At 40.3% G+C, this 72,089-nt stretch overlaps 1 protein-coding gene across 1 annotated transcript; it reads left to right on the forward strand.

The window, feature by feature from the left end:
* The first annotated feature begins 13,229 nt into the window (after positions 1 to 13,229).
* LOC118490420 lies at positions 13,230 to 16,300 on the forward strand. Its single transcript, XM_035988054.1, has 4 exons — positions 13,230 to 13,604; positions 14,033 to 14,669; positions 14,838 to 15,033; positions 15,289 to 16,300. The coding sequence occupies exons 1-4, from the start codon at positions 13,230 to 13,232 to the stop codon at positions 16,298 to 16,300; spliced, it is 2,220 nt and encodes a 739-aa protein (XP_035843947.1).
* The last annotated feature ends 55,789 nt before the right edge of the window (positions 16,301 to 72,089 follow it).

Below are 72,089 nucleotides of genomic sequence, written 5' to 3' on the forward strand. Positions count from 1 at the left end.
TAATCTCAATGACACAATTGCACATACTCGAGTCTAGACAAGAACATAGGACAAATTCGAATTGTGGTTCTAGTTTGTCTTTTATTGTTGTTGTTAATTTAAAACTGTTTAAGCAGGAATTATGCCACCAACAATTAGAAGAGGAGGAAGAGGCAAAGGGCCGATCACTACTTACAATGATCACGAGGCCGGACCTTCACACATGCGAGCTCCTTCCTGCACAAGGAGTGAAGAACCTCAGAGGCGTAGGAGGAACCTCTTTGAGCCCGCCAGACGGTCTACCTCACACAGTGCGACACCTTCATACCGTCACTCTTTTGGACCGAATTCTGAAACGAGCCCAATAACCCTCAACCTTCGTTCATACCTCTCCAGCGTTCTGTTTCGCACCGTTCTTATGGCGATCCCACTCCTTTCTTCCAAGGCCAGTTCAACCCGGCAGACTATGTGAAAGAACCAGTAGGTTTTAACCCACTAGGACCAGAGGACCATTTCTCTGAAGACAATGCGATGGATATGGACGAGGACACGGATCCCATCGAACCTGCAAGAGGTACCCCCAACCATCCTATCGAGATCTCTGATGGGTCATCCTTTCATGGAACACCCTATCAGGGTCCAGACAGTTACCAGGCGAGGTTTAACCAGTGCGAGTGGTACTTTACACCCTCTCACCATTCATCACCTCACCAGCAGCAGCAGCAGGATCCTTCCGAGGATTCGCGTTTCGTGGCAGTTACGCCACCGCCTCCTCCGCCACCAGTTCAGCAAGCACCTCCGGATCCGCCAAGGCGTAGGAGATCAGGCGCACAGATATCCGCGCGAAGAGGGGATTTTCATTTCAGCACCCCTCGACACTCCAGCGGCAGTCATTTTCCGCCACTGCCAGAAGACCCAGAAATGGGTGGACCTTCGAACCACCCTGCAGAGGTGAATTCTGCACCAGTTGCACCGCCTCCGCCACCATTCGGCTATGATAACCCGATACCAGCGTACGCCGAATCCACGGCATATAACCCGTTTGAATTGCCGACTCACACTCACTATAATTACGCGGATGCCGACCCATACTTGGTAGCGGCCAATTACAATGCCCTCCATCCCGAAGGACCTTATGGAAATCCTTGGGGATTGGATACGCAGCTCATGGGTATCCAGCACCTGCTACACCTCCGGTTCAGCAACCGTCGCAGCAGCCACGTTTTTCCCCACCGGAGCAGGAAGAAATCCTCCACCGTTTAAATAGGGTAGAACGAGATTTTGAGCAAGAACGTAAGAACAATCGTGGATTCCTCAAGGGCTTAGCAAACCTGCTAAAGGGGAAGAAGAAGAAGCGAGATCATTAGTATTTATATGTTCTATTGTATTTCCTATTTCAATTAAGTCCCTGTGTGGACATTTAATTGTTTTAGTCCCTGCGTGGACCATTGCCTTTCAGTCCCTGTGTGGACATTTAATTGTTTTAGTCCCTGCGTAGACCATTGCCTTTCAGTCCCTGCGTGGACTTATCTTTTGTCCCTGTGCGGACATCTATCCTTGTATTTGGTCCCTGCGTGGACTTGTTTTCTGTAAACCTCTGCGTAGGTATTATGTCTATTAAAAGTCCCGTTTAGGGCAGTGTGTAACTTTTTATATATTGGAATGTTAAGTTTATAAATTTCATCTCTGTCACTATATGCATAACTATATGAAGTAAATAAATCAAAAATCATTCCTTTTAAATAAGTCTGCCTAAATAAAGAATCTTAATGGTGAGACCTAGCCTAGTGTCATTATAAGACCCGGCCAAGATGGTGAGACCTGAGTAAAAGATTCAGATTCCTGTTAACCTCTGTAAACATGTTAACATTCTTGGCAGATGTGATTTGTTAAAATCACACGTGTCATTTTTATATAAGAATCCTTCAGAGGATTCCAAGACCTAAATTAATGATTTATAAATCATGGGTTTAAATCGTCAATTAAGATGATCACTTATCAAACATCCACTAGTGATGTAGTGCCTACGGGCCATACTTATTGTCATATAAGACAAAAGACAGTTGTAGTCAATGCCTCCCCTATCAGAAAAGGTAAAAGAACTATGGTTCAAACCTTCGTGCCCTGATTCTCTGAAATCCTGGCTGATAATAGATAAAACGTCCATGTGACTAGGCTTTTGTGCCACTAGCAATATTGTTTGTAAATAGGATAAGTTATATTCAAATCCTAAACAAAAGTGAGTAACAAATTAACCAAATATGGTCCATGTTTACCATGGTTAATGAATTGCCATAAAAGACAATTCCATAATAAACTCCTAAATAAAATTCTGTCATATCCTTTGTAGCAGATCAAGATCTTAATGGCTGACCCAAATGGAGATAATAGTCATTCAAAGGAGAATGACAATGATAACGCCCAAATTAATATAACGGGCGCTGAATTGAAAGCTTTAGTAGACGACGCTGTTAAAACGGCCTTAGATCGGCAATATGAAGAGTATAGCGAGTCTCGAAGCAGGACCCGATCTACACCACACTCTAAACCAAGAACCCATTCTGAACATCACAGCAAACCACCCTCGACCCAGTCTAAGCCTAAGAAGGACGACGATCGGCACTCATCTAACGAGAATAGTGTCCGTCCTAAGAATAAAGTGTTCAATGATGCACCTCACGCCAAGGGTTGCACGTATAAGTATTTTGTTTCCTGTAAACCCCGAGATTTTACTGGGGAAAAAGGGGCGGTGGACTGCATGACCTGGCTGGACGAAATGGACACAGTTATGGACATTAGTGGTTGTGCTGAGAGGGATGTGGTGAAGTTTGTATCCCAATCATTTAAGGGTGAAGCCCTAGCATGGTGGAGATCATTGGTTCAAGCCTCTGGGAAGGTTGCTTTGTATAGCATGTCATGGGAGGAATTTATTTCTCTCATCAAAGAAAACTACTGCCCTCAGCACGAGGTTGAGAAGATAGAGTCTGATTTCCTATCATTGGTCATGAAGAACCTGGATTGCCAGGCATACCTCACGAGTTTCAACACCTTGTCAAGATTGGTTCCGTACCTTGTGACCCCGGAACCTAAACGGATCGGGCGTTTCATCGGGGGTCTGGCCCCGGAGATCAAAGCTAGCGTGAAGGCTTCTAGGCCTGCTACATTTAGATCCGTAGCAGATATATCTCTGTCTCTTACACTGGATGCAGTGAGACAGAGATCTCTGAGAAATGCTGACTCAGAAAAGAGGAAACGTGAAGATGATGATTCACGTAGGTCAAGCAAGAAGCATCGGGGAAATCGTGACCACAAGAAGGGATCGAAGACCAAGAAGAATGACCGACAGTCGGGCGATAGGCCCAAGTGCAATGTTTGCAAGAAGCACCATTTCGGAAGGTGCAGGTATGAACAGAAATCCCAGCCGAAGGCATGTGGGATTTGCAAGTCCTCTGAGCATAGGACACTTGAGTGCAAGAAACTCAAGGATGCAACTTGTTATAGTTGCAACGAAAAAGGGCACATCAAGACTAACTGCCCGAAGCTAGTAAAGAAGGCTGAAGAGGGGAAAAAGACCAATGCCAGTGTCTTTCAGATGAATGTTCAAGAGGCTATCCAGAACGACAACGTCATAACTGGTACGTTTCTTATCAATGATGTATTCGCAAGAGTGTTATTTGATTCTGGAGCAGATAAATCCTTTGTGGATAATAAGTTTTGTAAGTTATTAAAACTGCCTGTTAAATCCTTGAATGTGAACTTTGAGGTAGAGTTAGCTGATGGAACTTTGGAAACAGTCTCAACTGTTTTAGATGGATGTGTTATATCCATTAGGAATCACTCATTTCCTTTATCCCTGTTACCCTTTAAACTAGCTGGTTTCGACATAGTGTTGGGTATGGATTGGTTATCGCATAACCAAGCCCAAATTGTGTGCAACAAGAAACAAGTGGTGATCAGACTTCGTCTAGAGAACCACTTACCATTCAGGGAGATACTTGGCATGGATTCCCTGCACAAGTATCTATGCAAAAGGCATCCAGATGTTTGAAGAAAGGATGTGTCATTTATATGGCACAGGTGACTATTGGTGAGGAGAAACCCAAGATTGAAGACATCCCAGTCATCTCTAACTATCCTGAAGTTTTCCCGGAAGAACTGCCTGGTTTGCCGCCAGATAGGCAAGTGGAATTCAGTATCGACATCATTCCAGGAGCAGCGCCTATCGCAAGAGCACCTTATAGATTGGCACCCACAGAAATGAAAGAATTGAGGACGCAGCTAGATGATCTGCTAGCCAAAGGTTTTGTTAGACCCAGTTCATCTCCTTGGGGAGCGCCAATCTTGTTCGTCAAAAAGAAAGATGGTTCGATGCGTCTATGCATCGATTACCGTGAACTTAATAAGGTTACAATCAAGAATAGGTATCCTCTGCCCAGGATCGACGATCTGTTCGATCGGCTTCAAGGAGCGAGCTACTTTTCCAAGATTGATCTAAGGTCAGGCTACCATCAATTGAAGGTCAAGGACGAAGATGTGCACAAGACTGCATTTAGGACTCATTATGGCCATTTCGAGTTCCTAGTGATGCCTTTTAGGCTCACTAATGCACCTGCCGCATTCATGGATCTCATGAATCGCGTCTGCAAGCCGTATTTGGATAAATTTGTCATTATCTTCATCGATGACATCCTCATGTAATCAAAAAGTCAAGCTGACCACGAGAAGCATCTTCGATGTATTCTTAAACTGCTTCATCAAGAAAAGCTTTATGCCAAATTCTCTAAATGTGAATTTTCACTACGAGAAGTTCAATTCCTTGGACACGTAGTCAGTGAGCGTGGTATCCAAGTGGATCCCGCCAAAGTTGAAGCCGTCATGAATTGGCAGGAGCCGAAGACGCCTACGGAGATTCGCAGTTTCCTAGGTCTAGCAGGATACTACAGACGCTTCATCGAAAATTTCTCAAGAATTGCTGCACCCCTAACTTCTTTAACTAGAAAGAATATACTGTGTTGACATTGCTGGACGGAATGGAAGAATTCGTAGTGTATTGTGACGCATCGCACACCGGGATGGGTTGTGTGCTTATGTAGAGGGGCAAGGTGATTGCCTATGCTTCACGACAATTAAAGGTGCATGAAAAGAATTACACCACCCATGACTTGGAGTTGGGTGCCATTGTATTTGCACTAAAGCTATGGAGGCACTATTTGTATGGTATTAAGTTTGTGATCTATTCTGATCACAAAAGCCTCCAGCACCTGTTCAATCAGAAAGATTTGAATATGAGGCAGCGACGTTGGATGGAAACTCTGAACGATTATGACTGTGAAATAAGATACCATCCAGGCAAGGCCAACGTAGTCGCAAATGCCTTGAGCAGAAAAGAAAGAGTGAAACCAATAAGGATCAATGCCAAGAGCATTGAAATCAAGAACAGTCTGAATGAGATATTGTTAGCTGCATAGAAAGAAGCTGTGTCAGAAGCTAACTATCCTAACGAAAAGCTAGGAGTAACTGAAGAACAGTTATCCTATGGCAAAGACGGAATTCTGAGATTAAATGGAAGGATATGGGTTCCTGTGTACGGAGGTCTTCGAGACGTTATCCTTCAGGAAGCCCACAGTTCCCGATATTCCGTTCATCCTGGAGCTGATAAAATGTACCAGGATTTGAAGGAAAACTTTTGGTGGATAGGCTTGAAGAAGTCTATAGCCACCTATGTAGCAAAGCGTTTGACTTGTGCGCAAGTAAAAGCTGAACATCAAAAGCCGTCAGGCTTGCTACAACAGCCTGAACTTCCTGAGTGGAAGTGGGAAATGGTGACGATGGATTTCATCACCAAGTTGCCAAAGACAAAGAAGGGAAACGATACAATATGGGTAATAGTTGATAGACTGACCAAGTCAGCACATTTCCTACCCATAAAGGAGACCCATAGCTCCGATATGCTAGCCCAGTTGTTTGTAGATAAGATTGTAGCCCTTCATGGCGTGCCTGTCTCTATCATCTCTAATAGAGATACCAGATACACGTCACACTTTTGGAAAAGTTTCCAACAATCTTTGGGCACACGTTTGAACTTCAGTACGGCTTACCACCCTCAGACAGATGGACAGAGTGAGCGTACAATCCAAACGTTGGAAGACATGCTTCGTGCATGTGCGATCGACTTAGGTGGTAGTTGGGATAACCACCTACCATTGGTTGAGTTTTCCTATAACAACAGCTACCATACAAGCATTAAGGCTGCACCTTTTGAAGCCCTATATGGTAGAAAGTGTAGAACGCCCGTTTGTTGGGTAGAAGTTGGAGATGTCCAGATGACAGGACCTGATATAATATTTGTAACAACGGACAAGATTGTCCAAATTCACGATCGATTGAAAGCTGCCCGAGATAGGCAGAAAAGCTACGCAGATTTGAAGCGTAAACTATTCAATTTCGAAGTAGGCGACAAGGTATTGCTAAAGGTATCACCCTAGAAGGGGGTGATGCGATTCGGTAAGAAAAGCAAGTTGAGCCCGAGATACATTGGACTGTTCGAAGTAATCGAACGTGTCGGATCGGTTGCCTATAAGTTAAACATTCCGGAAGAGCTAAGTGCTATTCACAATGTGTTTCACATCTGCAATCTGAAGAAGTGTTTCGCTGATGAATCACTAGTTATACCGCATACAGATGTGCACATCGATGAAAGCTTACAATTTGTTGAAAAACCTGTGTCGATCGAGGATCGACAGGTTAAGAAACTTCGCAGTAAGTATATACCGATTGTGAAGGTAAAATGGGATGCCCGTAGAGGTCCCGAGTATACGTGGGAAGTAGAATCCACGATGCAAGAAAAGTACCCTCATTTATTTCAATAAATCTCGAGGTCGAGATTTCTTTTAAGGGGGTGAGGATGTAACACCTCGAAATTTTGCGTCCTATAACGTATTGACACGTGTCATAAGTTTACACGTGATAATAAATGCTAAATGAGGACTAAAGTTGACAAACATTGAAAGTATGTGAATCCAAGGGTTCAAAATGTCAACGAGGGATAAATATACTGTATAGTAACCCTAAATGATGCTCGTACCTTCAAACGAATAAATCATGGATCGTACGGAACGAAATGTGGAAGAAAGTGAGAGATCACAAACTACAGGGGTTAAATGTGTCAACATGTTTAAGTTATACCTCTGAGTGACCCTTTAACAAATCTGAGGCTTTGTAATGGTAAATTACGCTCACTATAATATACGATATAAATTTCGTAAAGTTCCGTTTTAAAACGAGAAAGTTATGATCAAATGCGTATGCGAGGGTTAAAAGCGTCAACATTGAAAGTTAGGACTTTTTCGGGTAGTAATAAACTAACCAAGGACTTAACGGCGCGGGTAAAAGTCACGAGGCCCTTATACGTAAATAAAAGAGGCCCAAAACGCAAAGTTACCCCTTCGAAATGCCAAAGGCCAACTGCAATAATGAAAAAGATTTGAAAATCTTTTTAAGAGGTCTCAGGCAGGCCGCGTAAAAGTAGCATAGGGTCTTACGTGGGCCGCGCTGACAGTATAGCTATGGGCTTTGACATTAGGATTCAAGCGGGCCGCGTAAGAGTTGCATGATCATTGACGCCGGCCGCGTCAGCCTCCCAGATGCAGATAATTCGGACAGAAGCACTGTTGAGTGTTTTAACCGACTTTGTAGCCATTATTATGAGCATGGGCGCCCCCTAAACGTCCCCTAGCACTCAGGGACAGATGTTGATCATCTAGGAACACTTGTAGCACTTGTTGTCAAAGATCTAAGGTGCCTAAACTACTATAAAAGGCCACTTTGTTACAACAAGTTCTTCACACCTTCAAACAACACTTCTGATCAATTCTGGAGCTCAAGTGTCTTCACCACTCATCTCTGGTCGTGCATAGGACTCTTGTAAGTGTGCTTAACCCTTTATGGTTTAGTTTTTGCTTAGATATAACTTAAAAGTCAATCCGTCGTAATTAACGATTGACTTAACGGTTAATCACAAATGGTCCAGTGATTAATCGAATCAAAGGTAGTTATATGTTGGTAATCATGTGGGCATTAAACCCTTAAAAGGGCACCATCTGATTCCCACTCTAACTAGTCCAAATGTCGGGTCAAAGTTGCTTAGAAAAAGTCAACAGAATGCTAACTTTCGATTTTATGCATAATCAGTAATGTAGATGGCGTGTAACCTGTTTTATCACTCATATAAAATGATAATAAGTATTATAACTGGTCTAAGCTTGTTTGATCCGACCATTTACTGTTTTGACCCGGTTCGGAACCGAAAGTCGCAAAACTTTGACTTTTGCTTTGACTTCAGTTCTGACCCGTTATGGTATGATTTAGGTATGCCTTAGGACTCTCTTAGGACCAGGTTACATGATGGTATAACCCTCTGTGACCGGTTCGTTGTTTGTCCGAGTCGTTTGCACATTTCTGTTATATGCTTAAATGTTGACCATAACGCCCTTTTAACTTTAAAACGAGAATTTTGGACATGTGAAAGAACAATAACCTTAGTTACTGATTTATAAGCATGTCCCTAAAATTTCATGTCAATCCGAGGTCTAGAATAGGAGTTATGCTAAATAGCGAAATTACGGAAACTTTAGTAATTAAACGGCGCAATTAGCATAAAGCCTATCTAAACCCAAATTTCGACACCAAACCTTTTACACACTGATGTAAAATAATATTTTGGGATTTTTAAAGATTTTTAATTATTTTTAACCTGCTCATAGCCTGCGGTTATGGCATCGATTCGGTAAATACCGAATATACCCTTTTCGGACGTAAAATGAGTTCTACATGGTATTTTGACCCGAATCCAGTTGCTACTGATTTTAAATAATAAATAAAGTATTTTGAACTTTATAACCTGTTCGGGAAACTCAGATTTCCTGTAGAACTCAGAAATCTCTTTTATAATCTTTAAAATAACCGAAATACCCCTACGGGGCGTATATTGGAATTAAACTCGTTATGGGCATAATGGGAGGTATCCTACTGATACCACAACCTCCTTAGAGCATATTGACTTAGGAAACCTGTGTAGGACTCTTACGGTTACCCGTTACGCCTTTTACGCGTACGGTTCGGTTTATGTAACTAGTTTACATAAACTGGCCGAAACGGGTCAAACCTTACCGGTTTATGTAACTAGTTTACATAACTAGTTTACATAAACTGGCAGCATTTTACGAAATGGCCACGACCTTGACACGCGGGTGTAGGCGCACACCCGGCAATGTGTCTATATTTATAAAGGTATAACCGTTGGTTTTCCCGCCACGGCTTTATGCTATGTGGTGTGTCTATTAACCTTAAACCCGGTACGACCTGGGCGACTGAACGCATAGTGAACATGTAATTCTTTTACAAGATTTGATTGATTAATTATCCCAAGTTATAAAGAGTTTGTGCCTTGTGCATTCAAATCATTTTTATTAACCTTTTACAAAAGTGTCGGCTGAATGTGTTTACCAGTGTAAACTGACGTATTTTCCCCAAAAAGATTAAATGCAGGTTCTACACGAAATAGGCTGGCCACTCCTTAGCATCGTTAGAGTCTCGCAAGCTTGGGATGCCACTATCTGTTGAACAATATTTCTATTTTATTTTGATCCCCCGTGGATTTGTTTCGACTACTCGAGATACTTGGATATTACATTCGATGGTTGAAATATATCTATCTTTATGCTTCCGCTGTGCATTTAAATATTGTGTGGTTTGACTATATTGTTGCCAACTACGTCACGGTAATCCCCCACCGGGCCCACCGGTGAAACGTGTGGAAATCGGGGTGTGACAGCATACAAGAAGTACAGGGCAGAAAAGTATCAATACAAAGAATGGACCATTAGTGAACTGCAAGATGAGATAGCCATAATTCAAAAGATGATTCAAGACAAGGTAAAGCAAACTCCTCCGGTTTGGGCCAATTACAAGAAAAATGTACCAGAAAGGACCTTGAAACTGAAAAGAATGAAAGAAGAGCTGATAGCTGCTGATTATGGGTCAAGGAACCATGTTACAAGGTGGAAAGAAGAAAAGGTGTTTGCTACCTACAAAAAGTTGGAAGAGTTAAGGAAAAGAGATCCCACTGCTCCTAAAAAGCCTGATTATCCGGAAGCAGTGGTTCCAGTTAAACAACAAAAATTGCCAATCAGGAGACTCACTGCTCCACATGCTAGCATCCTTCATCAAAGAAGGAAAGAAAAGCAGACGGATGAATTAACAAAAGAAGACAAGGCTCAAGAAGATTACATCATCAAAATGGTTTTCCAGACATTTACGGAAGAAAAACAAGACTCAACACAATCTAAACTTTAAGTTTTTATACTCTAAAGTTTAAGTATTTACTGACTGACTTATTTATTTATTTTATTTATAAGTCTATAAAAATATAACTATAATCATCGTTTATATTTGTTATGCATGGTTTTCTAAGGAACGACCCGTGTTTGCACAATCTAAACTTTAAGTTTGTTAGACATCTTTTAGACATCTTTTATTAACTTTGTTAAATATCTTTTATATTTACTTATAGTTGTCTTTTAGCTATAATAAATAACACGTTTTGGTACAATATCTATACACATATCTATATGTTCTGTCAATATGTGTTATGTATGGTTTTCTAAGAAACGACCCGTGTTTGCACACGGGTCTTACCGCTAGTACTATATAATAAAAGAAACCAATTTAGGGACACTTGTCATCATATTAGACCATCTCTTATAGATAACTATAATTTTATTTTAATCTCTTTTAATTAATTATAGATAATCCTATTTAAATATTATTTAGTTTAATATCTTATATTATAGATAATCCTCCTACTAAATATTATTAGTTTAATATTGATGAAACAATGGTTAACCTGGCAAGGTTAACTCACTGGTCTCGTCAAGAAGGGTTAATCCCTTCCTCTCGAGGATCGCTGGCTAGATCGTCCACTGGTTGATCTCTTGCACAAGGAAACAAGCCGTGACTCGTAACAAGGAGGATGGGGTGGGGGGTGCTCCTTGTTACCACTCTCCGGCGTGAGAATCAGTAATTTGCTTGGGAAGCAAAGTGTGATAGTAGTAGTAGTGAGGGAGTTGTGAAGAGATACCTCAAACCTAGTTTGGGGTTGGTATTTATAGCCGAGGAGTGAAGGAGGAGTTGAATGGATGGATTGACGACGTACTGCCCCTATGCAGGTGTGTCAGGCTTGTCGGTTGTGGAGGTGAAGCCACGTCCTACTGCAGTGTCAGTCCGTTGCTTACGTATGGCCTGACAGGCGACTGCCAGTGGTGCCACTTGCTCTGTGGTGTCAGTCCCACTTGCCTTGTGGGAGGGGATGCGGTGCAGGCCGCATCGCTGCCTGCGGTAACCTTTGACGTTCCCGCGTTTCTTGCTCTGATGAAGACATATGCGGGATGCGGTGCCAAGCCGCATCGCCGCTCGTGGTGACTGTTGCTGTTGCCCATATCCCTTGTCGTGACGAAAATGCTCATATGATGCGGTGCCAGCCGCATCGCTATGTACACCCGTTTTCATACACAAGGTAAGGTTTCTTCTTATCACTGGACCGATTGGATTCGAAGGGTGCGTTCGTGCATGCCCGCATGGACGCAGATAAGTTTTTTGCTGGTGGGGGTTTTTTGATAAGGGTAATGGTCACTCGCGGTCAGTTGGCGCGAGATCTAGGACCATACCCCTTCAAATATCTTATGGATAATTATTATTTAGTTTAATCTCCTTCTCATTTATAATATTATTTATTTATTTGAATTAATTATATTTGAACGTTTTGTTTAGTTTGGTATCAAATAGATTTTACGAAACTTAAAATAAAATTAATTAATATTATTTATCATTTATACATTTACGGAGTTTTAAATAAAGGGTTAAATTTATTGAGACTTCGTTAACAAATTTTTCAACAACAAAGTAATCTATTTTGATCACGAAAACCAAACTTTGTATTAATATATTAAATAGTTTTTTTTCACTATACAAAATTACATTTACTCGACCCATGTAATACATGAGGTTTTCTAAGATATAACTTTTTATTATTTGATATATAAAATTAGATTTATTCAATTTGTACAATACATGAGGTTTTTTAAGGATGTATATTTTTTATATTAAGTACAGAAAATTACATTTATTCAGACCGTGTAATGCGCATATTTTAAAAGATGTAATTTTTTTATTATTTGGTATATATAATTACATTTATTCAACCCGTGTTATAAATATAAAGTTACATTTATTCAACCCGTGTTATAAATGAGGTTTTTTAAAGATGTATTATTTTATTATTTGGTAAACAATATTACATTTATTCAACCCGTGTAATACACATGGTTTTAAAGATATAACTTTTTTATTTGGTATATAAAATTACATTTATTCAACCCGTACAATATAGTTCTTATAGATATAACTTTTTATTATTTAATATATAAAATTATATTTATTCAACCCGTACAATAAATGGGGTTTTTAAAAATATTGTTTTATTATTTAGTATATGATGACGGGGGTAGCTCAAGACAAAATAAAATGACTAAAATACTTGAGTACTCAAAGGGTTAAAGGGTTCGAAGGTTGAAAAATCGATGAGGTGAAGTAAAGCAGTGTGAGAACAGTAAATAGTCACATCCTCGAAATCACTTCACCAACCCAGCCGCAAAAGCAATGCACGTCTGCAGAGCACACTCTATTATCCAGGGGTCAAAAGGCTTTAACCCCCGAAAGGGTAAGCCCCTCACTGCAAGCAGGGTCACTAGTCAAATGCATTCCTCTTTGGGAGATGCCTTCTCCTATATATGCGACACTTCATTTACTTCCGGGGACATTCCAGGCCAGCCTTGATTTCCCGAAATCTCTGGCCATACATCATCAGTACTTGCTTCTTGCAAGATACTTTCCTTCACTTCCAACACACACATTCTGTTTGCTCCTTCATCCAAATCTGAACACGTTTCAGAAGAGGACCCATAGCAAACAACAAGAACAAACTAGTGAACCTCCTTCCACGTCTTGCAAACGTGGGGGGACCTCACGACCTACGTTAGGCAAGGTTAAACCTTTCAACCCTTTTGCCTAACCAGCCTGGCTACTATCCTTGGTCTATTATTTGTTGCATCAACAAGTTGGCGCCCACCGTGGGGCTACGCCACTATTTTTCTCCGAAAGACCTAGTAGTGTAGCTCCATTCTCCTGAAATTGCCATGTCAGAAAGTGGATCTCCCGGAGAAGTGAATCAAGTTCCTAACACTTCTACTCCAGGTGCTAGTCAAGCCCATGCAACTACACCTGCTTCTTTCTCGACACCGGGCGGTACTCCTGAGTTCCTAACTTTCAGTACACCTACTCCGTCCAGATCAGGGGTCCCTTCCCCTAATGTTGGTGTAACTAGTGCCCCGTCGCATGTTGAACTTACCCCGGAAGGGGTCGCCAACAATTTTCTTGAGTTAAGGTCTCTCCTCAACCAGTATGTGAGCAGAGAAAGGGACAAGAGGGTGAGGATCCATCTGGACTATGATGAACCTGAGCCAGCATTGTCTCCTGGACCTCCTATTCCTCCTTTTATATCTAGGGATGAGGTAGGTCCCAGTAATCCCCCAAATCCTAACCCATACCTGTGGGCAAGGCCAAACCCCACAGCATACCCACTTTTCTCGTCTCAACCTGCTCAAAGCGGTGCCCCACTAGGCCATGAGCTGACCCTTGACCAGCTCCTGCAGTCCCCAGTAACAAGTCTGCCACCTTCAACGACAACTTCATGGGAACAAGCCTTGTCGGTACTCCCTTTAGCACGAAGCGCCGTCATGAGCACTCCCTTGGGAGTTAACTGTTCTGTTGCACCTGGAAGCCTTCAAGGCTTCAACCTCATGCCTCAGATGATGACCCAGATGATGGCCAGCTAGCCACTCAAGGGAACAACATTGGTAACAACAATATGGGTACAAGGGTTGAAGAAGATTTGGCCAAGCCTTATAAACCAAGTAACCTTTCATGCTTTTCACAACAGATAGCCGATTATGACTTCCAGACAAAAATCAAGATGCCAGCCCACATCAGAACATATGATGGGATGGAAGATCCTGAAGACCATCTTCAGATCTTTACCGGTGCCGCAAGGATTGAGAAATGGTCAAACGCTGAATGTTGCTTGATGTTCATGCAAACCCTTGCGGGATCAGCAAGAATCTGGTTCAATGACTTACCTGCTCGAAGCATTCGAAGCTTCAACGATCTCAGCAAAGGGTTCTTAGCCAATTTCTCCCAACAAAGGCGGTATGTCAAAGATGCTACAGTGATCTTTCAGATCAAGCAAAGAGATGATGAAAGCCTTCGAGAATTCATAGAGAGGTACAAGAAGGAAGGTCTAATCTATGTGGGAGCAGATGAAAAAATGAGGGTGGCTGGTTTCATGAACGCCATTACATCTAAATACCTCACAAGGGATTTCAAAAAATCTCTCCACAAGACTTTGGAAGAAGCTCTCGAAAGGGCTGAAGCCCACATTCAAGGAGAGGAGGCAGTAGATATCAAAGATCAAAGAAAAAGAGAAAACAGCTGGCGAGGTAGCAGCCCAGCCAGAAAGAAAGGAAACTTTAACTCCTTTGACAGACGCCAAAAGGGTTCAGACCATCGAAGGTCTGAAGGTCACAACCCTCCTAGCAGAGAAAAGGGGGTGAGTTTCACACCTCTCACCAAAACTCCTCAAGAGATCCTAGAAACAGAAGAAGTCAAGCAAAACTTTCGGCCTCCTAGGCCTCTCCCCAAAAGCAGAAAAAACGAGAACTCCACACAATATTGTGAATTTCATGAAGAAAAGGGCCACCATACCAATGATTGCTTCCAACTTAAGAAAAGAATTGAAGAAGCTGTCAAGTCCGGAGAACTTGCTCACTTGGTGAAAGGAGTAAGGGACAAAATGGCTGAAGGGAAAGGCAAGGAAGTCAATATGGTAGATTTTGATGGAAGGGTTCCACAAAAGAGACCACTGTTGGAAGCTTGGGAGCTTCAGTGTGTTTGTTTTCCCCCGACGGAGAAAGACCCTCTTTCAAATCCTCTCGTAGTAGAGGCAACGGTGGGAACATTACAAACAAGTAGGGCATACATAGACACTGGGGCAGCTACTGAAATTATGTTCGAGAAATTCTTCAACCGCTTGAGCAATGAAGAACGTTCAAGGCTTCAACCCTCTGGAACCTCCATAAAAGGTATTGCCGATATACCCCTTAAACCTTTAGGGCAACTGACGCTTAATGTTTGTTTCAGCGAAGGTCAAAAAGAAAGAACTCAACCACTTACCTTTGTGGTTATCAATATTCCCTCAAACTATGATGTGATCATTGGGAGGCCAGGACAGTGTGCGTTTTACATGGCTGTGTCCATCGGCCATGGCACTGTCAAATTTCCCACCGAAAGGGGAATAGCAACCCTTCAACCTTCCCAGGAAGCCTACATGGTTGAAGGTGAAAATTCCAAAAGCAAAGAAGACAAGCAAATGCTAATCATAAATCCTAAGTACCCTGAGCAAAGAATAAGGATCAATCCAAGCCTCTCACAAGAAACCCTCTCATATCTCGAAAAGTTGCTAACACACTACAGCGATGTCTTCGCTTGGTGTCCGGAGGATATGACGGGAATTCCTCGAAACATTGCCGAGCACGAATTAAGAATACCGTCGGATGTCAAGCCCGTGGTTCAAACGAAAAGAAGTTTGGCACCAGAAAGAAGTTTGGCTGCATGCCAGGAGGTTGAGAAGCTTGCGTCAGCCGACATTCTCCGAGAGGTCAAGTACCAATCATGGGTTGCAAACCCAGTTATGGTCAAGAAGCAAGACAACTCTTGGAGGATGTGCATAGATTTCAAGGATCTCAATATAGCTTGTCCCAAGGATTGCTATCCATTACCAGAGATTGATCTCAAGGTTGACTCCCTCACCGGCTACCCTTTCAAATGCTTTCTAGATGCTTACAAGGGGTATCATCAAATACTCATGAAAGTAGAAGATGAGGAAAAGACGGCATTTCACACCGATAAGGGAATCTTTTGTTACCAAAAGATGCCTTTTGGCCTCAAGAACGCCGGAGCAACCTACCAACGTCTAGTGGACAAAGCCTTTGCAAGCCAAATCGGTAAAAACATGGAAGCATATGTTGATGACTTGGTGATCAAAAGCAAGTCGGAATATCAAATGCTCGATAACATTCAAGAAACTTTCAAGAACCTAAGAAAGGTTAGCATGAAGCTCAACCCTGAAAAATATTCATTTGGGTTTGAGTAAGGCAAGTTCTTGGGCCATATTGTTGGAAAACAAAGCATCAAGGCTAACCCAAATAAGGTGAAAGTTGTTCTTGAAGCCAAACCACCAAAGACCAAGAAGGAGGTTGAAAGCTTGAATGGGAAGCTTGCTGCCTTGAAGCGTTTTACCTCAAAGTTAGCGGAAAGGTCCCTCCCCTTTTTCAAAACACTCAAAGGTTGCACTGATAAGAAGGATTTCAAATGGACTGAAGAGGCTGATGAAGCCTTTAACCAAATGAAGCAGCACCTAGCTTCCCTACCCGACATGGCAGCCCCAGAAATGGGCGAATTGATTTCAGTCTACCTCTCAGTTGCTGAAGAAGCAATAAGCACCGTCCTCACCATTGAACGAGAAAAAATCCAGGTACCCGTTTATTTCTTCAGCAAAACCCTAAAATTGGCTGAAACCAAATATCCTCCCCTGGAAAAACTTGCCCTAGACCTAGTTCAAACAGCTAGAAGGCTTCGAAGGTATTTCCAAGCACACCCTATACAAGTGGTCACGGACCAACCTATCAGGAGTGTGCTTGAAAAACCAGAAAAATCGGGACGATTAGCCAAATGGGCCATAGAACTAGGTGAGCATAACATCACCTATGTCCCTAGAAAGGCCATCAAGGCCCAAGTCTAGGCTGATTTTATTATAGAAGTCCCTATGCAAACCATCTCTGAAGTGAACACTGCAACCTCTGAACCCTCTGACCTTGAAGCCTGGAAGCTCTTCACTGACGGGGCTTCGAGCGTTGAAGGATCAGGGGCTGGACTCATTTTGATCAACCCAGAAGGGTTAGAATTCACGTATGCTCTCCGTTTTGACTTTCAGACCACCAATAACGAGGCTAAATATGAGGCACTGATCGCCGGTTTAAGGCTGGCCAAAGAAATGAAGGTCCAGAAGCTTGAAGTGTTCACTGATTCACTACTGGTCTCCAGTCAAGTAAACGATAACTACATTGCCAAAGAGCCCAACATGAGAAGATACAAAGAAAAATCCAAAGAATTAATGAACACCTTCCAAATGTGTACAATCAAGCAGATTCCAAGGTCCCAAAACAAGAAGGCAGATGCCTTAAGCAAGCTTGTTTCTCTTACTTTTGCTCACCTAACAAAGAAGGTGTTAGTAGAAGTGTTAAAAGCTCCATCAATTGATGAGTTGGAAATTCAAGACGTAGTCACTGATGAAGATCCAAATTGGATGACTCCAATCAAGAAGTTCCTTAAAATGGTGAACTACCCAATGATCAAGTAGAAGCTGAAAGGGTTAAAATCAAGGAAAGGCAGTACGTACTACAAGAAGGAACTCTTTACAAAAAGGGTTACCTTGCTCCCTTGCTAAGATGTGTTGGTCCTGAGCAAAGTCAGTATTTGATCAAAGAAATTCACGAAGGCATATGCCGAGCCCATTTTGGAGCTAGGTCGGTGGTTGCAAAACTCATGAACCTTGGGTATTTCTGGCCCTCAATGCATCGTGACACCGCTGAGCAATTAAGAAAATGCGATGCTTGCCAGATTCATGCACCAATCCCAAAAAGTCCTAAGCATGACCTTGTCCCAATAACCTCGGCATGGTCATTCCATAAATGGGGAATGGACATTGTTGGTCCATTTCCCCCAAGCAAAGGAGGAGTAAAATTCTTGCTGGTAGCAGTAGATTATTTTACAAAGTGGCCTGAGGTTAAACCACTTGCAAAGATTACAGGCAAACAGGTCATTGACTTTGTTTGGGAAAACATTATTTGCCGCTATGGATGGCCGGGGGTACTCGTCACCGATAATAGGAAGCAATTTGCTGAGAAGCCTTTCAGCAGTTGGTGTAAAGAGTACAGGATCAATCAAGTCTTCAGCTCAGTGGCTTACCCACAATCAAATGGTCAGGTCGAAAGGACAAATCGAAGCATAGTGGAAGGTATCAAAACAAGATTGGGAAGGTACAAAAGCAACTGGCTTGACGAATTGCCTAGTGTTCTATGGGCCATAAGAACAACCGAAAAAACAAGTCATAGGAGAACACCATATAGCTTGGTATTCGGATCCGAGGCTGTGATCCCAGCCGAGGTAGGAGTTGTAACACAACGAGTTGTCAACATGGATCCCGAAACAAACCAAAAAGAGACCATGTTGAACTTACAACTCCTTGAAGAAGCACGAGATCAAGCCGCAATACAAGAAGCCAAGTACAAGCAACGAATGGAAGCCTATTACAACAAGAAAGTCAAGAATGAACGTTTCAAGCCAGGGGACCTGGTCCTTAGAAACAATGAAGCTAGCAAGAAAGAAAATCAGGGAAAGCTTGGTCCAAAATGGGAGGTCCATACACCATCCTTGAAGCACACAAGGGTGGATCTTACAAGCTAGCTGACCCAGAAGGTAAAAGGCTTCCAAGGCACTGGAATGGAAAAACCTTGAAAAGGTTTCATGTCTAAACGGGAAAGATTGGTTTGTATTTTGAAATGTTGCATTTCAAGAGTTGAACTATGAAAACCTTTTGTAAAAAAAATCTCTTGAATGAATGAAGTTATTTTATCAAATTTGTCTTTCTATCCTAAGAACAGGTTGAGAACCTAGCAAACAATTCCATGGCTGTAATAGCCCAGAAATATAAAACCTTATAATTAGAATTATAAATTATATAATCAATTAACCAGGAATTTATAACCTAGTTAAATACAAGACTTGAGGTGGCATATAATAAGGTTAAATCACTTAGATTATAAATTAAACAAGGTTTAGGGACCAATCTTGCCAAACTTGAAACTTAATTACTAATTAGTAAACAATCACACCCAAACACACACTGGTGTGTGCTTGGATCGAACAGAAGGCAGGGGCGACCAGGGGTTTCTTTCAAACCCTAGTTTTCACATAAAATCCCTAAATTGAAGCCTCAAATCTGCCCTAAATCAAGTCTTGAACATAAATTAGTGATCACCTCGTTGTAGGGATCAAAAGGTATGTAAAAATTTTGGTATTTTGTTTCATCTTGAATTCTAGGTTAAATGTGAGAAACTGAAATTGAGCTTAAATATGTGATGCATGAATGAATCTGAAGTCATATGATGTCTAGAGTTAAACCCTAGATGATTTCTTGTAAAATCTTTGCATGATACTTGAGAAGTTTATAATCACCATTGTAGGTGATTAATGAAATTGTAGAAACTAGATAAACACTAGGATTATGATTTCTATTCTAGTGAAGACTGAATTTATATGATAAAATTCAGTAACTTGATGTTAAAAGTGTGTAAATTGCTTAATTGAAGTGAATTTAGGTGTAAATAACATTTCAAGAACCTAGCAATGATTATGTAGAAATCTGACCCGCTAGGTGTTCGTAGAAACGCCTAAGTGAAGATCAAAGTATTAATAATCAGACAAAAATGCAGATTAGATTAACGTAATAAATTGTCCGTTATTGATTATAAAAGAGTTCTAAATTGATTGCGAATGGAACTCTTTAGGTAAAGAATCTGGGTCGTCAAGTGGACAAGCAGGGGGTGATACGCTTAAAGGGTGCGCTTTGAAGGTACGAAATTTACCGTTTCGTTACATTAAGTTTAATTGTTAGTTTTATGTTGTCATGTTGAAACATGGTAAACAAGATAAACCAATATGTCACGAAAGTGACTACGTGCTTTAAACAAGTAGAACGGGTCAAAACAAGTTGAAGAGTAAACTTTGATGTTGGTTACCATCACTTGATGATTGGTTATAAACAAAGCGTAAGCCGTGTAGCGGACACGCTAAACTAGTTGAGAAATTTAACCCCTAATACAGGAGTTAAAGTTCAAAAGTGAAGCATGTCAAGTAGCATAAAAATGCAAGTTCGAATCCTTGGAAACAAGCATGTAAGTTAGTGCGTATGCAATCCCTCGAGAGGGAAGCGAGACGTGATAGTTGGAAAAATCTAGATATGAGTAATTAGCCTTGGTCATGTGAAAAACGTGTTCGTAATTAAATTACGATGATGTATGAAATGAATCGGCAAAACTGCAAAGACAAAAATGAATGTACAGCAGCTACCGTAAGTTACGGTGGCTACCGTAACTTACCCACCGTAACTTACGGTAGCCAGTGAATTGTTACGGTGGTTTCCTACTGAGTTACGGCAGACCTTTGTTACCCAGGGGCCACCGTAACTTACGGTGGCTACCGTAAGTTACAGTAGCACCCAGCCTTAAATGTTGAATTTTCATATTTCTGGTTTCTCGAATCTGTTATGGACATAGTTTCGATTATGTTAATTTCCAAGGACTTTAATACTAATGTTTGTTTCAATTTTTCAATTTCTAGGTAATACATGTAAGGGGGATGATGATCAAGCAAAAAGAAGTCGAACCGAACACACAAATCAACGCTTCCGCACTTGATCTATTTTGTTTTAAGTTTATGTGAACACTTGTAGTTCTGTTTTGTATATTGTTTAGTAGGATTATAACATGAAAGTTTTTGTAAACTCTAAATCTAGGTATTAAATGCAAAGTTTTATATCATTAATCTAGTATTTTAAACTGGGTCTTACAAGTTGGTAATCAGAGCTCAAGGTTATTAACAAGGTGTGTTCGGTTCAAGCTTGATCAACCATCTGGTAAGAATTAATCATTTTAAGTAGATTTAGAGAATATAAAAATAAATCACGAACAAATATGCATGAAAAGAGTGTGTAAGCCCACTCAAACATAGGAAATGCATGAAACAAGAACGATTGAATCAAGTATTGAACTTGATTAAATCAAAACAAGTAAATCATGTATTATAAATGAAATATTTAACGAGTAATGTAAACATTTCAGTAATAGAGATGGCTGATGAAGGCAATGCTGATGCGATGCCAAGAGTCACCGAACAAATGAGAGAAGTGATTGCCGAAGAGGTTGGAAAGGCGATCGAAAATAGTTTGTCAGGCTTTATTGATAAAATTCAAAACACGGTTCTATCAATAGTAGATGGAAGAATCAAGAAATTGGAAGATGAATCTAATTTAGCATAGGAAAAGCCCGGAGGAAGAAAGCCTTGTTCATACAAGGAATTCAAGGCATGTAAACCACCAATTTATAATGGGGAGGTTGACCCAATAGTGTGCCAACGATGGCTAAGTGATATCGAAGGGGTATTCGAGAGGACCCATTGTGATGAAAATGACTACTTAGCCTATGGTACGGGTCAATTAAGGGGTCAAGCGAAAGACTGGTGGGATAACAAAAAGAAAGAGATTGGAAGCGAAGCGGCTAAGGCCATGACATGGGAGGAGTTTAAGACGCCGTTTCTTAAACATCATAGTCCCAAGGCGGTCATAAACAAAATCAAGGAAGAGTTCATGCAACTCAGACACAAGGGCGAAACCATAGACAAGATTACGGCAACGTTGATGGACAAGATGAAGTTCTGCAGTGAACTGGTGACAAACGAAGAACAAAAGATATACTACTACCATAACATGTTGAGTGCAGAATATAGGGAGTTTATAACCCCTTCAAAATACGAAACCCTTACCGAGATCATTAATGCTGCTCGGAAAAGGGAGATCGAACTGAAAAAGAGCATTGAACGGGGTGAACGGAGGGCACAAGATGTAAATCCAAGCGCTACCAAGAAAGCACGAACAAATGAAACAGCGAAGAAACCAGATGCAAAAGGTGGGTCGCCAAGTTGTAAAATTTGTGGAAAAGGCCATAAGGGTGAATGTCGCTTCAAGGATAAACCTTGTCCTATATGTCGGAAGACGGGACATATGGCTGCTTCATGCCCGGAGAAAGTGACGGTCTGCTACAATTATTATCGACCGGGTCATAAAAAGCCGGAATGTCCAGAGCTGGTTGGAAAGAAAGATGGGCAAGATACGAAGGGTGAAGCCCCAAAAGCAAAGGCAAGATCTTTCCAATTGACAGCCGCAAAAGCAAAAGTTGAACCTAAAGTGGTCTCAGGTATATTTGCTGTAAACTCGATTCCTGCACGTGTATTATTTGATACGGGTGCGAATAAATCCTTTATTTCATATGGATTTATTCGACATCCTTTATTTGTTCTAACAAAATTACCTATGCCCTTAGAAGTAGAGATAGGTAATAACAAGAGTTTCATTGTTTGTGATGTATGTGAAAACTGTAAATTGAGCATTGATGACGAAGAATACACAATAGACTTGATCCCGATGTCGATGGGAGAATTCCAAGTGATCGTGGGGATGGATTGGTTATCCCGACACCACGCGAAGGTGGTTTGTTTCCGAAAGGAAATAAAACTGACGTCTCCTAGCGGAAAGCAAGTTACGATATACGGTGAAAAAGGAGGTAACCCAGTGGTATGCTCAATGCTAGAAGCCCATAAACTTATGAAACATGGATGCAAGGCCTACATGGTATACGCAAGCGAATCGGAAAAAGAACCCCTCCAAAATTGGAGACGTGCCGGTGGTACGTGATTATGAAGACGTATTCCCAGAAGAACTACCGGGAATACCACCAGAACGGGAGGTAGAATTCGGAATCGAATTGATTCCGGGCGCAAAACCCGTGGCCAAGGCGTCGTATCGACTCGCGCCGTCGGAGCTACAAGAATTGATGTCTCAAATCCAAGAATTTCTCGACAAAGGGTTTATCCGACCAAGTGTATCCCCGTGGGGCGCACCAGTTCTGTTCGTGAAAAAGAGGGATGGCAGTATGCGTATGTGTATCGATAACTGAGAGTTAAACAAACTCACGGTGAAGAATCGATACCCACTTCCAAGAATTGATGACCTGTTTGACCAGCTACAAGGAGCAAGTTGGTTCTCAAAGATTGATCTCAGATCTAGTTATCACCAAATGAAAGTCAAGGAAGAGGACGTACCGAAGACGGCCTTCCAGACGTGGTACGAGCATTATGAGTTCCTTGTAATGCCCTTTGGGTTGACTAATGCACCCGCGGCGTTCATGGACCTCATGAACCAGGTTTGCAGACCTATTGTAACACCTCGAAATTTTGTGTCCAATAATGTGTTGACACGTGTCATGAGTTTACACGTGGCATTAAATACTAAATAAAGGACTAATGTTGACAAACCTTGAAAGTATGTAAATTCGAGGGTTAAAAATGTCAACGAAGGGTAAATATACCGTATAGTAACCTTAAATGATGCTCGTACCTTCAAACAATAAATCATGGATCGTACGGAGCGAAACGCGGAAGAAAGTGAGAGATTACAAGCTACAGGGGTTAATCGTGTCAACATGTTTAATTTAAACCTCTGAGTGACCCTTTGACAAACCCGAGGCTTTGTAACAGTAAAATACGCTCACTAGAATATACTATATAAATTTCGCGAAGTTCCGTTTTAAAACGAGAAAATTATGATCAAATTCGTATGCGAGGGGTTAAAAGCGTCAACAATAAAAGATAAGGCTTTCCGGATAGTAATTAAACTAACCGGGGACTTAACAATGGGGGTAAAAGTCACGAGGCCCTTAACGGTAAATAATCGAGGGCCAAATCGCAAAGTTACCCCTTCAAAACCAAAAGGTCAGGTTAATCATTACAAAAGATTTGAAAATCTTGGAAATCAGGTCTAATGCGGGCCGCGTTGAAGATATGCATGAGTTGATGCGGGCCGCGAGCCACCTGTGGATTCGTTTGCTGACATTAAGATTCAGGTGGCCTGCGTGAGCTAAGCCTGAATCCTAATGCGGGCCGCGTACGAGTCCCAGATGCAGAAACTTTGGACAGATTCAATGTTTGAGCTTGTGAACGATCATTTGAGCATTAGTGGAAGTATGGGCGCCCTCTACATGTCCCCTAGCACCTTAGGACACCTGCTGATCATCCATGAGCAATTCTAGAGTGAGTTGTAATGATCTTAAGCATGGAAATTCACTATAAAAGCCAGTGCATTGTGCACAATTGAAACACACCTCAAATCTGCATTCTAATCCATCTCTGGAGCTCTAAACCATTCTTCTATTATCCCTAGTCGTGCACCAAGCTTCTGTAAGTGTGTCTACCCTTTTGTGGCTTTGTTTTTGCTTAGTTTAGCTTAAAAGTCAATCCGTCGTAATTAACGATTGACTTTGTGATAAATCACAAATGGTCCAGTGGTTTGTCGAATCAAAGATTGTTATATGATGGTAATCATGTGGGCTTTAAACCCCTAAAAGGGCACCCTCTGATTCCCACTCTAACTAGTCCAAATATCGAGTCAAACGTGCTTAGAAAAAGTCAACAGAAATGCCATTTTGCGATTTAATGCATAATCAGTAATGTAGATGATGTGTAACCTGTTTGAACACTCATAAAACATGATAATAAGTATATTAACTAGTCTAAGCTTGTTTGATCCGACCATTTACTGTTTTGACCCGGTTCGGAGCCGAGAGTCGCAAAGCTTTGACTTTTGCATTGACTTTAGTTCTGACCCGTTAAAGTATGATTTAGATATGCCTTAGGACTCTCTTAGGACCAGGTTACATGATGGTATAACCCTCTGTGACCGGGTCGTAGTTTGTCCGAGTCTTTTACACATTCCCGTTAAATGCTTAAAAGTTGACCGTAACGCCCTTTTTAAATTAAAACTAGAATTTCAGACATGTGAAAGAACCATAACCTTAGTTACTGATTTCTAAGCATGTCCCTAAAATTTCACGACAATCCGAGGTCCAGAATAGGAGTTTTGCTAAATAGCGCAAATTACGGAAACTTTAGTAATTTAATAGCGCAATTAGCATAACCCCTATCTAAACCCAGATTTCGACACCAAACCTTTTACACACTGATGTAAAATAATATTTTGGGATTTTTAAAGATTTTTAATTATTTTTAACCTGCTCATAACCTGCGGTTATGGCAACGGTTCGGTAAATACCGAATATACCCTTTTCGGCCATAACTTGAGTTCTACAAGGTCTTTTGACCCGATTCCAGTTGCTACTGATTTTAAATAATAAATAAAGTATTTTAGACTTTATAAACTGTTCGGGAAACTCAGATTTCCTGTAGAACTCAGAAACCTCTTTTATAATCTTTAAAAAGACCGAAATACCCCTACGGGGCATAAAATGGATTTAAACTCGTTACGGGCATTATGGAAAGTATCCTACTGATACCGCAACCTATTTAAAGCATATTGACTTAGGAAAACAGTGTAGGACTCTTACGGTTACCCGTTACGCCTTTTGCGCGCACGGTTCGGCTTATGTAACTAGTTTACATAAATTAGCCGAAACGGGTCAAACCATATTGTTTTGACCCCAAAATCCAGAGTGTGATTATTATACCCATATAAACAAGTCTTCAAACTTGTTGGGTCAAAATCACATTCCATTCACGGTTTTCGCCTTCCACGCGATTAAACCGTAATTATCCTTTGAAACTGACCGGTCTAAGCTACGGCTGAATTAAGGACCCGCTAGGATTCTAATAGGTTAATTTAAACCTTCGTTCCAGATTAGGGGACCAGTAAAAGCTATCTGCAATTTATTTCGATTAAGGATTTATACTTGCAAAGGTAAATACTTTTAACTTATTTTCCGTTATACGGGCTTGGGTTACGGTACATAGTATACCGCTTGATCGGGCATCAAATTCTCCACCGATTGAGTGGGTAATTGAATAAATTTGATCGGCTCGTTTAAATAGTCTTGTTACTTAAAAGCCTTTGGGGGGTTAATGACCATGTCCTGGATATCCCTGGCATCATTTTACGAAATGGCCACGACCTAAGCGCGGAGTGTAGGCGTACACTCGTCAGTGCATAAATAGTCGCTGTGGTGTGTCTATTGATCTTTAACCCGGACTTGATCCGGGCTACTGAACGCATAAGGAACATGTAATTCGTTCACAAGATTATATATTTAAATAATTCTCCCAAGTTATAAAAGAGTTTGTGCCTCGTGCATTCAAATCAATTTTTAATAAACATTTTTCAAAAGTGTCGGTTGAATGTATTTACCAGTGTAAACTGACGTATTTTCCCAAAAAGACTAAATGCAGGTACTATGCGTAATTGGCTGGATATTCTCCTTAGCATCATAAAGAGTCTCGCAAGCTTAAGATGCCTTCGTCTGTTGAACAAAACTTATATTTTTATTTGATCCCCTGTGGATACTTTTCGACTATTCGTAATACATTTGATATTACAAACAATGGTTGAAATATAATTATCCTTATGCTTCCGCTGTGCATTCATATATTGTGTGGTTTGACTATATTGTTGCCAACTACGTCACGGTAATCCCCCACCGGGCCCACCGGTGAGACACATGGAAATCGGGGTGTGACAGGTTGGTATCAGAGCCAACATTGAGTGAATTAAACACTATGCTTATGTGTTTAATCTCAATGACACAATTGCACATACTTGAGTCTAGACAAGAACATAGGACAAATTCGAATTGTTATTCCAGTTTGTCTTTTTATTGTTTGTTGTTATTTAAAGTTTGGAAAGCAGGAAATATGCCACCAGCAATCAGACAAGGAAGAGGAGGAAGAGGCAAAGGGACGATCATTACTCACAATGATCACGAGGCTGGACCTTCGAACATGCGAGCTCCTTCCAGTACAAGGAGTGAAGAACCACAGAGACGAATGTAACGCTCCGCATTTTCGAACCTTTCTCGTTTTAACAAGTCATGTTGTACTTTCCATATTTAAACTCTTGTACTCTCTTTGTAATCTACTTTCGTTTCATTTGTAATTCAAGACTATTGATCATAATGAAAAAGAAGGTATTTTATTCATGTTTGTGTTACACTTATGTGCGATTTTCACGTTTGAACGATATATTATCATAGACTCTCGATTCGTTATTACGCTCAATGCTCGTTAAACTAGTTGTAACTCGTAAAATAGTGAAACTCGAAAGCTTTGTGAAACGAATAAACGTTTAAAGATTTTATTTCGTTATAAATATGGATATTATTCAAATTATTTAAACTAATTATATTAATTAAATTAATTAAATTTTTTTTTATTTTTTTTTATTAATAACTAGTTAATCTCGTTAGATATTAAAGTTAGTAAACTAACTTAGTTAGTTTAAACTAAAATGTTAATTTTCTTTTAATATAACTTGGTTATTTAATAGTTCAGGGGTGAGTTATGCAATTTTTGAAAGTGTAAAAGTTGCAGGGACCATTGGGCAATATGCTGAAAGTATAAGGTTAGGTTTAAATAAAAAAAAAGAAATAAAAAGATGCAAACCGCAGGACTCGAACCCGGGTCAACATCTTCACACACACGCGCCTGACCAACTGAGCTGCTGGCTCTTTTGTGAACAAACCCAACACTTAAAACATATATTCACTCCTTTAAAATGGCTGATCAGCGCGACCAGCCTCATTTCTGCTCGTTTAAGCGCGAATTTTGTGTTTTTTTTTAGTTTTAAACATGTTTTAACATTAATTACTCAACTACAACCTAACCCAAACCTTCTCCTATAAATACCACACTAATCCAAGTCCTAAACACTTTACAAACTCATCTAAATCTCTCTCAAATCATCCAAAAACGCAGCTGCAAATTGGTGTTCGGGCAGATTCATCCTACTTCACAAAAGTGAGCATATCTCACTCGTTTCTTGTCCGTTTTTGCTCATTCTTTTTCCTACTTGCTTGGTTAATCATGTAGTTTGATTCCTTGACTTCTCCTTGGAGAAATCATACCTGGAATTGCTCCGAAATTGACCAAAAACTTTCTGTTTTGTTACAAACTTATGCAAACTTCATCCAACTTGTGTGAAACACATCTCAAACCAATGTCCTAATGCTTACAACCTCTCTTATGGTTGGTTAGGCTTAAAAACATGGTTGAGACATTTAAATCAGAGGTTAAAACCTCACAAATATTCTGTTTTAGTTAGGGTTTTACCCACAAGTAGTGTTCAAGCATGAAGCTTGATGAATGTGTGATGGTTGGACTAGCTTGGGCTATCCTTCATAGAAATCCACTCACTACTTGATGTTTTTCCATAGATTAGTTGTTGTTATTACATTATTACTTGTAAGTTCATGACCCTCCTTGTTGTTTATAACAACAAGTGTAGTGGTGAACAATAGAGGTACCTAAATGGAAGCTTGTTCTTCCTACCTCATGTATGAATTCTATGACACAAAGAGGTCCCTAAATGGAGACATTAATCTCCTACCTCATGCTTGAACCATAAGACTTTGTAATCTTTTTATTATCTAAATTATTCCATATGTATACCTAAGTAACTAAACTTGATGATAACTTAATAGTTACTTGTCAAGAATATGTTACATCATCTATGACCATGCCCTTGTTACGACTCTAATGGATCTTTGAATCCATGAAATCATACTAACTCTTTTGAGTTTTAATAGTGTCAAGAACAAGAGTTATGCATACAAGATGATTATTTTCACTTATATTATTTTCCATACATTTTAGACTCCAAATCTATTATCTTCCGTTTTCCCCAAACTCACACACCTATGTTTTCCTTGTGTAGAAGGACAATGTGCTCCGAACTAATTCATCTACAAACTTGCTCTCGGAACTTCAAGTCACCACTTGTAAACCGTGAGTATACTCGAACCCATTTTTACTTTTAACACTTTGGGTGCAACATGTATTCTATATTAAACGCACATGACACTTGAAACTTATTTGAAACTTACTCTATCCATTTAAACATGAAACATGAAACTTGTGAATCTTGGGACTATTTTGTGCTATGTGAACGTTTAATTCTTGTGTGTAGTTCCGCCTTAACAATAGTAGCGCTATAGGAGTAATGCACCTCCCCGTTAGTCTTTGGGGTATTGTTAGGAGGAGACATATCAACCTCCCGTGAAACTTTGGGTTAGGTACTTTAACGCATTGGGAAACTTGGGCTATCACTTGGACTACGTAAACTAGCATGGTTGAAACTATTTTATTATGTTCATGTTGGATATGAGTTTTATTCTAATATGCTATGTAAACAAACTTGTATACTCGCTCTTTGCTTTTGCATTGAACTCTATTTTAATACATGTGGCAGGTTGATTATTGAAGTATGGATGAATGATGAAACAAGATTTAGGGTGGACTAGATACACACCTAGATTAATCTATCTTTTATTGTTATGTTACAATTTGAAACAATGTTGTTATTTCTATTTGAATCTTGTATGACAATTTAGTATTGCAATGAAATTTGAATTTAATTAAATATTGTCACATAGTGTTATGAAGTCTCTAGCAATCTATACACACTTCGTCTCATCCCGATGTTTCCGCCATCGGTTGGGGTGTGACAGATTGGTGTCAGAGCCATAACTATAGGGAATTAGGAAAATTGCCATGCTTTTGCCCTAATCTATAGTTCTAGGAATTTTGCCTCTTATTTGTTGTTTAAAACTTTGTACTCTACCATGCATGCTTCCTAGCTATACTTTTGATTAAATTTATGTGCCTTTCCTAAGGCTAACACGAATACACTCATGCTATTTCTATACTCTTGTAACACCAACGAGAAGAATTTACCAAAATAGGCGTGAAACCCACAATTTGGTAAACGACTCTCATTCTACCTCTAATCTATTTTTGCACGAAATTTCACCATTAAGCTAGGAGTGACATCCACAACTTAATGGTAATTTCCATTTCAACTCTAGTGGACCCTCGTCAAAGTGTCGAAATTTTATTTTGGCCGACGAGTACCAACCACATTTAGGGTACGAAATTGTCAAGTTAGGGGTGAAACCCGCATCTTGTCGATTAAGTCCCATTCCTCGATTTTTATTCTCGCCAAAGTCCCAAATGTTTCAATCATTTAGAGATGTGTAGTAACTGGAAGGGTAACATACCGTTAATCGCTTCTCGACGAGAGTATCTTACTTATAGGCCAAAGCACAATATCTCTAAATCGAAAGAACTTTCGACCCACTTTGGAATAGTCGACGTTTCTCTACCCGAAACAATCCTATGTTTTATCGAGCCTCTCTTTTATGTAACTCAATTTATATGTGATTTTATACTTGAACGTTCTTTCATTTCGAAATGTCGTTTTAATCATTTCGCACGTTATCGCAATCACAAACAATAATAATCCCTCGTGAACAAACTAAATTTACGATGCTTTCGTTTATTCATGTTATGCTGTGTGGAATTCATGATTATGCTATATGAGATGTTTAAACATTTGTGCTATGAAACTTTTATGCAATGAGTCTTTTGTGCGATGAACCCTTTATGCTATGTGATCAATTTCATTTTTTCTAAAACAAGCATTATGACCAAGTCTCACCTATTCGTTCTTTTGAATCTTAGATGTCTTCTCGTCACTCCAACGCGTCTAGGAAGTCAAAGTCTCGCTCCACCAAGAAGATGATGGCTTTCATGGCCGATCAATTTGCGCGTGTCGTTCCAAAGGTCATTTCCGAGATTCGAGCCTCTGAAACTCCTCACTCATCCGTCGACTCTAAGGTCGAAATTCGCAAACCCGCCTCGTTCAACTTTAAGCACTTCTCGTCGTGCAATCCCAAGCCATTCACCGGCAATGATGGGGTGACCGCTATGCTCGAGTGGTTTGACAGCATAGAGGTCACATTCATCAATAGCGATTGCCCTGACGAACTCAAGACACGTAGCGCAACCGGGGTATTCCAAGCCCGCGCTCTTGAGTGGTGGTCGAATGAAAGAAACATCCGTTCGAATGAGTTGGCTTATGCGTTGACCTGGGAGGAGACTAAGGCCCTAATGATGGATGAGTTTTGTCCTCCGCATGAGCAAAGAAAGTTGGAAGAAGAATTTTGGGTTTTAAAGCAAGTTGGAGATGACAACCTAGCTTACACCACCCGTTTCAAACAACTTAGCTTCATTGTCCCTCACCTTGTTTCAACCCCTGATCGCAAGAATAGCAAGTACATCAATGGTTTGCCCCCTACCATGCGAGACACCATCGAGGCAGCCAAACTCGATAGCATCGAAGCCATTTACCGTTTAGCCGCGTCCTTGAACAACAATCGCGTTCGCGATAAGCAAGCCGCAAACCCCGTTTCTTCTAAGCCAGCCCATCAAATTACCCAACAATCGAATAACAATAGGGGAAAGAAGCGAAAGCAATCCAACCCCGTTTGTAACGCGATTGTGCCGCCTGTTAACCCAAATCCTATCGCTCCTGTTGATGCCCCCAAGCCGTACACTGGGATTCACCCCAAGTGTACCACTTGTAACTTCCATCATCCTGCTAATGCTAGGTGTCGTCGTTGTGAAAATTGCAACCGTTATGGTTATACCATCAACTATTGTCGCCAAGGGCAGCCAGCTCAACCAGTTCAGCAAGCTCAGCCAGTTCAGCAAGCTCAGCCAGTTCAGCAAGCTCAGCCAGCCCTACCTGCTCCTCAAAACGCAAGACCCGCTAGGGCATGTTTCAAATGTGGGGATGTTAATCATCTTCGTCCCCAATGCCCTCAATGGATCCAAGAGCAGCAGCAGCCTCCTCGTGGACGCGTCTTCAACCTAAACGCAAATCAAGCACGCAACGACAATGATGTCGTTAACGGTACGTTTCTTGTTAACCATCTTTATGCTTCGATACTATTTGATACTGGTGCGGACAAAAGCTTTGTGTCCTTAGAATTCGAATCATTGTTAAAATGTGCACGCTCTAAGCTACCTAAGTCGTTTTCCGTTGAAGTCGCCAATGGCAAGTCTATCCTAGTCGAATCCATTCTCTTCGATTGTCGTCTCATTCTTAACGAGCACGTTTTCTCTATCGATCTCATACCCATGCAACTGGGTAGTTTCGACGTCATCATAGGCATGGATTGGCTTCAAAAGAATCATGCCGAAATCGCTTGTCACGAGAAATTCGTTCGCTTACCTCTTCCCTCTGGTGATGTTTTACACGTTTATGGAGACCGACCTTCAAGGGGACTAAAGCTGATGTCCTGCACACAAGCAAACAAGTACTTACGCAAACAGTACTTTGCCTTTTTAGCCCACGTTGTGGAAGAAAAAGGCAAGGGAAAGAGCCTAAGTGATGTTTCAGTGGTGCGTGATTTCCCTGACGTCTTCCCTGAAGAATTGCCCGGTCCTCCTCCTCCTCGATCTGTTGATTTTCGTATTGACCTCGTACCTGGTGCGACTCCTGTCGCCAAGGCTCCTTATCGTCTTGCACCTTCCGAGATGCAAGAATTGTCTTCTCAGCTTCAAGAACTCCTCGATAAAGGTTTCATTCGTCCAAGTACCTCTCCTTGGGGTGCTCTTGTGCTCTTCGTTAAAAAGAAAGATGGTTCTTTCCGCATGTGTATCGACTATCGTGAGCTCAACAAACTCACCGTTAAGAATCGCTATCCTCTCCCGCGTATCGACGACCTCTTTGATCAACTTCAAGGCGCTACCTGTTTCTCCAAAATCGATCTTCGTTCTGGCTATCACCAACTTCGAGTCCTCGAAGAGGACGTTCCCAAAACTGCTTTTCGAACTCGCTATGGACATTACGAGTTCGTGGTTATGCCCTTTGGCTTAACCAACGCACCCGCTGTGTTCATGGATCTCATGAATCGTATTTGTAAACCATACTTGGATCGCTTTGTGATCGTCTTCATTGATGATATTCTCATTTATTCTAAATCTCGAGCCGATCATGAGCGTCATCTTCGTCTTATACTTGAACTTTTGCGTGCTGAACGTTTATATGCTAAGTTTTCTAAATGCGAGTTTTGGATCAAAGAAGTACAATTCCTTGGGCACGTTGTTAGTGAAAAAGGAATCCATGTCGACCCTTCAAAAATCGAAGCCGTGAAGAATTGGACCGCGCCTAAATCTCCTTCTGAAATCCGTTCTTTCTTAGGATTGGCGGGTTATTACCGACGATTCATCTCGAATTTTTCTAAAATCGCCGTTCCTCTCACTTCGTTGACTCAAAAAGAGAAACCTTTTGCTTGGGGTCCTGAGCAAGAGGAATCTTTTCAAACTCTCAAGGAGTTGCTTTGCAACGCTCCTATCCTCGCTCTCCCTGATGGGAATGATGATTTCGTGGTGTATTGTGATGCCTCGAATCGTGGTCTTGGTTGCGTCCTCATGCAACGAGACAAGGTCATCGCTTACGCTTCTCGTCAACTCAAAATACATGAGAAAAATTATACTACCCACGACCTCGAACTTGGTGCAGTTGTTTTTGCGTTAAAGATTTGGCGACACTACCTATATGGTACTAAGTGTGTGGTTTTCACTGACCATAAGAGCCTACAACACATCTTTGACCAGAAAGAACTCAATATGCGACAACGACGTTGGGTGGAATTACTCAACGACTACGATTGCGAGATTCGCTACCATCCTGGTAAGGCGAATGTCGTGGCCGATGCACTTAGTCGTAAAGCTCATGTAGATGTCATTCGTTGTTTTCATATCTCGAGCGATCTTCACAATCGTATTCGTGAAGCGCAATACTCGTCTATCAATGAAGGTTCCATGTCGGTAGAAATACGTGGAGCATCTGAAAGTCAACTCGTTTCAAAACCTGATGGTCTTCTCTATTGTTGTGATCGCGTCTGGATTCCAGATCGCGACAACCTTCGTGACCTCATCATGAACGAAGCACACAAATCTAGGTACTCAATTCATCCTGGCGCTGACAAGATGTACCATAATCTACGTACATCCTATTGGTGGCCCGGTATGAAAAGAGACATTGCTGTGTACGTTTCCAAATGTCTTACCTGTTCGAAAGTCAAAGCCGAGCATCAACGACCTTCTGGTCTACTCGAACAACCTGAAATCCCCGTTTGGAAATGGGATAGCATTGCGATGGACTTCATAACTAAACTTCCTCGTACACCTGCTGGTTACGATAGCATTTGGGTGGTCATTGATCGTTTGACCAAGTCCGCTCAATTCATTCCCATTCGTGAGGATTTCAAGGTTGAACGACTTGCTCGTATCTATACCAATGAAGTCATACGTCATCATGGTGTTCCTCTCGACATCATCTCTGATCGTGATGGTCGATTCACTTCGCGTCTCTGGCAAACTTTTCAGTCCGCTATGGGTACTCATTTAAATCTCAGTACGGTCTTTCATCCTCAAACGGATGGACAGACTGAACGTACTATCCAAACCCTAGAGGATATGCTCCGTTCTTGTGTCATCGACTTTGGTGGTAGTTGGGATGTGCATTTACCTTTGATCGAATTCTCATACAACAATAGCTACCACGCTAGTATTCAAATGGCTCCTTTCGAGGCATTATATGGTCGCAAATGCCGTTCTCCTTTAAGCTGGCACGAGATTGGTGATAAGCATTTTTCTGGGCCTGAGATCATTCAAGAAGCAACGGATAAGATTCTCCAAATCCGTGACAATCTACTCAAGGCTCGAAATCGTCAAAAGAGCTACGCAGACAAGGGACGCAAACCTATGGAATTCAACGTTGGGGACCATGTCCTACTCAAGGTGTCTCCTTGGAAAGGAGTGGTTCGTTTTGGTAAAAAGGGAAAACTTGCCCCTCGCTATGTTGGTCCTTTCAAGATACTCGAAAGGATTGGTAAGGTGGCTTATCGACTCGATTTACCTCAAGAGCTCAGCAATGTTCATCCAACGTTCCACGTCTCGAACCTAAAGAAATGTCTCACTGATGAAGGACTTCAAGTTCCTCTCGAAGATCTTCAAATCAACGAAACTATGCATTTCATGGAAAAACCTGTGGAAATCGTGGATCAACAAGTCAAGTTACTAAGGCGCAGTAAAATTCCTATCGTTAAGGTTAGATGGGAAGGAAAACGTGGCGCTGAATTTACTTGGGAATTCAAAAAGGATATGAAGTCGAAGTATCCTCATCTTTTCCCTACGTCTTCCTAAATTTCGGGACGAAATTTCCTAAAGGAGGGGAGACTGTAACGCTCCGCATTTTCGAACCTTTCTCGTTTTAACAAGTCATGTTGTACTTTCCATATTTAAACTCTTGTACTCTCTTTGTAATCTACTTTCGTTTCATTTGTAATTCGAGACTATTGATCATAATGAAAACGAAGGTATTTTATTCATGTTTGTGTTACACTTATGTGCGATTTTCACGTTTGAACGATATATTATCATAGAATCTCGATTCGTTATTACGCTCAATGCTCGTTAAACTAGTTGAAACTCGTAAAATAGTGAAACTCGAAAGCTTTGTGAAACGAATAAACGTTTAAAGATTTTATTTCGTTATAAATATGGATATTATTCAAATTATTTAAACTAATTATATTAATTAAATTAATTAAATTTTTTTTTATTTTTTTTATTAATAACTAGTTAATCTCGTTAGATATTAAAGTTAGTAAACTAACTTAGTTAGTTTAAAATAAAATGTTAATTTTCTTTTAATATAACTTGGTTATTTAATAGTTCAGGGGTGAGTTATGCAATTTTTGAAAGTGTAAAAGTTGCAGGGACCATTGGGCAATATGCTGAAAGTATAAGGTTAGGTTTAAATAAAAAAAAAGAAATAAAAAGATGCAAACCGCAGGACTCGAACCCGGGTCAACATCTTCACACACACGCGCCTGACCAACTGAGCTGCTGGCTCTTTTGTGAACAAACCCAACACTTAAAACATATATTCACTCCTTTAAAATGGCTGATCAGCGCGACCAGCCTCATTTCTGCTCGTTTAAGCGCGAATTTTGTGTTTTTTTTTAGTTTTAAACATGTTTTAACATTAATTACTCAACTACAACCTAACCCAAACCTTCTCCTATAAATACCACACTAATCCAAGTCCTAAACACTTTACAAACTCATCTAAATCTCTCTCAAATCATCCAAAAACGCAGCTGCAAATTGGTGTTCGGGCAGATTCATCCTACTTCACAAAAGTGAGCATATCTCACTCGTTTCTTGTCCGTTTTTGCTCATTCTTTTTCCTACTTGCTTGGTTAATCATGTAGTTTGATTCCTTGACTTCTCCTTGGAGAAATCATACCTGGAATTGCTCCGAAATTGACCAAAAACTTTCTGTTTTGTTACAAACTTATGCAAACTTCATCCAACTTGTGTGAAACACATCTCAAACCAATGTCCTAATGCTTACAACCTCTCTTATGGTTGGTTAGGCTTAAAAACATGGTTGAGACATTTAAATCAGAGGTTAAAACCTCACAAATATTCTGTTTTAGTTAGGGTTTTACCCACAAGTAGTGTTCAAGCATGAAGCTTGATGAATGTGTGATGGTTGGACTAGCTTGGGCTATCCTTCATAGAAATCCACTCACTACTTGATGTTTTTCCATAGATTAGTTGTTGTTATTACATTATTACTTGTAAGTTCATGACCCTCCTTGTTGTTTATAACAACAAGTGTAGTGGTGAACAATAGAGGTACCTAAATGGAAGCTTGTTCTTCCTACCTCATGTATGAATTCTATGACACAAAGAGGTCCCTAAATGGAGACATTAATCTCCTACCTCATGCTTGAACCATAAGACTTTGTAATCTTTTTATTATCTAAATTATTCCATATGTATACCTAAGTAACTAAACTTGATGATAACTTAATAGTTACTTGTCAAGAATATGTTACATCATCTATGACCATGCCCTTGTTACGACTCTAATGGATCTTTGAATCCATGAAATCATACTAACTCTTTTGAGTTTTAATAGTGTCAAGAACAAGAGTTATGCATACAAGATGATTATTTTCACTTATGTTATTTTCCATACATTTTAGACTCCAAATCTATAATCTTCCGTTTTCCCCAAACTCACACACCTATGTTTTCCTTGTGTAGAAGGACAAGGTGCTCCGAACTAATTCATCTACAAACTTGCTCTCGGAACTTCAAGTCACCACTTGTAAACCGTGAGTATACTCGAACCCATTTTTACTTTTAACACTTTGGGTGCAACATGTATTCTATATTAAACGCACATGACAGTTGAAACTTATTTGAAACTTACTCTATCCATTTAAACATGAAACATGAAACTTGTGAATCTTGAGACTATTTTGTGCTATGTGAACGTTTAATTCTTGTGTGTAGTTCCGCCTTAACAATAGTAGCGCTATAGGAGTAATGCACCTCCCCGTTAGTCTTTGGGGTATTGTTAGGAGGAGACATATCAACCTCCCGTGAAACTTTGGGTTAGGTACTTTAACGCATTGGGAAACTTGGGCTATCACTTGGACTACGTAAACTAGCATGGTTGAAACTATTTTATTATGTTCATGTTGGATATGAGTTTTATTCTAATATGCTATGTAAACAAACTTGTATACTCGCTCTTTGCTTTTGCATTGAACTCTATTTTAATACATGTGGCAGGTTGATTATTGAAGTATGGATGAATGATGAAACAAGATTTAGGGTGGACTAGATACACACCTAGATTAATCTATCTTTTATTGTTATGTTACAATTTGAAACAATGTTGTTATTTCTATTTGAATCTTGTATGACAATTTAGTATTGCAATGAAATTTGAATTTAATTAAATATTGTCACATAGTGTTATGAAGTCTCTAGCAATCTATACACACTTCGTCTCATCCCGATGTTTCCGCCATCGGTTGGGGTGTGACAACGAAGAAGAAACCTCTTTGAACCTGTGAGACATTCTACCTCGCATAGCTCAACACCCTAATACCGTCATTCTTTTGGACCAGATTCGGAAAACAATCCCAATAACCCTCAACCATCCTTTATACCTCTCCTGCGATCTGCTTCGCACCGTTCTTATGGCGATCCTTCACCTTTCTTCGTAGGACAGTTTAACCCGGCGGATTATGTCCAAGAGCCAATAGGGTATAACCCTTTAGGACCAGAGGATCACTTTTCTGAAGATAATGCCGTAGATATGGACGAGGATACAGATCCCGTCGAGCCTGCAAGGGGTACTCCCAATCATCCGATCGAGATCTCTGATGGGTCATCCTTCCATGGAACACCCTATCAAGGTCCCGACAGCTACCAGGCGAGGTTTGACCAATGTAATTGGTACTTTACACCTTCACATCATTTCTCGCCTCATGACCAACAGCAACAACAGGATCCTTCTGAGGATTCGCGGTTCGTGGCCGTTACACCACTGCCACCACCACCGGTTCAACCAGTAATTCCAGATCCGCCAAGGCGTAGAAGATCAGGCGCACGGATGTCCACCCGAGGAGGGGAATTCCATTTCAGCACCCTTCGCCACTCGAGTGCTAGTCACTTTCCGTCAGTGCCTGAAGAAGAACCACAATTAGGGGAACCTTCTGGTCACCCTGCAGAGGTGAATTCTGCACCAGTTGCACCACCTCCGCCACCATTCGGATATGACAATCCGATACCAGCTTACGCGGTTCCACCGCGTACAATCCGTTTGAGCAACCGACTCACACGAACTACAACTATAACTATGATGCCGATCCATACGTGGTAGCGGCTAATTATAATGCCCTCCATGGAACCTCTTGGAGACCAGATTACTCAGCTCATGGGTATCCAATACCTCCTAGACCTCCGGTTCAACAACCGTCGCAGCAGCCACGTTTTTCTCCACCGGAGCAAGAAGAAATACTCCACCATCTAAACCGTGTGGAACGAGACTTCGAAAAAGAACGTAAGAGTAATCGTGGATTCCTCAAGGGCCTAGCAAACCTACTTAAAGGAAGGAAGAAGCGAGATCATTAGTCTCTTTATGTATTTACTAGTACAAGTTAGTCCCTGCGTGGACATTTATCGTGTTTAGTCCCTACGAGGACAATTGCATTTCAGTCCCTGCGTAGACTTATCTTTTTAGTCCCTGTGCGGACATCTATCTTGTGTTGGTCCCTGCGTGGACTTGTTTTTTTGTAAACCTCTGCGTAGGTATTTGTTTATTTAAAAAGTCCCGTTTAGGGCAGCGTGTAATCATATTTGAAATTTATGGAATGTTATGTTATGAATTTCAATTTTGTTATTATATATGAAATAAATCAGAAATCATTCCTTTTAAATTTAAATCTGCCTAAATAAAGAATCTTAAGAGTGAAACCTAGCCAGGTGTCTTTATAAGATCCGGCCAAGATGGTAAGACCTGATTAAAAGATTCAGGTTTCCAGTTAACCTCTGTAAACATGTTAACGTTCATGGCAGATGTGATTCGTTAAAATCGCACGCGTCATTCTTATAAAAATCCTTTTAAGGATTTCTAAGGCCCGAATTAATGATTTATAAATCATGGGTTAAATCGTCAATGAAGACGATAACTTATTTAAACATCCATTAGTGATGTAGTGCCTACGGGCCAAACTTATAAACATCCATTAGCGATGTAGTGCCTACGGGCCAAATTTATTAAACATCCATTAGAGATGTAATGCCTACGGGCCATAATTATTGTCATATAAGACAAAAGGCAGTGGTAGTCTATGACTCCCTGTCAGAAAAGGTAAAAGGACTATGGTTCAAACCTTCATGCCTTGATTCTCTGTAATCCCGGCTAATATTATAAAAACGTCCTCGTGACTAGGCTTTTATGCCAATAACAATATTGTTTATAATTAGGATAAGTGTGTTCAAATCCTAAATAAAAGTGAGTAACAAATTAACCAGATATGGTCTCTGTTTACCATGGTTAATGAATTGCCATAAAAGACAATTCCATAATAAACTCCTAAATAAAAATTTTCGTTATCTTCTGTAGCAGATTCAAGTTACCATGGCTGATCCAAGTGGGGAGAATAGTCATTCGAAAGAAGACGAATACAATAACGCCCAGGTTCATTTGACGGGCGCTGAATTAAAAGCTCTTGTCGACAATGCTGTTAAGGCAGCCCTGGACCGACAATACGAGGAGTATACTGAATCCCGGAGCAGAACCATATCTAAACCACACTCAAAGCCGAAAACCCACTCAAAATCTCACAGCAAACCACCGTTCAAGCCTAAAAAGGACGATGATAATCACTCGTCCAATGAAAACAGTGTCCGTCCAGAAAAAGTGTATACTGATGCATCTCGCGCCAGGGGCTGCACCTACAAGTATTTCGTATCATGCAAACCCCGAGACTTCACTGGAGAGAAAGTGTCACACCCCGATTTCCACGTGTCTCACCAGTGGGCCCGGTGGGGGATTACCGTGACGATGTTGGCAACAATATAGTCAAACCACACAATTATATAATGCACAGCGGAAGCTTAAAGATAAATATATACTTCAACCTCTGGTTGTAATATCAAATGTATTATAGAAGTCGAATATATCCACAGCGGATCAAAATAATAATAAAATATTGTTCCATTAGATACTGCAATCAAGCTTGCGAGACTTATCACGACGCTAGGGAGCTAATACCAGCCAATTTACGTTTAGGTACCTGCACTTAATCTTTTTGGGGAAAATACGTCAGTTTACACTGGTAAATACATTCAACTGACACATTTGGAAATGTTTATTTAAAATTGATTTGAATGCACAAGGCACAAAATATTTTGACACGTTGATTAAAATGCCCAAAGGCAAAATTAATCTTTTATACTTGGGACAATTTTTGTTAATAAAAATCTTGTATCCGATTTACATGGTTGTCCAACATTTAGGGCCGGTGATTATACAATACAAGCCGGACAAGATTAATCGACACACCACAAATATAATCTCACAAGAAGAATACTCTCACGAGTGAGTATACGTTATACATATGCAACAGGAGGTGTTTTGCCTACACCTTGTGCTTACGTCGTGGCCATTCACTTTTTAAAATGAGCCAAGGATATCCAGGACACGGTCATTAATCCCCAACGTTATTTGTTATCAATCAATACAGATTAAAACGGGATTATGCAATTTAATCATCTCCGATTAAAAGGTTTCTACACCCGACCAAGCGGTATTTTTAAAATACCGTATCCCAAGCCCGTATAAGGGAAAATAAGTTAAAAGTATTTACCTTTGCAATGTATATTCCTTAATCAATTAAATCACCGATATCTTTTACTGGGGCTCCTTATTCTGGAACGAAGGTTTTCAAAATAACCTATTAGAATCCTAACGGGTCTTTATATTAGCCGTAGCCTAGACCGGTTGGTTTCAAAAGATAGATACGGTTTAATCGCGCGGAAAGGCGAAAACCGTGAATGGAATGTGATTCCGACCCAACAAGTCTGGAGACTTGTTTTATATGGGTTTAATATTCACATTCTGGATTTCGGGGTCGAAATGATATGGTTTGACCCGTATCGGCTAATTTATGTAAACTAGTTACATAAGCCGAACCGTGCACGCAATAGGCGTAACGGGTAACCGTGAGAGTCCTACGCTTGCTTCCTAAGTCAATATACCTTAAAGAGGTTGCGGTATCATTAGGATACCTTCCGTGATGCCCGTAACGAGTTTAAGTTAACATTATGCCCCGTAGGGGTTTTTCGGTCATTTTAGAGACTTTTAAAGAGCTTTTCGAGTTCTACAGGAAATCTGAGTTTCCCGAACAGTTTATAAAGTCTAAAATACTTTATTTATTATTTAAAATTAGTAGCAACTGGAATCGGGTCAAAAGACCTTGTAGAACTCATTTTATGGCCAAAAAGGGCATATTCGGTATTTACCGAACCGTAGCCATAACCGCAGGTTATGAGCGAGGTAAAATTTATTAAAAATCTTTAAAATTCCCAAAATATTATTTTAATACAGTGGGTAGAAGTTTTGGTGACGAAATCTTGGTTTAGATAGGTGTTATGCTAATTGCGCCGTTTATCACAATAGTTTATTTTTATTGCGCTATTTAGCATAACTCCTATTCTAGACCTCGGATTGACGTGAGACTTTAAGGACATGCTTATAATTTAGTGAGCAAGGTTATGGTCCGTTCACGTGTCCGAAATACTCGTTTTATTTTAAAAGGGCGTTACGGTCAACTTTTAGGCGATTAACGGAAATGCGTAAAAGACTCGGACAAATGATGAACCGGTCACAGAGGGTTATACCATCACGTGACCTGGTCCTAAGAGAGTCCTAAGGCATACCTATACTTTACTAAAACGGGTCAGAACTGAAGTCAATGCAAAAGTCAAACTTTTGCGACATTCGGCTCCGAACCGGGTTAATATAGCAAATGGTCGATTCAAACGAGCGCAAACAAGTTTATATACTTAATATCATGTTTTATGATCATCAAAACAGGTTCCATAGTATATACATTACAGATTATGCAAGATTCGTCAAAACGACATTCTGTTGACTTTTTGGGTGCACGTTTGACTCGACATTTGACATAGTTAGAGTGGTGATCAGTGGGAACCCTTTTAGAGGTTTATTACCCACATAATTACCAACAAATAACCATTCTTGATTCGACAATTCACTGAATCATCTGTGAGTTATCGCTAAGTCGACCGTTAGTTAGGACGGATCGACTTTTAAGCTAAAACTAAGTTAAAGCTCAAATGGGAAATGAGTGGAACACTTACTGAGGTCCTATGCACCAAGTGTGACCACTTGAGAGGAAGTTGGAGCTCCAGAAATGACCAAATGATGCAGATGATGGGGTGTGAACTTATGGTTGCAACTTAGGCTTTATATAGTGGTTTCAAGCACCACAATTTATTGACAACAAAGTCTAGCACACACCACAACTGATCAACACTTGTCCTTAGTGTTAGGGGTCGTTTAGGGGTCATTTGGAGGTGTTTAAATGCAGATCATGGCTCTTGGAAGGCTGAACAGCCAAGTTAAGCATGTTTCTGCATCTGGGCGCCTGACGCGGCCCGCATGGGGGAATCCATGCTTTTGTACGCGGGCCGCCTGAGTTTTAAAAATCAGGCGAGAAAAAGAGGAGGCTCGCGGCCCGCCTCAACTTAACCCAAAACTTCACGCGGGCCGCCTGAGGTTAGAATTTCAGGATTTTTAAATCTTTTTGTAATGATGACAAAATCTGGTAATTAATAACGAAATCTTTCGTAATGATTTACCTAACCTTTCGGGTTTGAAGGGGTAACTTTGTGGTTTGGCCCTCGGTTAATTACAACTAGGGACCTCGTGATATTTACCCGCGTTATTAAGTCCCCGGTTAGTTTATTAATTATTCAGAAAGCCTTAACTTTCATTATTGACGCTTTTAACCCTTCTCATACGAATTTGAGTATAACTCTCTCGTTTTAAAACGGAACTTCGCGGAATTTTTACAGTATATTCTAGTGAGCGTATAATACTGTTACGAAGCCTTGGGAACGTTAAAGGGTCACTCAGAGGTATAATTAAACATGTTGACACAGTTAACCCCTGTGGTTTGTAATTTCTCACTTTCTTCTGCGTTCCGCTTCCGTACGATCCGTGATTTATTCGTTTGAAGGTACGAGCATCGTTTAGGGATACTATACAGTATATTTATCTTTGTTTGACATTTATAACCCTCGAATTTATATACTTTCAAGGTTTGTCAACATTAGTCCTTTATTTAATATTAATGCCACGTGTAAACTTAGGACACGTGTCGGCACATTATTGGACGCAAAAATTTCGAGGTGTTACATCCTCACCCCCTTAAAATAAATCTCGACCCGAGATTTACTCAAATAAATAGGGGTATTTTTTCTTTCATTGTAGCTTCGACTTCCCACGTATGTTCGGGACCTCTACGAGCATCCTATTTGACTTTTACAATCGGTACGTGCTTTCTGCGAAGCTTCTTCACCTATCGATCTTCAATCGACATAGGTTTTTCTATGAACTTTAAGCTCTCATCTATATGCACATCTGTGTGTGGAATCAACAACGACTCGTCGGCGAAGCACTTTTTGAGATTGCAGATGTGGAACACATTGTGAATTCCATTGAGCTCTTCAGGCAAGTTCAACTTATAGGCGACTGATCCGACTCGTTCAATGACCTCAAAAGGTCCTATGTATCTCGGACTCAGTTTGCCTTTCTTGCCGAAACGCATCATCCCCTTCCAGGGTGATACCTTAAGTAATAACTTTTCACCCACTTCGAAGTGAAAATCCTTACGCTTTGGATCAGCGTAGCTCTTCTGCCTATCACGGGCAGCCTTGAGACGTTCCCGGACCTGGACAATCTTGTCCGTTGTCTGGAAAACAATCTCTGGTCCTGATAATTGAACCTATCCTACTTCCGCCCAACAAACAGGCGACCTGCATTTCCTACCATATAATGCCTCAAAAGGCGCAGCCTTTATGCTGGTGTGGTAGCTATTATTGTAGGAGAATTCGATCAGGGGTAGGTTTTTATCCCAGTTACCACCTAAATCGACCGCACATGCACGAAGCATGTCTTCTAGCGTTTGGATAGTACGCTCACTTTGACCGTCCGTCTGTGGATGGTAAGCCGTACTAAAGTTTAAACGCGTGCCCAAAGATTCCTGGAAACTTTTCCAGAAATGAGATGTGTATCTAGTATCCCTGTCGGAGATAATAGACACAGGTATGCCGTGTAAGGCTACAATCTTATCAACATAAAGTTGGGCTAACATATCGGAGCTATACGTCTCCTTGATGGGTAGAAAATGAGCTGATTTAGTTAGCCTATCGACTATGACCCATATTGTATTGTTTCCTTTCCTGGTTTTGGGTAACTTGGTTATGAAGTCCATAGTTACGCATTCCCACTTCCATTCGGGAAGTTCAGGCTGTTGTAGCAAGCCAGATGGCTTTTGGTGCTCGGCCTTGACTTGAGCACAAGTCAAGCACTTTGCTACATGGGCGGCTACAGACTTTTTCAAGCCTATCCACCAATAAATTGCCTTTAGATCCTGGGCATCTTATGGCAATTCTCAGTTTTTTGCTTAATTAGGGTTGCGGTCACTAATATATAAGCAATATGAACCGTCTTTCTTATTTAATAACATAAAACTTTCTGAATATTGAGTCAGGCTATATGAGCCTATATCTCAAATCCTACTTAATCAAGGTTTCGATTGTTTTATAAGCATTATGGAGTTTTCGTAATACTCCAGCCCACAGCGGGATGTTAAAATTAATTCTACCTGCCTTCCAGGAGGTAAGCAGGGAAAACTTAAGAGAAGATAATCTAGATACAGGGAGACTACCGAGATTTTTCATATCTCAGGCTCCAGTTCATTCATTATTGTTTGTGCCAAACAAGTGACACATATTTATGTTATGAGTCCTCATATTCCGTTACTAGGGAATATTTATTTAGATAACTATATTTTGGATATCTTCCTTGAATACTACTAGTCGACTCTAGTACAATATAACCATTGGGATATCTCAGGGGTTCCATGTATTAAACCTCCATACTGATCAGGCATGGAAATAATCTATGGGACACATTAGTATACGCCAATCCTCATATGGTACTTTTATCAAACATAGTTTGGCATTCGCAGGCGATAGAAAAGAGAAAAATGAAGGAAGAAAATAAAAATAACATATGTTGTACTCTATGCGAAGAAAGAGGACTCTTAGATTTTTCGGAAGGATTCCTTGTCGATACTAGAAGAATAGGTTACTAAGGTTTTCTCGATGATTTATACCTTGTGGCTAATATAAAAGTTCTTCTAAGATTACTGTTTATGAAGAATTTACTGGTATCCGAACCAAAATAAACTCTTAGTATTTAAATTACTGATAAAATGCCAAGGAATATACCTGTTGCCATTATTTATGGACTAGCTCAGGCATTTTAGGCGTCTTCAATTTTAGGCTTTAATTCCTCCGCCGCATTTCCTTTGACATTTTTAGGGCACGTAGTCTTGATGTGCCCTTTCTCATTACAGCCGAAACAGACGGCATTCTTCATGTCCTTGCAGTCCAACGTTTTATGTCCCTTAGACTTGCAGATTCCACAAGTCCTGGGCTGTGATTTAGATTTTGGTTCGAACCTGCATTTTCCATAATGGCGCTTCTTGCAGGTCTCACATTCTGGTTTCTGGTCGGACTTTTGTTTGTTCTTTTTCTTGGAACTCTGGGAGTTGTCTACGTCCCTTTTCCTTTTTAGTTCATCCTTTGTATCAGAGGCATGAACAAGATCCTCCTTAGGAGTAAGGAAAGGTGGTCCTAGGTAAAACTTGGACCGAGCCCCAAGGGGCTCCTCTAACTTTTTCACAGCCTTCTTCACAGCTTTTCTAACGGCTGCGTCTATCATGGTCTGAAGAACATCCTTGGAAATTCTAAGGCTTACAATTTCAGCATCATTAGCATGCGTCGCGTCATCAATGGCGCGATTGACTGTTGTCTTATCCGAGTTTGCCATACTCGATGTGGGTTCCTAATACCAATAAAACAATTTCTTAGTCGCAATCCAACAACTGCTATTCTTCATCCTGATGGCCTTAACATATACTAACCATGGCATTTATGGACCATATTGGTTAATATAGTACTAACATTCTCAATGAATGTTATTAAATATATATTCATTATGTTTAGCCTAGGTCACGAGGGACCATTAACGGCATTTAAGGTTTGGGCCTAATTCATCATCTTGTTGACAGGGGATCAAAATGTCACATCCGTCTTTGTTATATTGATGAATTTTGGATAGCTCGAAAGCTTGCCATAAGGATATTAGAAAAGAGCGATTCCTAATAGATACAGACATCAATCTAGGATTCGTTGGAGTGTTTTCTTAAGTATTAACGACAAATTTTTCATCTCGGATTAAACGATAGGAGTTCTATCAGACGGAGACAATAATTCTCAACAATCATTATTCATTATAGAGTTATATGTGCCAGTGGTAATTAATTTCTGCATACTGTTTGATAAGGAAGGTACCTGCTATATATATATCATACTGCATTATCCCCTGGGCGTTCATCCTGAAGATTCATGCGTTTATTTTCCTGGCCTCTCCCGGCTTCTTTATAAGCTCTGGGCAGCTGGTTTTGATGTGCCCTTCCTCGTTGCAATTGTAACATGTGGCGTTCTTTAACCCCTTGCAATCTAAGGTTTTGTGACCCTTGGTCTTGCAAATTCCACACAATTTAGCACGTGGGTTGATTGTACATTTTCCAAAATGTTGCTTTTTGCAGTTACTGCATTTGGGTTTGTTATCAGGCGGACTCGAGTTCTTTCCAAACTCAGAATCTTTCCCACGCTCCGAGCTTCCCTTCTTCTTCTTGTTAGTTTGATGAGAGTTCTCCCCCTCTCTTTCTCTTCTTCTCTCGTTAGAAGCCTTAACAGACTTAAATCTGATTGCATCTAAGGTGAGAGATAGGGATAAGTCCACCACGGACCTATATGTGGTTGGCCTAGATGCTTTAACATTTCCTTTTATCTCTGGTGCTAGGCCTCCAATGAAACGCGCTATGCGTTTAGGTTCAGGGGTGACTAAATAAGGGACTAGGCGGGACATAGTGTTGAAACTTGTCACGTATGCCTGACAGTTCAAATTTTCCATGACCAACGTCAGGAAGTCCGATTCTATCTTTTCTACTTCATGCTGAGGGCAATAGTTTTCTTTGATTAATGCAACAAATTGGCCCCAAGATAAGTTGTAGAGTAGAATCTTCCCCGTGGCGTGGAGTAATGACTTCCACCATGCCAACGCTTCTCCTTTAAATGATTGTGACACAAATTTCACAACATCTTGCTCCGCACAATCGCTGATGTCAACAACAGCGTCCATTTCATCAAGCCATGTCATGCAATCGATGGCCCCATTTTCTCCTGTAAAGTCTCTGGGCTTGCAGGAGACAAAATATTTATATGAACAGGTCTTAACTGGTGCCTCTTGATGAAACACAACTTGTCTAGACGGAATACTCCCTTGATTTGACAAGTCATGGACATCGTCCTCCCTTGACTTATGCGTTTTAGGAGTGGGCTTATTACAAGCCATAGATAGAGTCTTGGAGTGGGTATCATTTGGTTCATCATACTGTCGATCAAGAGCTCGAGTAACAGCATAATCTATTATTGCCTGCAGTTCTGCTCCAGTTACATTAATTCTGGTAGCATCATTGTTGCCCTTCAAGTGACTGTTAGCTTCATCTAATCCAGCCATGTAGCTTGATTGCTACATAAATATTAACAATGATTTATTCAGAGATTATTATGGAATCATCATCTTTGCCGATTTATCAACCATGGTAATGTAAACCATATTGGTTAACTTGTTAGTTATATTTAATTAGTATTTTCCATTTTAATTTATCCTAGTTATAAAACATTAAGGATATTGAAGTGGCGCATAAGGCCTAGTCACAAGGACAATTCTAAATTTTGTAAGCCATGATTTCAGAGAATCGAGGCATTTAAGGTTTGAATCACGTTCATTACCTTCTCTTGACAGGGAGTTGTAGACTTCAACTGTCTTTTGTCTTTTTAGGACAATAGGTATAGCCCGTGGGCATTTCCCTTCTGAGGGATGGTTATAATATGATCATCTTCTCAGATGCTATTAGTCGAGATCGTATGGATCCTACCGACCATTATGCTTGGACCTGGTCCAACACTTTCAGACAGGAGGTCACAGACCACCACTGTCGTTGTCTTATCGGACAACAAGTTTAGCCCGTAGGCACTTCATCACTATTGGATGTTTATAACGTGATCATTCTATAGGATGACACAAGCCATGATCTCAAGATCACTAGACTAGATAAGAAAATTGGAAGAATCCAATATAAGGATGACTGCTGTGATTTTATCGAGTCACATTTGTCAGGAGTGCTAACACGTTTTTAGGTGTTAACAAGGGTTTGAATCTCTTGGGTAGGTTTCACCCTCTTGGCCGCGTAGGCTAGATTTCACCTTTAAGATTCCTTTTAAAAATGCCTACTGGCAGGGAAGGAAGGATATTTATTTTTATTTAGGATTTTATCATAAATCCTAATTTATAATTTAATATTAGCACAAATGGCCTAGTCGCGTAGACAAGTTTTATAAGCCATGATTGTCTGGGATCGAGGCATTTAGTAGTAGCACAAAAGGCTTAGTCACACGGACAAGTTTAATTTATAAGTCATGATCGTCTGGGATCGAGGCATTTAGTAATAGCACAAAAGGCTTAGTCTCGTGGACAAGTTTAATTTATAAGCCATGATCGTCTGGGATCGAGGCATTTAATAATAGCACAAAAGGCTTAGTCTCGTGGACAAGTTTAATTTATAAGCCATGATCGTCTGGGATCGAGGCATTTAATAATAGCACAAAAGGCTTAGTCACACGGACATATATAATTTATATGTTATGATTTCAGAGAATCAAAGTATTTGAGGTTTGAACCTAGTTCATTACCTTTTTCTGACAGGGAGTCATAGACCACCACTGCCTTTTGTCTTATATGAAAATTTGCATGGCCCGTAAGGACTGAAGGATAATTATGTCCTTATAGGGACTAATAAGAAAACGATTTTTAATAAGAGGAGTTTCTTCTTTATTATTATTTTTTACTGCATTCTCCTCGGGTGTTCGTTTCATTTTTGTCGCGGTACGAAGCTCAGCATCTCAGGACCCCGGGTGTGGAGAACTCCTATTACGGCTTCTTCTCTTGGCGACGTATCCAATATATAAAAATAATTGGAAGCAATAAATTTCAGATTAGAGTCGGGAGTAATCCTATGTTAAGTCTAGACTCAAGTATGTGCAATTGTGTCACTGAGATTAAACACATTAGGATAGTGTTTAATTCACTCAATGTTGGCTCTGATACCAACCTGTCACACCCCGATTTCCACGTGTCTCACCAGTGGGCCCGGTGGGGGATTACCGTGACGATGTTGGCAACAATATAGTCAAACCACACAATTATATAATGCACAGCGGAAGCTTAAAGATAAATATATACTTCAACCTCTGGTTGTAATATCAAATGTATTACAGAAGTCGAATATATCCACAGCGGATCAAAATAATAATAAAATATTGTTCCATCAGATACTGCAATCAAGCTTGCGAGACTTATCACGACGCTAGGGAGCTAATACCAGCCAATTTACGTTTAGGTACCTGCACTTAATCTTTTTGGGGAAAATACGTCAGTTTACACTGGTAAATACATTCAACTGACACATTTGGAAATGTTTATTTAAAATTGATTTGAATGCACAAGGCACAAAATATTTTGACACGTTGATTAAAATGCCCAAAGGCAAAATTAATCTTTTATACTTGGGACAATTTTTGTTAATAAAAATCTTGTATCCGATTTACATGGTTGTCCAACATTTAGGGCCGGTGATTATACAATACAAGCCGGACAAGATTAATCGACACACCACAAATATAATCTCACAAGAAGAATACTCTCACGAGTGAGTATACGTTATACATATGCAACAGGAGGTGTTTTGCCTACACCTTGTGCTTACGTCGTGGCCATTCACTTTTTAAAATGAGCCAAGGATATCCAGGACACGGTCATTAATCCCCAACGTTATTTGTTATCAATCAATACAGATTAAAACGGGATTATGCAATTTAATCATCTCCGATTAAAAGGTTTCTACACCCGACCAAGCGGTATTTTTAAAATACCGTATCCCAAGCCCGTATAAGGGAAAATAAGTTAAAAGTATTTACCTTTGCAATGTATATTCCTTAATCAATTAAATCACCGATATCTTTTACTGGGGCTCCTTATTCTGGAACGAAGGTTTTCAAAATAACCTATTAGAATCCTAACGGGTCTTTATATTAGCCGTAGCCTAGACCGGTTGGTTTCAAAAGATAGATACGGTTTAATCGCGCGGAAAGGCGAAAACCGTGAATGGAATGTGATTCCGACCCAACAAGTCTGGAGACTTGTTTTATATGGGTTTAATATTCACATTCTGGATTTCGGGGTCGAAATGATATGGTTTGACCCGTATCGGCTAATTTATGTAAACTAGTTACATAAGCCGAACCGTGCACGCAATAGGCGTAACGGGTAACCGTGAGAGTCCTACGCTTGCTTCCTAAGTCAATATACCTTAAAGAGGTTGCGGTATCATTAGGATACCTTCCGTGATGCCCGTAACGAGTTTAAGTTAACATTATGCCCCGTAGGGGTTTTTCGGTCATTTTAGAGACTTTTAAAGAGCTTTTCGAGTTCTACAGGAAATCTGAGTTTCCCGAACAGTTTATAAAGTCTAAAATACTTTATTTATTATTTAAAATTAGTAGCAACTGGAATCGGGTCAAAAGACCTTGTAGAACTCATTTTATGGCCAAAAAGGGCATATTCAGTATTTACCGAACCGTAGCCATAACCGCAGGTTATGAGCGAGGTAAAATTTATTAAAAATCTTTAAAATTCCCAAAATATTATTTTAATACAGTGGGTAGAAGTTTTGGTGACGAAATCTTGGTTTAGATAGGTGTTATGCTAATTGCGCCGTTTATCACAATAGTTTATTTTTATTGCGCTATTTAGCATAACTCCTATTCTAGACCTCGGATTGACGTGAGACTTTAAGGACATGCTTATAATTTAGTGAGCAAGGTTATGGTCCGTTCACGTGTCCGAAATACTCGTTTTATTTTAAAAGGGCGTTACGGTCAACTTTTAGGCGATTAACGGAAATGCGTAAAAGACTCGGACAAATGATGAACCGGTCACAGAGGGTTATACCATCACGTGACCTGGTCCTAAGAGAGTCCTAAGGCATACCTATACTTTACTAAAACGGGTCAGAACTGAAGTCAATGCAAAAGTCAAACTTTTGCGACATTCGGCTCCGAACCGGGTTAATATAGCAAATGGTCGATTCAAACGAGCGCAAACAAGTTTATATACTTAATATCATGTTTTATGATCATCAAAACAGGTTCCATAGTATATACATTACAGATTATGCAAGATTCGTCAAAACGACATTCTGTTGACTTTTTGGGTGCACGTTTGACTCGACATTTGACATAGTTAGAGTGGTGATCAGTGGGAACCCTTTTAGAGGTTTATTACCCACATAATTACCAACAAATAACCATTCTTGATTCGACAATTCACTGAATCATCTGTGAGTTATCGCTAAGTCGACCGTTAGTTACGACGGATCGACTTTTAAGCTAAAACTAAGTTAAAGCTCAAATGGGAAATGAGTGGAACACTTACTGAGGTCCTATGCACCAAGTGTGACCACTTGAGAGGAAGTTGGAGCTCCAGAAATGACCAAATGATGCAGATGATGGGGTGTGAACTTATGGTTGCAACTTAGGCTTTATATAGTGGTTTCAAGCACCACAATTTATTGACAACAAAGTCTAGCACACACCACAACTGATCAACACTTGTCCTTAGTGTTAGGGGTCGTTTAGGGGTCATTTGGAGGTGTTTAAATGCAGATCATGGCTCTTGGAAGGCTGAACAGCCAAGTTAAGCATGTTTCTGCATCTGGGCGCCTGACGCGGCCCGCATGGGGGAATCCATGCTTTTGTACGCGGGCCGCCTGAGTTTTAAAAATCAGGCGAGAAAAAGAGGAGGCTCGCGGCCCGCCTCAACTTAACCCAAAACTTCACGCGGGCCGCCTGAGGTTAGAATTTCAGGATTTTTAAATCTTTTTGTAATGATGACAAAATCTGGTAATTAATAACGAAATCTTTCGTAATGATTTACCTAACCTTTCGGGTTTGAAGGGGTAACTTTGCGGTTTGGCCCTCGGTTAATTACAACTAGGGACCTCGTGATATTTACCCGCGTTATTAAGTCCCCGGTTAGTTTATTAATTATTCAGAAAGCCTTAACTTTCATTATTGACGCTTTTAACCCTTCTCATACGAATTTGAGTATAACTCTCTCGTTTTAAAACGGAACTTCGCGGAATTTTTACAGTATATTCTAGTGAGCGTATAATACTGTTACGAAGCCTTGGGAACGTTAAAGGGTCACTCAGAGGTATAATTAAACATGTTGACACAGTTAACCCCTGTGGTTTGTAATTTCTCACTTTCTTCTGCGTTCCGCTTCCGTACGATCCGTGATTTATTCGTTTGAAGGTACGAGCATCGTTTAGGGATACTATACAGTATATTTATCTTTGTTTGACATTTATAACCCTCAAATTTATATACTTTCAAGGTTTGTCAACATTAGTCCTTTATTTAATATTAATGCCACGTGTAAACTTAGGACACGTGTCGGTACATTATTGGACGCAAAAATTTCGAGGTGTTACAGAAAGGCGCGGTTGATTGTATGACGTGGCTAGACGAGATGGACACCGTGGTGGACATCAGTGGGTGCGCAGAGAAAGATGTGGCAAAGTTTGTTTCACAATCATTCAAGGGCGAGGCCCTGGCTTGGTGGAGGTCTTTGGTTCAGGCCTCGGGAAAGGCTGTTCTATACAGCATGACATGGGAGGAATTCATTTCTCTCATCAAGGCGAATTACTGCCCTCAACATGAGGTTGAAAAGATCGAGACCGACTTTCTATCATTGGTTATGACGAACCTTGAGTGTCAAGCTTACCTCACGAGCTTCAACACAATGTCCCGGTTGGTTCCGTATCTGGTAACCCCGGAACCAAAGAGGATAGCTCGTTTTATCGGTGGTTTAGCCCCCGAGATAAAGGCAAGCGTAAAGGCTTCTCGGCCAGCGACCTTTAGATCTGTAGTTGACATTTCTTTGTCCCTCACTCTGGATGCGGTCCGACAAAGATCGCTGAGGAACAAAGAGGCTGAGAAGAGAAAGCGTGAAGATGATACTTCACGAAGGTCGGGCAAGAAGCACCGTGGAAACGGTGACAACAAGAGGGGGTCTGAGTCAAGGAAGGATGGGCAACAATCTGGTGAGAAGCCCAAGTGCAAGAATTGCAAGAGACATCACTTTGGAAAGTGTAGACTCGAATCAAACTCGCAGACTCAGTCGAAGTCGTATGCTTGCGGGTTATGCAAGTCCAAGGACCACAAGACCATGGATTGCAAGAAGATAAAGGATGCAACTTGCTACAGTTGCAACGAGAAGGGGCACATTAGAACCAACTGCCCTAAAAATGCCAAGAAGCCGGAAGAGGCCAAGAAGACCAATGCAAGAGTCTTCAGGATGGAGGCGAAAGAAGCAGTGCTAGACGATAACGTGATCACAGGTACTTTCCTCGTAAATGATATCTTTGCAAGAGTACTTTTTGATTCGGGCGCTGATAAGTCTTTCGTAGATCATAAATTTTGCAAATTGCTGAATATGCCTGTCAAAACCTTAAATGTGAATTACGAGGTAGAGCTAGCAGATGGCACCATAGAAACTGTCTCCACTGTGTTAGATGGATGTGTGATATCCATTAAGAACCACTCTTTTCCTCTATCTCTTCTTCCCTTTAAATTGGCCGGTTTTGACCTAGTTCTGGGTATGGACTGGTTATCTCACAACCAGGCCCAAATCGTTTGCAACAGAAAGCAAGTGGTGATAAAGACTCCGTCTAGTGAATCGCTTACCATTCGAGGAGATACCCAGTACGGATTGCCTGAGCAAGTGACTATGCTCAAGGCTTCAAAATGTCTAAAGAAGGGTTGTGTCATCTACATGGCACAGGTGATTTTTGAAGAGCCTAAACCGAAGATAGAAGACATTCCCGTCATTTCGGAATATCCAGAAGTTTTCCCTGAAGATCTACCTGGTCTGCCACCGGATAGGCAAGTGGAATTCAGGATTGATATCATCCCTGGAGCAGCACCTATTTCTAGAGCACCTTACAAGCTAGCACCAACCGAAATGAAGGAGTTGAGGACCCAGCTGGATGAATTGCTAGCTAAAGGTTTCATCAAACCTAGTTCATCCCCCTGGGGAGCACCTGTCCTGTTTGTCAAGAAGAAGGACGGATCGATGCGTCTGTGCATCGATTATCGCGAGCTTAATAAGGTCACGATAAAGAATAGATATCCCTTGCCGAGGATCAAGATTTGTTCGATCAGTTACAAGGGGCAAGTTATTTCTCGAAGATTGGCTTGAGGTCAGGCTACCATCAACTGAAAGTCAGAGATGAAGACGTACATAAAACCGCGTTTAGGACTCGATATGGTCATTATGAGTTCCTAGTGATGCCTTTGGGGCTCACTAATGCACCGGCTGCGTTCATGGATCTCATGAATCGCGTCTGCAAGCCGTACTTAGACAAATTCGTCATCGTTTTCATCGATGACATTCTTATCTACTCGAAGAACCGAGCTGACCATGAGAAACACCTTCGTTGTATTCTCAAACTCCTGCATCACGAGAAACTCTATGCCAAATTCTCTAAGTGCGAATTCTGGCTTCGAGAAGTCCAATTTCTTGGACATGTTGTCAGCGAGCGTGGTATCTAAGTGGATCCCGCTAAAGTTGAAGCTGTCATGAATTGGCAAGAGCCAAAGACGCCTACATAAATTCGTAGTTTCCTGGGGTTAGCAGGATATTACAGGCGATTCATTGAAAACTTTTCAAGGACTGTTGCGCCCTTAACTCCCCTGACCAAGAAGAAAGTAAAGTTCGTTTGGGGCCCTAAGCAGCAAGAGTCCTTTGATATTCTGAAGCAAAGGTTGAGCAACGCTCCTGTGCTGACATTACCTGAAGGTACAGAGGAGTTCGTAGTTTACTGCGACGCATCACACATTGGCATGGGATGTGTGCTCATGCAGAAAGGCAAGGTTATTGCCTATGCTTCGAGACAGTTAAAGGTGCATGAGAAGAATTACACCACCCATGACTTGGAGCTGGGTGCCGTTGTGTTCGCACTAAAACTGTGGAGGCATTACCTGTATGGTATCAAGTTTGTGATCTATTCGGATCACAAGAGCCTTCAACATTTGTTTAATCAGAAGGAGTTAAACATGAGGCAACGCCGTTGGATGGAGACTTTAAATGATTACGATTGTGAAATCAGATATCATCCCGGCAAGGCGAATGTAGTCGCTGATGCCTTAAGTAGAAAGGAAAGGGTGAAACCCATCCGAATCAATGCCAAGAGCATTGAAGTGAAGAATAATTTGATTGAAAGGTTGTTAGCTGCACAGAGAGAAGCTGTGTTGGAAGCTAACTATCCTAAAGAGAAGCAGGGAGTAACTGAGGAGCAGTTAACTCTTAGCAAGGACGGAATCTTACGATTAAATGGACGAATATGGGTTCCAATTTATGGAGGACTACGAGATGTTATCCTCCAGGAAGCCCATAGTTCCAAATATTCTGTTCACCCGGGAGCTGATAAGATGTATCAGGATCCAAAGGCAAATTATTGGTGGATAGGCTTGAAAAAGTCTGTAGCCGCTTATGTAGCCAAATGCTTGACTTGTGCGCAAGTCAAAGCTGAGCATCAAAAGCCATCTGGCTTGCTACAACAGCCTGAACTTCCCGAATGGAAGTGGGAATGTGTAACTATGGATTTTATTACCAAGTTACCCAAGACGAGGAAAGGAAATGATACAATATGGGTTATAGTTGATAGACTGACCAAGTCAGCTCATTTCTTACCCATCAAGGAGACTTATAGCTCCGACATGTTAGCCCAGTTATACGTTGATAAGATTGTAGCCTTACATGGCATACCTGTGTCTATTATCTCCGACAGAGATACTAGATACACGTCTCATTTCTGGAAAAGCTTCCAGCAATCTTTGGGTACACGTTTGAATTTTAGTACGGCTTACCATCCTCAGACAGACGGTCAGAGTGAGCGTACTATTCAAACGTTGGAAGACATGCTACGTGCATGTGCTATCGATTTGGGTGGGAGTTGGGATAAGAACCTACCATTAATCGAATTCTCCTACAACAATAGCTACCATACCAGCATAAAGGCTGCGCCTTTCGAGGCATTATACGGTAGAAAGTGTAGATCGCCTGTTTGTTGGGCGGAAGTTGGAGATGTCCAATTATCAGGACCAGAGATAGTCTTCGAGACGACGGACAAGATTGTCCAGATTCGAGACCGTCTCAAAGCTGCCCGAGATAGGTAGAAGAGTTACGCGGATCCAAAGCGTAAGGATTTTCACTTCGAAGTAGGTGAAAAAGTGTTACTTAAAGTATCACCCTGGAAGGGAGTGATGCGTTTCGGTAAGAAAGGCTAACTAAGCCCCAGATACATAGGACCTTTCGAGGTTATCGAACGTGTCGGGTCAGTTGCCTATAATTTAAACTTACCAGAGAGCTCAATGGAATTCACAATGTGTTCCACATCTGCAATCTGAAAAAGTGCTTCGCTGACGAATCACTGGTAATACCCCATACAGATGTGCATATAGATGAGAGCTTGAAATTTGTGGAGAAGCCTTTGTCGATTGAAGATCGACAGGTAAAGAAGCTTCGAAGGAAGCATGTACCTATTGTTAAGGTCAAATGGGATGCCCGTAGAGGTCCCGAATTCACGTGGGAGGTTGAATCCACGATGAAAGAGAAATACCCTTATTTATTTCAGTAAATCTCGGGTCGAGATTTATTTTAAGGGGGTGACGATGTAACACCTCGAAATTTTGTGTCCAATAATGTGTTGACACGTGTCATGAGTTTACACGTGGCATTAAATACTAAATAAAGGACTAAAGTTGACAAACCTTGAAAGTATGTAAATTCTAGGGTTAAAAATGGGGTAAATATACCATATAGTAACCCTAAATGATGCCCGTACCTTCAAACGAATAAATCATGGATCGTACGGAGCGAAACGCGGAAGAAAGTGAGAGATTACAAGCTACAGGGGTTAATCGTGTCAACATGTTTAATTTAAACCTCTGAGTGACCCTTTGACAAACCCGAGGCTTTGTAACAGTAAAATACGCTCACTAGAATATACTATATAAATTTCGCGAAATTCCGTTTTAAAACGAGAAAATTATGATCAAATTCGTATGCGAGGGGTTAAAAGCGTCAACAATAAAAGATAAGGCTTTTCGGATAGTAATTAAACTAACCGGGGACTTAACAATGTGGGTAAAAGTCACGAGGCTCTTAACGGTAAATAATCGAGGGCTAAATCACAAAGTTACCCCTACGAAACCGAAAGGTCAGGTTAATCATTACAAAAGATTTGAAAATCTTGGAAATCAGGTCTAATGCGGGCCGCGTTGAAGATATGCATGAGTTGATGCGGGCCGCGAGCCACCTGTGGATTCGTTTGCTGACATTAAGATTCAGGCAGCCCGCGTGAGCCAAGCCTGAATCCTAATGCGGGCCGCGTACGAGTCCCAGATGCAGAAACTTTGGACAGATTCAATGTTTGAGCTTGTGAACGATCATTTGAGCATTAATGGAAGTATGGGCGCACTCTACATGTCCCCTAGCACCTTAGGACACCTGCTGATCATCCATGAGCAATTCTAGAGTGAGTTGTAATGATCTTAAGCATGGAAATTCACTATAAAAGCCAATGCATTGTGCACAATTGAAACACACCTCAAATATGCATTCTAATCCACCTCTGGAGCTCTAAACCATTCTTCTATCATCCCTAGTCGTGCACCAAGCTTCTGTAAGTGTGTCTACCCTTTTGTGGCTTTGTTTTTGCTTAGTTTAGCTTAAAAGTCAATCCGTCGTAATTAACGATTGACTTTGTGATAAATCACAAATGGTCCAGTGGTTTGTCGAATCAAAGATAACATATGATGGTAATCATGTGGGCTTTAAACCCCTAAAAGGGCACCCTCTGATTCCCACTCTAACTAGTCCAAATATCGAGTCAAACGTGCTTAGAAAAAGTCAACAGAAATGCCATTTTGCGATTTAATGCATAATCAGTAATGTAGATGATGTGTAACCTGTTTGAACACTCATAAAACATGATAATAAGTATATTAACTAGTCTAAGCTTGTTTGATCCGACCATTTACTGTTTTGACCCGGTTCAGAGCCGAGAGTCGCAAAGCTTTGACTTTTGCATTGACTTCAGTTCTGACCCGTTAAAGTATGATTTAGATATGCCTTAGGACTCTCTTAGGACCAGGTTACATGATGGTATAACCCTCTGTGACCGGGTCGTAGTTTGTCCGAGTCTTTTACACATTCCCGTTAAATGTTTAAAAGTTGACCGTAACGCCCTTTTTAAATTAAAACGAGAATTTCGGACATGTGAAAAAACCATAACCTTAGTTACTGATTTCTAAGCATGTCCCTAAAATTTCACGACAATCCGAGGTCCAGAATAGGAGTTATGCTAAATAGCGCAAATTACGGAAACTTTAGTAATTTAATATCGCAATTAGCATAACGCCTATCTAAACCCAGATTTCGACACCAAACCTTTTACACACTGATGTAAAATAATATTTTGGGATTTTTAAAGATTTTTAATTATTTTTAACCTGCTCATAACCTGCGGTTATGGCAACGGTTCGGTAAATACCGAATATACCCTTTTCGGCCATAACTTGAGTTCTACAAGGTCTTTTGACCCGATTTCAGTTGCTACTGATTTTAAATAATAAATAAAGTATTTTAGACTTTATAAACTGTTCGGGAAACTCAGATTTCCTGTAGAACTCAGAAACCTCTTTTATAATCTTTAAAAAGACAGAAATACCCCTACGGGGCATAAAATGGATTTAAACTCGTTACGGGCATTATGGAAAGTATCCTACTGATACCGCAACCTATTTAAAGCATATTGACTTAGGAAAACAGTGTAGGACTCTTACGGTTACCCGTTACACCTTTTGTGCGCACGGTTCGGCTTATGTAACTAGTTTACATAAATTAGCCGAAACGGGTCAAACCATATTGTTTTGACCCCAAAATCCAGAGTGTGATTATTATACCCATATAAACAAGTCTTCAAACTTGTTGGGTCAAAATCACATTCCATTCACGGTTTTCGCCTTCCACGCAATTAAACCGTAACTATCCTTTGAAACTGACCGGTCTAAGCTACGGCTGAATTAAGGACCCGTTATGATTCTAATAGGTTAATTTAAACCTTCGTTCCAGATTAGGGGACCAATAAAAGCTATCTGCAATTTATTTTGATTAAGGATTTATACTTGCAAAGGTAAATACTTTTAACTTATTTTCCGTTATACGGGCTTGGGTTACGGTACATAGTATACCGCTTGATCGGGCATCAAATTCTCCACCGATTGAGTGGGTAATTGAATAAATTTGATCGGCTCGTTTAAACAGTCTTGTTACTTAAAAGCCTTTGGGGGGTTAATGACCATGTCCTGGATATCCCTGGCATCATTTTACGAAATGGCCACGACCTAAGCGCGGAGTGTAGGCGTACACTCGTCAGTGCATAAATAGTCGTTGTGATGTGTCTATTGATCTTTAACCCGGACTTGATCCGGGCTACTGAACGCATAAGGAACATGTAATTCGTTCACAAGATTATATATTTAAATAATTCTCCCAAGTTATAAAAGAGTTTGTGCCTCGTGCATTCAAATCAATTTTTAATAAACATTTTTCAAAAGTGTCGGTTGAATGTATTTACTAGTGTAAACTGACGTATTTTCCCAAAAAGACTAAATGCAGGTACTATGCGTAATTGGCTGGATATTCTCCTTAGCATCATAAAGAGTCTCGCAAGCTTAAGATGCCTTCGTCTGTTGAACAAAACTTATATTTTTATTTGATCCCATGTGGATACTTTTCGACTATTCGTAATACATTTGATATTACAAACAATGGTTGAAATATAATTATCCTTATGCTTCCGCTGTGCATTCATATATTGTGTGGTTTGACTATATTGTTGCCAACTACGTCACGGTAATCCCCCACCGGGCCCACCGGTGAGACACGTGGAAATCAGGGTGTGACACCTATGCTCAATAAGTCGGTAATTGTATTTATCGATGACATTTTAGTATATTCGAAGAATGAAGCTGAGCATGTGCATCATTTGCAAGAAGTGTTAGAGACACTCCGACGAGAAAAGCTCTATGCAAAATTCACAAAGTGCGCCTTCTGGCTACGAGAGGTGCATTTTCTTGAGCATATCATTAGTGCCGATGGGGTATTAGTGGATCCGTCAAAAGTAGAAGTTGTGTCAAAATGGAACAGTCCAAGGAATCCCTTAGAAATCCGAAGCTTTTTAGGGCTCACGGGATATTATCGGAGATTCATACAAGATTTCTCCAAAATTGCTTTACCTTTGACTAAATTGACTTGCAAGGAGGAAAAGTTTGTATGGGGCATCGAACAGGAGGAAGCCTTCTAAACGCTCAAAGAAAAGTTATCTCACGCTCTGGTGTTAACATTACCGGAAGGAGTTGATGATATGGTGGTTTACTCGGATGCGTCGCATTCAGGGCTCGGATGTGTTTTAATGCAACGAGGTAAGGTCATCGCCTACGCCTCGAGGCAATTGAAGAACCATGAAAAGAAATACCCGACTCACGACTTGGAATTGGCGGCAGTGGTGTTTGCTTTAAAAATATGGAGGCATTACTTATATGGAGTAAAATGTAAAATCTTTACCGACCATAAAAGTTTGAAATATTTTTTTAGATCAGAAGGAATTAAGCATGAGACAAAGGCGGTGGTTGGAAACGGTCAAGGATTATGACTATGAAATAAACTACCACCCTGGAAAAGCTAATGTAGTGGCTGATGCGTTGAGCCGAAGGGCGGATTGCGCCCCGATACGAGTGCAATCATTGCAGCTTATTGTGGCCTCGGGTTTACTTGAACGAATTCGAGGAGCACAAAACGAAGCAGTAAAGACGGAAAACTGGAGAAAGGAAAGAATTGTTGGCCAGGTTAAGGATCTCGAAGAAGGTAACCACGGTTTGAAAACACGCTTCAATAGAATTTGGGTTCCTAACACATGTGGAGTTAAGAAGCTTCTACTCGATGAAGCTCACAAGTCCTGTTATTCCATTCATCCGGGAGCGACCAAGATGTATAACGACCTAAAACAAAACTATTGGTGGCCCGGAATGAAAAGAGATGTTGCGAAATACGTGAAGAAATGCTTGACATGTCTACAAGTCAAGGCGGAGCACCAAAAACCATATGGCAAACTTCAACCATTAGAAATCCCGGTTTGGAAATGGGAACACATTACGATGGACCTATTAACCAAACTACCAAGGACGAGCCGCGGTTTTGATGCTATATGGGTAGTTGTTGACAGACTAACCAAGAATGCTCATTTTATCCCGATACGTGAAACTTATGCATCCGAAAAGATGTCTGAAGTTTACACTAATGAGATTGTAGCACGCCATGGAGTACCGGTATCCATCGTGTCTGACAGAGATGCCCGGTTCACTTCAAATTTCTGGCGAGATTTCCAAGAACAAATGGGGACCAAATTGTTCATCAGCACTGCATACCATCCTCAGACGGATGGACAAAGTGAAAGAACAATACAAACGTTGGAAGACATGCTTCGGGCATGTATAATCGACTTTGGAGGTAGTTGGGATGTCTATCTACCATTAGTCGAGTTTTCGTATAATAACAGCTACCATGCTAGTATTGGAATGGCACCGTTTGAAATGCTCTATGGTAGGAAATGCCAGACCCCGGTATGTTGGGGTGAAGTGGGTCCACGTGAACTCGCCCACGAAGATATAATTCGAGCCACTAATGAAAAGATTGGTGTGGTTCGGGCACACTTGAAAGCGGCACAAGATAGACAAAAATCGTATGCAGATAAGAGGAGGAGAACGATTGAGTTCCAGGTTGGTGATAAAGTCATGCTTAAAGTAACCCCGTGGAAGGGGGTTATTCGGTTCAGAAAGAGAGGGAAATTGAGCCCAAGATTTATCGGGCCGTTTACGATTGTTGAACGGGTAGGAAAGGTAGCTTACCGCCTTGAACTACCGGGGGAATTAAGCGGAATTCATAGCCTTGAAGTGTTCACTGATTCATTACTAGTCTCCAGTCAAGTAAACGATAGCTACGTTGCCAAAGAAATGAAGGTCCAGAGCCTTAAAGTGTTCACTGATTCATTACTGGTCTCCAGTCAAGTAAACGATAGCTACGTTGCCAAAGAGCCCAACATGAGAAGACACAAAGAAAAATCCAAAGAATTAATGAACACCTTCCAAATGTGTACAATCAAGCAGATTCCAAGGTCCCAAAACAAGAAGGCAGATGCCTTAAGCAAGCTTGCTTCTCTTACTTTTGCTCACCTAACAAAGAAGGTGTTAGTAGAAGTGTTAAAAGCTCCATCAATTGATGAGTTGGAAATTCAAGACGTAGTCACTGATGAAGATCCAAATTGGATGACTCCAATCAAGAAGTTCCTTAAAAATGGTGAACTACCCAATGATCAAGTAGAAGCTGAAAGGGTTAAAATCAAGACAAGGCAGTACGTACTACAAGAAGGAACTCTTTACAAAAAGGGTTACCTTGCTCCCTTGCTAAGATGTGTTGGTCCTGAGCAAAGTCAGTATTTGATTAAAGAAATTCACGAAGGCATATGCCGAGCCCATTTTGGAGCTAGGTCGGTGGTTGCAAAACTCATGAACCTTGGGTATTTCTGGCCCTCAATGCATCATGACACCGCTGAGCAATTAAGAAAATGTGATGCTTGCCAGATTCATGCACCAATCCCAAAAAGTCCTAAGCATGACCTTGTCCCAATAACCTCGGCATGGTCATTCCATAAATGGGGAATGGACATTGTTGGTCCATTTCCCCCAAGCAAAGGAGGAGTAAAATTCTTGCTGGTAGCAGTAGATTATTTTACAAAGTGGCCCGAGGTTAAACCACTTGCAAAGATTACAGGCAAACAGGTCATTGACTTTGTTTGGGAAAACATTATTTGCCGCTATGGATTGCCGGGGGTACTCGTCATCGATAATGGGGAGCAATTTGCTGAGAAGCCTTTCAGCAGTTGGTGTAAAGAGTACAGGATCAATCAAGTCTTCAGCTCAGTGGCTTACCCGCAATCAAATGGTCAGGTCGAAAGGACAAATCGAAGCATAGTGGAAGGTATCAAAACAAGATTGGGAAGGTACAAAAGCAACTGGCTTGATGAATTGCCTAGTGTTCTATGGGCCATAAGAACAACCGAAAAACAAGTCATAGGAGAACACCATATAGCTTGGTATTCGGATCCGAGGCTGTGATCCCAGCCGAGGTAGGAGTTGTAACACAACGAGTTGTCAACATGGATCCCGAAACAAACCAAAAAGAGACCATGTTGAACTTACAACTCCTTGAAGAAGCACGAGATCAAGCCGCAATACAAGAAGCCAAGTACAAGCAACGAATGGAAGCCTATTACAACAAGAAAGTCAAGAATGAACGTTTCAAGCCAGGGGACCTGGTCCTTAGAAACAATGAAGCTAGCAAGAAAGAAAATCAGGGAAAGCTTGGTCCAAAATGGGAGGGTCCATACACCATCCTTGAAGTACACAAGGGTGGATCTTACAAGCTAGCTGACCCAGAAGGTAAAAGGCTTCCAAGGCACTGGAATGGAAAAACCTTGAAAAGGTTTCATGTCTAAACGGGAAAGATTGGTTTGTATTTTGAAATGTTGCATTTCAAGAGTTGAACTATGAAAACCTTTTGTAAAAAAAAATCTCTTGAATGAATGAAGTTATTTTATCAAATTTGTCTTTCTATCCTAAGAACAGGTTGAGAACCTAGCAAGAAACTCCATGGTTGTAATAGCCCAGAAATATAAAACCTTATAATTAGAATTATAAATTATATAATCAATTAACCAGGAATTTATAACCTAGTTAAATACAAGACTTGAGGTGGCATATAATAAGGTTAAATCACTTAGATTATAAATTAAACAAGGTTTAGGGACCAATCTTGCCAAACTTGAAACTTAATTACTAGTTAGTAAACAATCACTCCCAAACACACACTGGTGTGTGCTTGGATCGAACAGAAGGCAGGGGCGACCAGGGGTTTCTTTCAAACCCTAGTTTTCACATAAAATCCCTAAATTGAAGCCTCAAATCTGCCCTAAATCAAGTCTTGAACTCAAATTAGTGATCACCTCGTTGTAGGGATCAAAAGGTATGTAAAAAATTTGGTATTTTGTTTCATCTTGAATTCTAGGTTAAATGTGAGAAACTGAAATTGAGCTTAAATATGTGATGCATGAATGAATCTGAAGTCATATGATGTCTAGAGTTAAACCCTAGATGATTTCTTGTAAAATCTTTGCATGATACTTGAGAAGTTTATAATCACCATTGTAGGTGATTAATGAAATTGTAGAAACTAGATAAACACTAGGATTATGATTTCTATTCTAGTGAAGACTGAATTTATATGATAAATTTCAGTAACTTGATGTTAAAAGTGTGTAAATTGCTTAATTGAAGTGAATTTAGGTGTAAATAACATGTCAAGAACCTAGCAATGATTATGTAGAAATCTGACCCGCTAGGTGTTCGTAGAAACGCCTAAGTGAAGATCAAAGTATTAATAATCGGACAAAAATGCAGATTAGATTACCGTAATAAATTGTCCGTTATTGATTATAAAAGAGTTCTAAATTGATTTCGAATGGAACTCTTTAGGTAAAGAATCCGGGTCGTCAAGTGGACAAGCCGGGGGTGATACGCTTAAAGGGTGCGCTTTGAAGGTACGAAATTTACCGTTTCGTTACATTAAGTTTAATTGTTAGTTTTATGTTGTCATGTTGAAACATGGTAAACAAGATAAACCAATATGTCACGAAAGTGACTACGTGCTTTAAACAAGTAGAACGGGTCAAAACAAGTTGAAGAGTAAACTTTGATGTTGGTTACCATCACTTGATGATTGGTTATAAACAAAGCGTAAGCCGTGTAGCGGACACGCTAAACTAGTTGAGAAATTTAACCCCTAATACAGGAGTTAAAGTTCAAAAGTGAAGCATGTCAAGTAGCATAAAAAGGCAAGTTCGAATCCTTGGAAACAAGCATGTAAGTTAGTGCGTATGCAATCCCTCGAGAGGGAAGCGAGACGTGATAGTTGGAAAAATCTAGATATGAGTAATTAGCCTTGGTCATGTGAAAAACGTGTTCCTAATTAAATTACGATGATGTAGGAAATGAATCGGCAAAACTGCAAAGACAAAAATGAATGTACAGTAGCTACCGTAAGTTACGGTGGCTACCGTAACTTACGGTAGCCAGTGAATTGTTACGGTGGTTTCCTACTGAGTTACGGCAGACCTTTGTTACCCAGGGGCCACCGTAACTTACGGTGGCTACCGTAAGTTACGGTAGCACCCAGCCTTAAATGCTGAATTTTCATATTTCCGGTTTCTCAAATCTGTTATGGACATAGTTTCGATTATGTTAATTTCCAAGAACTTTAATACTAATGTTTGTTTCAATTTTTCAATTTCTAGGTAATACATGTAAGGGGGATGATGATCAAGCAAAAAGAAGTCGAACCGAACACACAAATCAACGCTTCCGCACTTGATCTTTTTTGTTTTAAGTTTATGTGAACACTTGTAGTTCTGTTTTGAATATTGTTTAGTAGGATTATAACATGAAAGTTTTTGTAAACTCTAAATCTAGGTATTAAATGCAAAGTTTTATATCATTAATCTAGTATTTTAAACTGGGTCTAACAATGGCAAGGGCCATGTAAGGGGTTGAGCTCCCAGGCCACATCGCTCAATAGGTTCAAGGGTTGAATGGACCTAAATAAGGGGTGAGTTCCTAGATCAATAAAACTCCATGAGACTTATTAGCAATAACAAAAAGTCTCATAGACAGGTTTGGACAGCCTACACCAAATGTTCCTTAAGCCTTAAAATCAACAAACATGCTTACAAAAACAAGAAAATAAATAGGATAGGTGCTATGCCTTCTTGTTAAAAATACCAAGGCTAAGTGACTGCAGCACTGAACCCTTTAAGGTATAAAAAACATAAGGACAATGCAAACTCAACAAAGACAAAGTCATAAAAATAATGTAGCCTGAATAAAAATCCTAAGAAACATAAACAAAATCAAACAAAAACACCATGAAGTCTTCAAGACTTCAAACCCTCGAGATAACAGCTCAAAACCTCAAAGGCTTTAATCTATCTATAGATAGCCAAAAGGGTTAAAGGCTTAAAAGCTTACAACCAACTAAGTTGCCCTAACAAAATAAGCACATGTATAAGAACATAACACAAAAAAAAAGTTAAGCATAATATCATAACCAAGAAAGCCCTGAAGGACTTTCAACCATTCAAAAGCAAGTTAAATCAAGCCCTAGTGACTTGAAAGTTAAAGATATTGTTCAAATGGCCACACAGGCCTAACACAACCAACAGGAACCTTAAGGGTTCCTAAAAGCCTAATATTGTTTAAAGATAACATCACAAACCATAAAATTGTTTTTAAAGTGCTAAGAAAGCTACGAATATCCATTAAGCATCGGCAGAAGGCTTGGAGACCCCGGAACCTTCGCCCTTAACTTTCTTTGCTTTCTTCAGCTTCTTCGCCTTTACACCACCATCACCACCCACTGCTGAAGCCTCCAAGCTTGCATCCTTCGAAGCATCTGGTTCTCCTGAAGGGGTGTCATCACTGTCCCCAGAATAGGACCTCTTCCTCGAAACAGAATCCAAGACTTCAGAACATACTTTTTCATTAAGGCCTTCGGGTTTCAAATCTTGCAAAACAGTCAGAGGCTTACCAAAACAAGCAGAAACTTGATGGATATAAGGATAAGTCAGCCTCTCCATCTGTTCAACGGAACCCTTGAAAACATTAGAAGCCTCAGGACGAAATAAAGGAGACTTCTCCAAAGGTTGTCCAGACTCATGAAGCTTGTACCCGGCAATGAGGCCCTGATGTTTCCCCAAGTTAAGTAATTTTGTGTAAACTTCGCCAAGTGCGGAATTAAACTCCTTGGAGTGGAGAAGGTAGGTAACAACCTGTTGAAAACCTTGCTCAATCAACCACTGATTATCACTGGTGGTTCGAGCAACTGCAGCCTTTAAACCTTCCTTCTCCGCATCAAAAGCCCTCTGTTGAACAAACAAAGCTTCCCTGTTTGCCTTCAGCTTCTCTCGATCAGCCTCAAAGCTCTTCTTAAAATCACTCATCTCAATCTCATGCTGCTTAGACAAATCATCAACCTTCTTCGACCATGCTTCTTCCTTCTCAGCAAAACAAGCTATCTCCTTCTTTATCGCGGCAATCGAAGCTTTCATTTTATCCTTTTTCTTGGAAGATTCTTCATATTCTTGCATCCCTTTAGCAAAACGAGTGACACCTTCAGCCAAAAAGGCAGAAAGGTTGCAAGAACTGAGCATCATCCTAGAAATAAAATGATCAGCTTCCATCTCAGATATGGCGCTTCGAACGCCGGGAGGAGCAAAATGAGCAAGAGCTTCAGCACAAATAGCGGGATCTTTAAAATTATCACCAACCTTAACCCCCCAGTTGGGCACATAAATGTCTTGACCCTCTGAACCTTCGAAGCTCTCAACGCTTTTGACTGACGAACCTTGAATAGCAGGAGTGGCACCTTTCTTGATTAATTTCTTCTTCTTGCTCGAAACAATCAACTCCTTCTCCTTACCCTTGTCAACATCCATAGATTGATCCGTTGATACCTCAATATCATCACTAACATCGATAGGCTCTGAACCAGAAGGCTGCTCAACACCTTTCAGATGACGTTGAGAGCGACGAGTGGAACCTTTGGAAGCAGTTGCCTTGGTAAAGCCTTTGACATTCGGAACATTCACATACCCAGAACCCTCAAACCTATAATCAGAGCCCTTAACAACCACATTCTCACTGGGAGTAGCAGCAACATCATCAAAGCCAACATCAGAGGTATCATCGCTTTTAATGAAATCAAGAGCAGACATAAGTGCAAGACAAATAAAAAAGCACATGAGCAAACAACGAAAAAAGGAGTAAAAAGAGCAAGCAAAGAATAAACGCATTTTTCCCATCTCTAATAAGCACCGGATCCCGGTTGGCCTTTTCCCACAGTTTACTTATACCCAACAACACCAACAAATGCTCAGGAAAGGGGCGAAGCCTCGAAGGGCACTCCCTAAGAGTTTCTAAAAAATGAATGTTTATGTCAGAAGCAACAGGCTCCGGTTCGTTCAGAACGGCATCTGGGTGTCTCCAAACAAGTTTGAAAGGAACAATCTCCTCCGACACCCAGAAAAACCGGTCCTTCCAGACCCCAAGTGTAGAAACCATGGAGGAAATTAAACAAGTATCAACTTGACTGGTCTCAAAGGTGAACCAATCACCATTTTTAGCAAGCCGGAAGAAGCGACGGAAAGACAACAGAGATGGGTCATACCCGGTGGCCCGACACAAAATTTCAAAATGTAAAACCCTAGCCATACCTAGGGGGTGAATCTGACCAAAAGATACTCGGTAATACTCCAGAATATTCAAAACAAAGTTGGAAAAAGGGTAGCGAAGATTGGAGAACTCAAAATGTCGACAATATAAGGCAATCATACCAGAAGGACATTCATTGATAGATTTATCACAGGTCGGGGCAACCGGTCTATACTTCGTCCCTATACCCCATTCCATAGAAAACAAATCGACTTCCTCTTGGGTCAGTCGAGAAAAGGATTTTGCCATATCCTTACGAGCACCCATGATATGAACAAATTAACAAGAAAATAACCAAAGCAAACTGACCTGATATGAAAAGGGGGAAAACTTGAGAGAAAAATGAGCAAGTGATAATCTTCTAATACAAATATATAAACAAATGAGATAAAAGATAATTATTAAAGCGCGGAATTAATAACCGCCGCCTGACAAACTGCCACGGGTCTTGTCAACTGTCTAGTCAAAATTTTGAAATTCAAAAACACTAATCGTTTCCAACCTTCAAACCTTTAAACCTCTGAAGCCCTTGGACAGTAAAAATACACGTATAAAAGTCAGACGTCTTTGAAGCAATTCCCCAAAAACCTCTGACTTGGGGGGCTGATGACGGGGGTAGCTCAAGACAAAATAAAATGACTAAAATACTTGAGTACTCAAAGGGTTAAAGAGTTCGAAGGTTGAAAAATGGATGAGGTGAAGTAAAGCAGTGTGAGAACAGTAAATAGTCACATCCTCGAAATCACTTCACCAACCCAGCCGCAAAAGCAATGCAGGTCTGCAGAGCACACTCTATTATCCAGGGGTCAAAAGGCTTTAACCCCCGAAAGGGTAAGCCCCTCACTGCAAGCAGGGTCACTAGTCAAATGCATTCCTCTTTGTGAGATGCCTTCTCCTATATATGAGACACTTCATTTACTTCCGGGGACATTCCAGGCCAGCCTTGATTTCCCGAAATCTCTGGCCATACATCATCAGTACTTGCTTCTTGCAAGATACTTTCCTTCACTTCTAACACACACATTCTGTTTGCTCTTTCATCCAAATCTGAACACGTTTCAGAAGAGGACCCATAGCAAACAACAAGAACAAACTAGTGAACCTCCTTCCACGTCTTGCAAACGTGGGGGGACCCCACGACCTGCGTTAGGCAATATTGAACCTTTCAACCCTTTTGCCTAACCAGCCTGGCTACTATCCTTGGTCTATTATTTGTTGCATCAACAGTATATAAAATTTATTTATTCAATCCCGTGTAATACACGGGTTTATAACCTAGTTAGATAATATAATAATAGAATAATATAAAAAGCTACCTAGGTGAATTTCATTAGCTAACTTTTTTATTGGTTTGAAGCAATTTCCCTCACGAGTGTGAAGGCAACCACGCTAGCCCCATCTCTATCAAAGGTCCCGGCTTAGATGAGGGATCCATTCAATTTGCCAAAAATTCCGTTTGTTTCAAATGGTGGTGTGAGCCACAATCCAGGCAAGCATAATATCCAAAGTTATTTTCACTTATTAGCAAAATCTAATTGTGTTCTATTTTTTTTTTTATCTCTCAAAACATTTTGGTTTGTAACAACTGAAATTAGTGAAAAACAAGGAAAAGTCAATGGCTGAAAATCTTGTATTTGTATACTTGGGTCCAACAATTTAGGGGTTTTTGGGTTAGCTTATTTTGGAGCAAATTATGACTTATTGACTTATAAAAGTTAATAAGTTGTTTTTTGAGTGTTTGAGTTATAGTTTATTTTGAAGGATTTTGTGTGTTGAGAAGTCATTTTTAAAAAATCAGAATTTTTAACTTCTCATTTATTACTTATATAAGTTAATAAGTCTTTTTAAAGGAATCCCAAACACCCCTTACTCATACATTCTAAACTATCTTAAACCCAAAGTCAATGGGGTTTTCCATCGACTTTGGTTAGCCTCTCTACTTTCATATTTGCAATTTTAGCCCCTACTATTTTACAAGTTCCATTCACTTCAGCAATTAGCAATTTAGCACATACTCTTTCACGATTGAGAGTTTTAGCTTCTACTCTATTTTACAAGTCCCAACCATTTTAGCAATCGGCTATTTTACCCCGACTCCATTTTAAAAAGTTTACAATCTAACTCTTACGATTTCTAGTGTTTCAACTTTACCCATGTACTTTTTTAACCTATAAAGTTTTTTACTATAATTTTCTAGCAATAACTTTAACTTTTCTTCATTAATATCTTTTTTAAATAACTAATGTATCATTGCGTTTAAAAACTTTGTTAAATATCATTTTGACTTTTTTTATTCAAAAAAAAAAATCATTTTGACCCTCTTAAGTTTCTAAAGTTCCAAGTTTAACCTTTTCAATCTTTCCATTTTACATGCTTATTTTATATTATATTTTATACTCGTGTGAGTAGAATTTCTGTTTGGTTTACATTTCAACTAACTTTTTTATGTGAGTAATTAAAAAAACATATTTTTGAAAACTACTCAGGTTGGATAACAACATAGAACGATTAAAACTTTATTATATATTAAACCTTTCGACTTTGGTCTCTATCATTTTTATCCATTTTAATCATGTCAACTTTTACTATATAAACGTTTATGGTTCTACGTTTCATATCACATCTATATAAACGTTTCATTGTTTTACGTTTCAAATCATATAATAACATTTGGCCCAGTCCATTTGACATTTGCAAGAGGCACACAGATTAATTAACCGAAACCAATTAACATTAAACAGTTGGTTGTTAATATTAACTGCCGTTAGTAACCAATTTTTAACCAAAAACCCCTAAAAAATTCAACAAAAAAA

The sequence above is a fragment of the Helianthus annuus genome, chromosome 1 (genome assembly GCF_002127325.2).
Source record: "Helianthus annuus cultivar XRQ/B chromosome 1, HanXRQr2.0-SUNRISE, whole genome shotgun sequence".
In the NCBI taxonomy this organism is placed as follows: Eukaryota; Viridiplantae; Streptophyta; class Magnoliopsida; order Asterales; family Asteraceae; genus Helianthus; species Helianthus annuus.

Bases quoted from the DNA above. Each gene is read 5' to 3' on its own strand.
- LOC118490420 (XM_035988054.1), top strand. From the start codon at position 13,230: ATGTCAGAAAGTGGATCTCCCGGAGAAGTGAATCAAGTTCCTAACACT. The intron at 13,605-14,032 runs GTAGGTCCCAGT...TTTTCACAACAG, and splicing joins CTTTTATATCTAGGGATGAG to ATAGCCGATTATGACTTCCA. The intron at 14,670-14,837 runs GTCACAACCCTC...AATTTCATGAAG, and splicing joins AGACCATCGAAGGTCTGAAG to AAAAGGGCCACCATACCAAT.